The sequence below is a fragment of the Eurosta solidaginis genome, chromosome 4 (genome assembly GCF_040869045.1).
Source record: "Eurosta solidaginis isolate ZX-2024a chromosome 4, ASM4086904v1, whole genome shotgun sequence".
NCBI classification, from domain to species: Eukaryota; Metazoa; Arthropoda; class Insecta; order Diptera; family Tephritidae; genus Eurosta; species Eurosta solidaginis.
The window spans coordinates 53046920-53107867 of NC_090322.1; the positions used below are offsets into that span (position 1 = coordinate 53046920).

At 43.8% G+C, this 60948-nt stretch overlaps 1 protein-coding gene across 2 annotated transcripts; it reads left to right on the top strand.

Annotated features, from left to right (window-relative positions):
* Positions 1-19459: 19459 nt before the first annotated feature.
* LOC137249762 (uncharacterized) lies at positions 19460-59547 on the top strand. Of its 2 annotated transcripts, none has more exons than XM_067781625.1 (5): positions 19460-19894; positions 19955-20920; positions 38497-39287; positions 58210-58882; positions 59125-59547. In XM_067781625.1, the coding sequence occupies exons 1-5, from the start codon at positions 19637-19639 to the stop codon at positions 59200-59202; spliced, it is 2766 nt and encodes a 921-aa protein (XP_067637726.1). In that variant the 5' UTR covers positions 19460-19636; the 3' UTR covers positions 59203-59547. The 2 variants fall into 2 exon arrangements, with proteins under 2 accessions (XP_067637726.1, XP_067637727.1); XM_067781626.1 differs by having other exon boundaries at positions 19778-19894; positions 19960-20920.
* The last annotated feature ends 1401 nt before the right edge of the window (positions 59548-60948 follow it).

Below are 60948 nucleotides of genomic sequence, written 5' to 3' on the forward strand. Positions count from 1 at the left end.
TATATTTTATTTTATTTTACTATGCTTTAATTTAGATTTCCAGATCAATTGCAAAAAAAACTAGAAGTTCGAAAAAGTCTTCATGGAAGTTTATTAACAACTTCCCTGTTCGATTAATCATATGTGACTCATAATAGCGTATTGGAATGAGTTCATGAGTCACATGTGACTCATTTCTTTATACAACTTAAAGACGCTTTCTTGGTACGAACGTGTCGTTATATATATTTGTGAATTCTATGTGAGCGTATATCAAAAGACCCGAACTTTAGGAAAGTGAAAGAAAATTTCGAAAAAAATTTTCTTTTTTTTTCTAATACCTTTTTCTCATTTTCTTCAATTTTTGGTTATACTTCTAACTTCAATTAAACAAAAGAGCGCACTTATACACGCTTTTGACATTTATGTATCAATTTACGGTCATTTTGGTTCGTAAACTTAAATTATTTCTTATAGTCCTATATGTTCACCTGGGACTCATTGAACGTTGTAAACAAGATTGGTTTTGCTACGTTCCTGAGTCACATTTGAATCACAAAATAGAATAGCCAAAATAAGGTAAATATATGTCAAATCATTTATAAAAATAGTATTCTATAATATGTATTGATATTATTCAATTAAGCAACACAAAAATTAATGGGTGTAGGGCATTCTCAAAGCGCTTTGTCTAAAGCAGCGCATTCATAATGCTATTGAAATGAATTGAATGTATTTTTAGATGTTTATGCTTATGGGCATATGCTAATGTAAATGTATGTGTGTAATTTGCTTTAATCTAGTTAGTATACTACTTTCTATAATTTTAAATTTAAAATTTTCTTTTATGTGATTTTTAAATTCTCCTACGATCAAATTTGGTTTGGAATCTCTCAATTTAGTAAATTATAGTGGTCCGTATTACGGAACGAACTCACCCATTGGTTCAACCGTCGATGTTGTTGAAGCTGGTGCTGTTACAGCAGGCCTATGTTCGGCGGCCCTGCTGTTGGGGTGAGTAAAGTTGGTGGTGTTGCAGCAGGCCTATGTTTAGCGGCCCTGCTGTTGTTGTTATACAAGCTGGTGTTGCAGCAGGCCTATGTTTAGCGGCCCTGCTGTTGTTGTTGTACAAGCTGGTGTTGAAGCAGGCCTATGTTTAGCGGCCCGCTGTTGTTGTTGTACAAGCTGGTGTTGCAGCAGGCCTACGTTTAGCGGCCCTGCTGTTGTTTTTGTACAAGCTGATGATGCAGCAGGCCTATGTTTAGCTGTCCTGCTGTTGTTGTTGTACAAGCTGGTATTGCAGCAGACCTATGTTTAGCGGCCCTGCTGTTGTTGTTGTACAAGTTGGTGTTGCAGCAGGCCTATGTTGAGCGGCCCTGCTGTTGTTGTTGTACAAGCTGGTGCTGGTGGTAAGCCTGGTGGAAGTTGCGCGTTCGATAGGCGCTGCCGATGGTGGCGCGCGGTGTTGCACACAGTGATGGTGTTAACGCGCGGTTGTTGGTGGTAGCGCGCGGTTGCGCGATCAATGGTAGCAGCGGTAGCGCGCGATGTTAGCGCTGCTGCTGGTATTAGCGCCCGTGGTTGTGGCGCGCGGTTTTGGCATGCGATGTTGTTATAGTGACCGCCTGTTTTGTGGTTGCGTGCGGTGTTGGCGCTATTGGTGGTGGTTGCGCGTGGCGTTGATATTCTCCCCGACGGCCGCGCACTGAATCCCAAATTAACCTTAAGTGCTAAAGGGGAACGCCAATCACATGCAAGATTCGTCAGGAAATAACGTTCAAAACAGTGGCATTTGATTAATGCATGATTAGTTACTACAACTGAATAATATTCACTCAATACATGACTATGCCCTACGGTGCGTCATACAATGAAATAAATTGCTATTTTAAACTTTCTAGACGTGCCGTCGTTACCCCTTTCATAATCGCTAGAGAAGCCAGGGCCTTCCTGCAACTTGTTAAACAAAATCAAATCGAATGGGTGGCCGTTGTCACCCTCATAAAATTTGTATGTACCCTATCAAATTTTGCATAAATTTTACCATTAGTTGTGTACGCATTATGCATAATTTAACCCATATTAATCTTTTCCACTGCTTTTAATTGGTAATTCACTATAAAAATGGCTACGTTTTAGCTTTGTCGCACTTAATCTCAATAAGCCACTGCGCATCCATTTTTTTTCTTCAAGTTTTGCCAATCGTGAATACAAACTTTTTACAAAAGTTTATTTAAACTTCCTTGTGTAATTGACCACTGAAAACACCACAACCACCCGCTACAGAATTCTATGTTTTGTATCCTTTGAAAACGAAAGTCGATTTTCTCCAATGAAGCGAGCGTAAGCAGCGAGGCAACGCCCAGCCGAAGTAGTACACACTCGACTTTCTATATTCGCACAATTGGAATTTCACTTTAAACGGAAATTAATTATAAACACATTGGAGTGTACGTCCGTCGTCGCCTCAGCTAATCTTCTCGTGCAAAATTTCTAAGCTAATTTACTTTTTCCTCCCGTCTTTTTTAGATTTTTTTTCCGGCACACATCAAAATCAAGCACCATTCTTTTTCTTTGTCCAAATCCAACTGACCATGGCATTCTAGCAAATTCCATGCCCTTATTGCGACTGCGCAGTGGAACGGAGCCGTTAAATCGCATGACTTAACTGTGGTTACCATGGTGGTTTCCTACGAGGTGGTAGTCGCAGTGATATTCCTGCGGCCATCATTAAAAGTTCCATATACTTTGTTTTTGTGAACCGGTGGACCAATGTCAAAATCGCACCGCACTGAAAGGTGAAGTGTCAAGTCGTATAAAAACTACAAGTCAGCTGTCACCTTGCATAGTTACGCCATGGTGGTTGCCGTTATTGGGAATTTTTCCACACCACCCTGCAAAAACGCTCTCGTCATTCCACGTCATTTGACTAGTCATTTGACAGTCATAGGTTATTTTCATAATAACATTTGCTTGGGCGCGGGTAAGTTTTATGACCTAATTTTTTGTAGGGCATTGGATTCTTTCGCGATGCCACCTGCGCGAAAGTAACAAAAAATTGTTTTAACCACCCCAGGCAGACATGAGTGAGGGTGAATCCTACCTTTTTCCTATCACTAGCCAACTGGTACGTTCCAAGGGTGACTCTCCCAAGTGGACCATAACAAACCAGATAGTTCTCTAGTTGATATCCAACTTTATTCTCCATTCACTATCCAACATTTGAGAAATTTTGTAAAATTAAATGTTTTCCAGTTGATCTCCAACGTCATTCAATTATTATCCTAATTTCGAGAGATTTTGAGAAATGTACAGTTCTCAAATGAATATTCAACCCATTTCTCCAGTTCATATCTTACATTATATATCGAGTTGAGGTGAAAATCTCCAAGGAGGTACCACCAAAACCAACAGCTGTTTATTGTGAGAAATAAACACCTCGCTGATAGCAGTAATGAAGCGTAATTAATTAAGAATAAATTATATAGGGGCCGCCGTGGTGTGATGGTAGCGTGCTCCACCTACTATACCGAAGATCCTACATCAACATCATTGAATCTTACATTTGAGTCCAGTTAGAGAACCACAAGTTATTAATTACATTTTTTCAACTTAAGTAATAGCATGTTTTGCTTTATAAAAAGTTCCCTCTTTTGCTGAGTACGCTATGATTCTCGAATTGAGCCACTGTTTCGAAACAACTCTTGAGATTTTAGAAGTATGCCTAGTTATCAACATGAGCTCTAATGGTACTCAAGCCTAAATGCTTGTTGGGTATAGATAGATAGATAGATAATTAATTGAGGATCGCACTGAGACCATTGGTCTATTGTGCCCTCAACTGCTTCACAGCACCTCATCCGAGCCGACTTCTCTGATGAACCCAGCAGTTCACCTGGCTTGAGGGATTTGATGTGAGAATGCTCTGGCCATGGTGAGCCCATAAACTTAGCCCTACGTCTTGATATTGCGTCACACTCCAGGAGTACTAAAATGTTTGATTTGGAATAAAAGCTGTGAAAGGTTTGGTAGTCAAACATTAATTTTCTTTATTAAATAAATTCTTTCCCTTTTATAGTTATTTACTTAACCTATACATTCATAATTATCTTAATACTAATAAACTAAAAATATGTAGATTGGTAATGGGGTATGCATACATGTAGGTTTGTATACCTGCTTTGTATACATGTAGATTTGTATGCATGCTTGCATACATGTAGATTTGTATGCATGCTTGCATACATGTATATTAGTATGCCTGCTTGCATACATGTAGATTTGTATGCCTGCTTGCAACGTCAGCAGATCAATGCGAGTAATTTGGTTAATGCTATACATACATGTAGGTTTGTATGCATGCTTGCAAAGTCAGCAGATCAATGTGAGTATTTGGTTAATTCCCATTATTGGTTGTATGTAAATAATACGCAGAATTTATTAGCTGTGAACGGACAAGGGTTTCATATTCGGCATTCCATTGATGTTAGCTAACCGCTGGGTTAGTTCAATAATTTATGTTGAATAATATTGTAATATTATTATTACTAAAATGTATTTGGCATAGAAGTTCATGATGCGTAATGCCGCAAGTATATAACATAGGTGGGTATGACGCATAATGCTACAGAGAGATCGCTTTGAGGGCGGCCTGACTGTCACTGGGTATGGCAATTGTTTCATTGGAGTATTCGCGCTGAAGGTTCAGGTCAGCGCACTGGCTTAAAGCGAATACTTCCGCTTGAAAAATGCTTGGGTATGCTCCCAGAGATATTGATATCTTGGATCTGGATCCAACGACTCCAGATCAAATCCCCCTGGCGTCTTCGAGCCATCGGTATACCATACTATTCTATTTAGCTGATGAATGTACTCAATTCTGCTTTCCTCCCACGTACCCTTGTCTCCAGTTCTACTTTATACCTTTTCTCATAGACTATCTGCTTGAGGATATCATTCTTCGGGAGCTGAGAGATTGGGATCTTCTCTCTCGATTCCTCCATGTTTCGGGACGATATGACTTTACCTTTGCCCGAGCCCTCCTTAGCGATATTCAGGAGGGTTCGCTTGGCTGACTGCTCTATTGATATATGTAGCGGGGTCAGATCGAGGATAACCTCCAGCGCTGTTGTAGGGCATGTGCGCATAGCTCCCGTGATGCATACACATGACAGTCGCTGACGTTTTGACATTGCTTGCCTCGTCGTCGCCCGAGTTGTTCTCGATGGCCAGGCTATCGAACCATATGTTATCATAGGTTTTACTATCATGGTATACATCCATCTTAGCACATGCGGGCTACAGCCCCATGATTTGCCTGCTAAATGTCACAGAGCGTACTCTCGAATTTACCCCTTACAATTATGATGATGTCGTCAGCATATCCTTGGCATCTTATGCCGCTGTTAGATAGCTTATGCAGGAGTTCATCCACTACTAGGCTCCACAGAAGGGGTAATAGAACACCTCCTTGAGGGCACCCCCTCGTTGCATTATTAACTGCGCTGTTGCCTACATGGACTTCAGCGATTCTTGTGCGGAGTAGATTGTCAATCCATCTCTGGATAGGCATCTGAATTTCTCTTCTCTGCAGTGCTATGTTTACGCTTTCATGAGATGTGTTGTCAAAGGTGACCTCGATGTCAAGGAAAGCGCAAATCACTGTTTCGAACGCCCTCTGTATTTCAGATGTTAATTGGTACAGAGCTGTGTCCGTAGACCTACCCGCTCTGTACGCATGCTGGCTATGATGTAGGGGCCAGCTCTTAAGGGCGGCCGACCTAATTTCTTGGTCTGTTATCTTTTCCATTGCCTTCAAGACAAAGGAAGTTAAACTTATTGGTTTGAAGGACTTTGCTTGTGAATAGTCCTTTTTACCTACTTTTGGTATGAAAACCACTTTTGCTCTTCTCCACATCATGGATATGTATCCCAGTGCCAGGCTATCTCTCATGATCCTGGCAAGATGTGGGATAATCTTTGTCCCTTGCTGCATTAGCGCCGGGTAGATGCCATCCACCCCCGGAGATTTGTATTTCTCAAAGGCTTCCACTGCCCATCTGACTCTGGCCTCACTGAAGAGGGAGTTGGCCAATTGCCAGTCTTACGGGGTTGGTTTCACTCTGGGAATACATGTTCCGGTACTTGTGGAGAGGCACCCGGAAAATGCGTTTGTAGCAGGGCCTTCGCTCGCTCCTCCACCGTTCCGGTATAGGAGCCTAATCGCTAGGTTAATCTCCCTCTGCTCTTTGGCTAGGGCCTTGTGGAGCCTTGCCGCTGCAGGTGTACTAGAAATTCCCTCACAGAAATTTCTGAAACTTTCCCTCTTAGCTTTCCTTATCTCCTTATTGTACTTTGTTAGATTCTGAGTGTATTCCTCCCAGTTGCCGGTTCTTCTTGCCCCGTTAAAGAGTTTCTTGACTTTCTTCCTTAGTAGTGCCAGGTCATGCGACCACAAGGGGTTGCCTTCTTAACCTTAACTAGGGAGTCTCGGCAACTGGAGTTGTATGCATCTATCATTATCTGATTTGCTCTATCCACTCTGCCCTCTAACTCAATACAGTTAGTGCTTCGCGTTAGGCTCTATGATACTTTTGTAGCTCCCCCAGTCTGTTTTCCTGGGAGGGTTCTTCCGAGACTCTCCATTTCGAGATCATGTTCTCAGTTAGGTTGTTGCGAAGTGTTATATCTAGGACCTCTGCCATGACTCTCGTAACAAACGTCGGTTTGCTCCCGACGTTATATATATTCAAATCGTTCCTGACTATTCTAGTAAACACTCACCCCTTTGGTTGGTATCACTGCTGCCCCACTCCGTGTTGTGAGAATTAGCATCGGTTCCTATGATCAGCGGAAGTTTCGCTCTTCTGCAGTGCTCTACTAGCTTCTGCACGTTATCTAGAGGGACTGTGCTGTCGTCCCCCGGGAAGTAGGCTGCGGCTAGCACAATGGTATTGTCTCCATTCACCTTTGCCTCGATCTGCACCGCCACCAGATCCCGACTTAAAAAGTCTGTAATGCAAAAATAGTTAATATCTGCTTTAAGCATTACACATACTCTTGGTCTCTGCTGTGAGAGATCCCAAATAACTTTCCCTTGTAAGCCCAAGGTTCTTGAATGAGGACGATGCCCAGATTATCCGAGGCGAACCTCCTCGCCAGTACATCCGAAGCTGCAATGGCGTGATGGAGGTTGATCTGGGCTATTTTTATGCTTGTACCGGTCATTTTGGCCCGGCCGGCCTCATCGGATCATCGTCATCCGACAATCCGCTCTCGCTTTCGTCCCGCCTATTCAGCTCCAGCTCCTGGAGGTCGAAGCCCTCGTTGAGCTCTTGTGTGGTGGCGGTGTCTCCTTCATCCCCAGGCTGCACGATTTTGTCGTTCTTGCTTGCTGCGGTGGGATGGTTTGTGCTCTCGCGAGCTTTGATGATATCGGTGCTCACGTCCGTCATATCCTCGTCCGACAGCTCGCCTATCAGCGCCCTCTGCCTCCGTCTTGTCTTCCGGCTGCTCATTATTCCCTGGTTGCCCCTGCCTCCAGGGTTTGACTAGGACCAAGCCGTACCTATAGTGTAGCTTGAATCCATTTCTGCGTGTAATTTGGTACGATTCCTCGTCTATGCCGACGTCGATACGTAGGCCTGTTTCCTCTGCGATACATCTCTGCATCCTGAGGCCCTCATTTTGGTTGGCAAGGAGCCGTAACGCAAACTCTTTGGGGCGTTCCGCACTTCTGGGGGGAACATAGTCACATAGTCGTGCATAATTGTGGCCCTGTCCACCCCTCAAGCGTCGGTATCACTTCAACGAGCCACTTAACAGTTTTCTCGTCCTCGCAATTTACGAGGAGAAGCCCTGCTCCGAAGTACACCCTGCAAAAACCTAGGGCATGCCCACACCCCCTGAACACTCCGTCCATTATAAGCTCTTGGAGATTCGTCAGGTCCTCCTGACTTAGGGCATCCGCTGGGTAGTTACTGGGCAGCACAGCTATTCGGATACCCCTAAGGGTTTCTGAGTAGCTCTGCTACCTTGGCGCTATCTCAGCGGGTACCCCAGTTGCCCTGCCCGTGGATGCAATGTTCCTGGGGAGCATGGGCCCGCTTTTAAGCGGGAGTGGGCGTATGTTGGTCAGCTGCCGCTGGCTGTGTTCTCCTCCCTTCTTTGCTTCCTCTTTGAGCAGTGGCTTTTCTTTTCCCGTGGTCTGGTTCATGCCTGTGCTCGTCTGCTCCGTCTCTTTCCTCCCTGGGCGACAGGCCCTCCTCGAGGTATCGGAGATATCTTTTTACTCCAGCCCCACTTAGTCCAAAGCGCCTCTTATCATCCAGCGCTGGACTGCCCCGTGGTGGAAGTGCAGGTTGTCTGCCTCTGTTGGGCCGCTTCCACTCAACCGGGTTCCGTTGTTTACTGTTCCCTTCCTGGGACTTTTCATAGTTTCTCTGTGAGCTGCTACCTGCGTCGTGCTCCGACGGTTAATGCCTAGACTTACTCCTCCCTCTAGAGGGACTGCTAAGGTGGTGGTTTTCGTGATTGGGTGCACCGTCGTAGCCTCTTTGACACCTTTTCTCGCTCTTCGGCAGTCAATTCTTTTGTTTTTCCTTGCGGCCCGCACTGCGTATTGGAGGTACTGGGCCCTCCATTGATCACGGGTTTGTTGCTTCCCGCCGCCTTCTTCTCTCCTTGTTTATCTTGCCCGCGTTGCTCACCAGTGGATAAAGGTCCTCTGGGGATCGCGGGTTTCATTGTTTCCTGGTTGGAATGCTCTTCGGGCCCGCGCTGCTCTTCTGGGGTTTGGTGTTGCCCTTGGGTTGCCTTCGCGGTTTTAAGAGCCGGTTCTCTGCACACTCCAGTGCTTGTGGAGGGGATTCATCCCTCTGATGCTCTAGGAAGAGCATTGCCTCCTCTCTCGAGAGGCTCTGCAGGAATTGCCTGGAGTACGTGCGTGGCCAACCGCTTCTCTGCCCGCTGCTCTTCTTGGAGCCCGCTTTATTTGATGTGGTGCTCTTATTGTTATTGTTTTTTTTTTTTTTGTTGTTGTTCATCATATAATTCGTACGACAACTTGCTTGACCTGGCAGGCGTTGTTGTCAATGTTTTAACTTGGGGAACTCGGTTGGTCCACCGCGGCAGAGCCCCTTGACGCGGTAAGGCCATGGTTACTCCCCAAGGTGGTCCGGTGTTGGGGAGGCGCCGTTATAATACAGTCGGTGATGCGGACCTCCTGACTGCAAACCAGTCCAGTAGGCACGGTGACGCATGACACCCTAGATTAGGAGGTGACAATTTCTAGTTACGGATCGCATTCGACCACATCTGTCAGGTGAGCGCGGTTGCCCCGCTCCCGTCTGACCAATTAGTATCGCATGCGATCGGCGTAACCCTCTGCACCGCTACAAGGTGACTGCCTTCGCAGGAGAATATATTAGACGCCATTTCGTACGAACGCAAATAACTGATAGGTTAACTAGAGTTTAAACCTGGCAGATCGGCCGCTTAAGCTTACCTTAAATTTCAGTCAAAGTAGACTGAAAAACTGCAGAATAAGTTTAAGCGTAGTTTAACTGACAAAATGATTTCAACTTGTACTGAAAAACTGGGCCTAAGGCTCGGTTTATCAGTGCTTTGTTAAGCTAAGCTTAAACTAAGCTTGCTTAAACTCTAGTCAAATTTTAACTCCAGTTAAAGTACTGAGCAGTTTGTCTCAGTTCAAGGCCGCCCTTGGGGTATTGTTTTTGTGCGGCAACATTGGTTTTTTCATTTTCTAGATAATTTGTAGATACGGCAACAGCTGGATTTTGTTTACAAAACAAACATGGAAAAAATTCTCCGGCGAAATATATATCTAGTTCCGGAGTGATATCCAACATCATTGTTTAATTATTTTTAAACCAGATAGTTCTCTTGTTGATATCCAACTTCATTCTCCATTCAATATCCAACCTTTGAGGAATTTTGTAAAATTAAAAGTTTTCCAGTTGATCTCCAACGTCATTCAATTATTATCCTAATTTCGAGAGACGTTGAGAAATGTACAGTTCTCAAATGAATATTCAACCCATTTCTCCAGTTGATATTGTGACGAATATTAGCAACACTAAGGGATACTATCCTCTCTAAGCCGATGCTAAGCAGTGATTTGTATGCACATCAATAGATCAATCATTATGTCTACACATAAGTACGTACATGCAACGGAGAAGAGACGCACAAACACATGCAGATATCTTATCTGAGATGCTCCCAAAAGAATGCATTTATAATTGTGGAAGTGTCGCTCACAAATACACGCGCATATGATAAGCTATACATGTGCATCTGTAGTTATAATTATATAGCAGTATCTAAGTAAATTCTGGAAGAGCCTAGAAGTATGCAAACGAGAAATCACAGAGTATAAAAGGCCGCAACTGTAGCAGTAACAGTAACAGTTGATATTGTGACGAACATTAGCAACACTAAGGGATACTATCATCTCTAATCTATCAACGGAGAAGAGACGCACAAACAGTATGCAATTATAATTGTGGAAGTGTCGCTCACAAATACACGCAACAGTAGCAGTAACAGTAACAGTTGATATTGTGACGAATATTAGCAACACTAAGGGATACTATCACCTCTAAGCCGATGCTAAGCAGTGACTAGTATGCACATCAATAGATCAATCATTATGTCTACACATATGTACGTACACGCAACGGAGAAGAGACGCACAAACACATGCAGATATCTTATCTGGGATGCTCCCAAAAGTATGCAATTATAATTGTGGAAGTGTCGCTCACAAACACACGCGCATATGAGAAGCTATACACGTGCATCTGTACTTATAATTATATAGCAGTAACTAAGTAAATTCTGGAAGAGCCTAGAAGTATGCAAACGAGAAATAACAGAGTATAAAATGCCGCAACAGTAGAGGCACAACAATCAGTTTCATTTAAGCAAGCTATTGGTTGTGAAGTATCAGTGTTATTGTACTTTAATAAAGGCCATTTTGCATTATTAAATATTGGAGTTATTTATTCAACAGTTTAGCGATATGAACGTTAGTAGAAGGTTGCAAATAAGAGAAATTGCACTAAATTCGTTACAGTTGGTGTCAGAAGAGGAATTGTTGAATAAATTCCGAAGATTGGAAATACAACTTGGACATGGCAAAGTTGCGAGAATTAAGGATCCAGCAACTGAAAAAGGAGTTGGAGAACCGTGGATTGAATACAACCGACAATAAGATCGAACTTCAAGCACGGCTACGAGAGGTAATGGAGTCGCAAGGAATTGATGTCGTCGCAAACGTCATCTCAACTGGCAGAACAGAGGACACATATTGCAGAAATGTCGTCAGAAATAACATCGAAGATTGAAGCACAAGAAACGCGTATGTCAGTAATGTCGACACTACATCCAAGATGGAAACCCAGCTGGAATCGCAGGAGAATCGTATGACAGCGAAGATTGAAGCACAAGAGGCACGAATATCCGAAATTTCGGCGCAAATTTCAGCACAGACATCATCGCAGATCTCTGCTCAGCTGGAAGAGCAAGAAGGACGTATTTCCTCGAAATTGGAGGTGCAAGATACAAAAATTTTACAGTTTGAGGAAAAAATCGAGGCCGAGTTGGATGCTTTGAGAGGACGTATCGAGCAGTTGCAACTAAATCGTCCAGCAGTTTTACCGAGTAATCCAAAGGTAAAAACACCATCCTTTGACGGTTCTGTTCCTTTCCAGGTCTTTAAGCTACAATTTGAGAAGACCGCAACAGTGAACAACTGGAATGCTGAAGATAAAGTTACTGCACTCCTCGTAGCATTGAAAGGACCAGCTGCCGAAATCTTACAGACTATTCCAGAGTACGAACGGAACAGTTATGACGCATTGATGGCTGCTGTAGAACGACGGTACGGAAGCGAACACAGAAGACAGATATATCAAATAGAATTGCAAAACCGTTACAAAAAATCTAATAAGATTTTGCAAGAGTTTGCTTCGGATGTTGAAAGGTTGACTCATTTGGCAAATGCGGACGCACCCGTAGAGTACACCGAGTGGGTAAAAATCCAGAGTTTTATAAATGGCATACGGGACGTAGAAGCGAAGCGAGCGACATATGCAAACCCAAAAACCACATTCGCAGAAACGGTATCCCATGCACTGACTCAAGAAACAGCGTCGCTTTTGAGTAAGCCCGCATACAAAGCTCATCGCGTGGAAGTGGAAAGGCCAGACTGGGTAGACATAATTTTGGAAGCATTAAAGGGTACGCAGCAGAAGAATAATGATGCAGTCAAATGCTTTAGGGGTGGAAAGCCAGGGCACATTGCGGGTTATTGCAACACCAACCATAACAGTTCCAACAATGTGGGTGGTCGTAAACGCAGAGCTGAAGGAGATGAGCAGATCTCCAAGGCCAATCAATCGTTAAACTAAAGCGAGTCAGCCGCAAGGGGCGACAGCTGGCTGCCTCAATTGAATGCCCCATAATCTCTATCTCACAAATTGGAAGAAGGTCAAACAATCTTACTGTCGGAGGACACGTGGATGGAAAGGAACGTTTACTGACTGTAGATACGGGTGCATCTCATTCCATCATTCGAGTGGATTTAGTCAACAAGAAGATAAGATCATTGCATGGAGCAAGATTGCGTACAGCCTCTGGAGAAGACAGCACGGTTCTAGGAGAAGTAGCATGTGAAGTCGCAATTGGGAACGTCACGGTAGTACACAATTTTATAGTGGCAGAGATTGTTGATGAAATCATAATTGGAGTGGACTTTTTAATCGACCAAGGCATCAAGATCGACATGCAAAGCAAGACGATGCGATATAAGAACATGGATCTACCACTTAATTTCGGCTACGAGAGAGGCTACAACAGTAAACGAGTGCTGGTGGAAGAGAGTCAGCAAATACCACCAAAATCAGAAGCAGTCGTCTGGGCAAAGGTTGATGGAGATTGTGGAACAAACAAATTGTGGGTTGTCGAATCAGCAAACAAATTAGCACCGAACATACTTGTAGGAAAACCCTGGCTATGACAAAACAAGATAGACGTATTCCGGTAAGAGTACTCAATGAGTTCAAGTCACCACTCAAACTGACCAAAGGCGTTATTTTGGGAAGATGCCAAGAGGCTGAAGTAGTTATTAACTGTGAACAGCTCCAGGAACACGTTTCATCTAGTAATACTGATCTTTCAAATGGCATCACCGCATGGACGGAGGGGCTAGAGGAAGATTATCAGAGTAAGGCAAAGCAACTGCTCCTAAAGTACGCAAACATGTTTGACCAGGATGGTTCCAAACCTGGCCACACCAATGTTGTGAAACGTCAAATTGAGACTGGAGACGGGAGGCCGATACGTCAAGCTCCTCGTAGTGTTCCACTGGCAAAACGGGAAGTTGTGAGTTAAATCGTACAAGAAGTGAGCGACAGCGGCGTCATCGAACCATCAGCTATGGGAAAATGAGGTTTTTCGTGGACTACCGCAAGTTGAACGACGTCACGAAAAAGGATAGCTACCCATTGCCAAGAATTGACGACACTCTGGACTCGTTCTCTGGTATGAAATGGTTTTCCACACTGGACTTGAAAAGTGGCTACTGGCAAGTGGAGGTGAAGGAGGAAGACAAAGAAAAAACAGCCTTCAGCGTTTTAGATGGTCTTTGGCAATTTACAGTAATGCCTTTTGGACTTTGTAATGCACCAGCTACTTTTGAGAGACTCATGGATCAGGTATTGAAAGGACTGCATTGGAAAACATGCTTGGTATACCAGGACGACATCATCGTATTGGGCAAGAACTTCGATGAACATCTTAAAAACTTGGAGGAAGTTTTCGAGAGAATAGCTGGCGCTGGTCTGAAACTAAGTCCCAAAAAGTGTGCGCTGTTTAAAAAGAAAGTAAATTATCTGGGTCACAAGGTAACGACAGAAGGTATCCGTACAGTGAATGAAAAGATAGAGACAGTAAAGGATTGACCCAGACCACAGGACTTGCATGAATTAAAAAGTTTCCTTGGGCTGTGCACATACTACCGGCGATTTGTACCAAACTTTTTCAGCGTAGCCCATATCCTCCATAAGCTTGCAAAGAAAAAATAAAGCTTTTGAATGGAAGAAGGAGCAAGAAGTGGCTTTCCAAACATTGAAAGAGCGTTTGTGCATTACCCCAATGTTGGCATATCTTGACTTGTATGCACATCAATAGATCAATCATTATGTCTACACATATGTACGTACACGCAACGGAGAAGAGACGCACAAACACATGCAGATATCTTATCTGAGATGATCCCAAAAGTATGCAATTAAAATTGTGGAAGTGTCGCTCACAAATACACGCGCATATGAGAAGCTATACACGTGCATCTGTACTTATAATTATATAGCAGTAACTAAGTAAATTCTGGAAGAGCCTAGAAGTATGCAAACGAGAAATCACAGAGTATAAAAGGCCGCAACAGTAGAGGCACGACAATCTGTTTCATTTAAGCAAGCTATTGGTTGTGAAGTATCAGTGTTATTGTACTTTAATAAAGGCCATTTTGCATTATTAAATATTGGAGTTATTTATTCAACAGTTTAGCGATACGAACGTTAGTAGAAGGTTGCAAATAAGAGGAATTGCACTAAATTCGTTAAAATATCTTACATTATTTATCGAGTTGAGGTGGAGTTGAAACAAATCTCCAAGGAAGTACCACCAAAACCAACAGCTGTTTATTGTGAGAAATAAACACCTCACTGATATCAGTAATGAAGCGTAATTAATAAAGAATAAAGTATATAGGCGGCCGCCGTGGTGTGATGATAGCGTGCTCCACCTACTATACCGAAGAGCCTACATCAACATCATTGAATCTTACATTTGAGTCCAGTTAGAGTACCACAAGTTGTTAATTATATTTTTTCAACTTAAGTAATAGCATGTTTTGCTTTATAAAAAGTTAGCTCTTTTGCTGAGTACGCTATGATTCTCGAATTGAGTCACTGTTTCGAAACAACTCTTGAGATTTTAGAAGTATGCCTAGTTATCAACATGAGCTCTAATGGTACTCAAGCCTAAATGCTTGTTGGGTATATTCGACGCCATTTCGTACGAACGCAAATAACTGATAGGTTAACTAGAGTTTAAACTTGGCAGATCGGCCGATTAAGCTTAAGCGTAGTTTAACTGACAAGCTGAGTTGAAGTTGTACTGAAAAACCGGGCCTAAGACTTTAAGACCTGCACATGATCTTGGACACTTCGCAGACCCACGCCTTTCCCACTTGTTAGATCATGCGCACCTCTCGCCAATCTAATTGGGTCGTCTACGGGGCAAGCTTCGAGGGATGCGCCCTTTTAAGCTACTTCAATCGCATTTTCATTCCCAAAAGCCTTAGGACCCAATATAGATACCCGGTTCTTTCAAGGGATTGGTTACATTCTTCACAGTTTTGAATGCAGTGCTATGCGAGATTATTGCCTTAACGCTTAGCTGTTAATATAAGTTGATACGGCTGTAGTTTAAACTTTTTTCTTCCAGTGTGTCTACTGCTTGGGTTATGGCTACTACTTACGCCTGAAAAACGCTACAGCGATCTGGCACATTGTAGGATCTGCTTATTTCCGAATCAGCACAGTATACCGCAGACATTTTTTCTTCCACGACTTTGGAACTGTTCGTCCTGTAAATGATACCGCTATACTACTATGTCCCTATGATCTGCGCTGAAGCTGCCCCGAGGCACTAAGCCTCATTGCAGTTGTTAAAGCCATATTCTTTTCCACCATGTTTACAGGTGGAATTGGCAGAATGGCATACAGTGCAGGCTTCAGGGCATTGATAGCTTGCATACCCTCTCTATATTTTTATTTTACTGAAAAACCGGGCCTTAGACTTTAAGACCTACACATGATCTTGGACACTTCGCAGACCCACGCCTTTCCCACTTGTTAGATCATGCGCACCTCTCGCCAATCTAATTGGGACGTCTACGGGGCAAGCTTCGAGGGATGCCTCCTTTTAAGATACCGCAGACCTTTTTTCTTCCACGACTTTTGAACTGTTCGTCCTGTAAATGATACCGCTATACTACTATGTCCCTATGATCTGCGCTGAAGCTGCCCCGAGGCACTAAGCCTCATTGCAGTTGTTAAAGCGATATTCTTTTCCACAATGTTTACAGGCGGAATTGGCAGAATGGCATACAGTGCAGGCTTCAGGGCATTGATAGCTTGCATACCGTCTCTATATTTTTATTTTTGTGTGGCTGCCGCCAAATAAGGTCTCCATAGTATAGGATAGGCTTTATAATCCAATGAGAAAGGGGGCGATGAACCCCACATACACCCCAGCATTTTACATGCACAAAGTGCCGTCTTACCTCCACGTTGAGCTTTCACGACAACTTACTGTCTAGAATGATTCCACTAACCCCCCCCCCCCCCCCTAGCTTAGGCCCGGTGCAATTTGGGACCTTGAACATCTTAGTAAACAAGACCATATCCGTCTTCTATGCGTTGGCTGTCAACCCGACTTGGTAATAGTCTAGTTGAGGGGTCGACTGCTAATACGCTACCAAAAATATCGAGTGAGGTGTCAAAAGGCGCGTAATAATCTCGAGAACAATAAGCCGAAGGCGGAAAAGAAAATTTTTATCTCTGTCCGGAGATATTTGCAGTTGAAGTTGGCGATTTCCATGTGGTTGTTGTTGTGTTCGTACCCACAAAAAAAATTGTGCATCACCGTGGCGGTAGCCACGGTTATACCACACACCCGGACTTGGCAAGGCGTAGCCCAGGGTTATTTTTTATAAGCGCGGCCGAAGGCCGCCAACGCAGAAAGATGTTCTGCGCAAAAATACTATGGATCCGACCCCCGGTCTCGGAGGTACCCGTGGGTCTTTTTTCGGTTTTTCGTTAATATCTTTTGAACGGGTTAAAATTTTTATTTTCCGCCATCGGATTATTAATACTGATGTCAAGACGCGTCGTTTGACACCTCTCTCGATATTTTTGGTAGCGTATTAGCAGTCGACCCCTCAACTAGACTATTACCCCCGACTTTAGATGCCCAGGTATGTATATCCCGAAGCGCCCGATGAATCAAAGGGCTAATCGTTGGAAGACACTGTCCACTTCTGACAATTGCAACGTAAGTGATAACACCCCGTCCTGTGACAGGCTCCTGTGGACTGATTTCGTGGCATACAATACCCATTGTGAAGTAATCTTCTTGAAATGTGATGGCCGAGTCAAAATCAGTTTTTTTATATAGATTGTTCCAACGCAGTCTTATTCATGCCAGTAATATCGCCACAATAAAGCAAGACGCTGCATTTGTAAATATAAAGGAACTTCAGACTTCGCAATTGAAGTTTATTTCTTAGCTCATATACATACAAAACTTGTTATAAACATTCTCATTCTACAGGAAAAATACTAGCTAACATATTTTGTGATCTATTCATTTGTTAAATTGCAGTTTTGAACAGTGAAAGATTTTAGAAAGTACCAACAAGTGGGGAAAATAATTTCACTTGCAAAGTGTTAAAGCGCCCTTAGCCAAATCAAATTTCAAATTCTTCTTCTTATTGCTTGCTTGCAACAAAAGTTGAAAGATGGCTACTTTTTCAAGTCAGATGGCGCTAGAGTCGCTCGATATATCGTTCCTCATAAAAATACGTGCAATGTACTCATAATACTGTAACGAATTCTGGAGAACTCCGCTTATTTGAAACCTTCTGCTAACGTTCGAATCGCTGAACTGTCGCCCCTTTCTGCATTACAAGTCCGGTTCTTCGCTCCTCTAGAACTGAAAGTAGGTATCCTGAATTCCGATTGAATTGGAAGAAGAAGAGGAAGAATGAACGAATTTTCGAAACCAGCTGTTTGGGAGAAATTGATGTAATTATAAGGCAAGGTGCACACGAGGCTAACCGTCATAGACGCTGCAGGCGAAATTTGTACGCTTTGATGCCGAACACATGTATTTGAATGGAGAGCTGGATACGAGGCGTCAGCTGCATGAAAGCGACAAAGCATGAAATTTTTGTATAGCTAAGCGTACGTACGCTTGAAAAAAAGGAAGAACAAGATGTTTGTTTACATTTTTTTGTATGCAAATTTGTGTAATTAGTTAAAAAAAATTTACTTTAGTTAATAAAAGTGCGTGAAAGGTATATTACCAAAGCGAAAAAGAGTATTAAACACCACAACAGCTTGGTTAGACATTGTTGAAGCGTTTAAAAAGCTAAAAAGTGTTGGAAACTACCTTTTCTCTAGTCCGCGGTGGTTTAAAATTGCTTTTCATAATTTACAAAGGCACGGGGATGCAAACAACGTTTAATACCTATTTTCCTTTGGTTTCGGGGACGGATATAGCTGAAGAAATTAAATTTTTTATTTTTTTCCATAATTGTTTGCTTTTTGTAGCGACGCTCGAAAGTAGCTTTGTGTGCTGATCTTGAGGCGTAGAGGCATTGTAGCTATATGAAATATCTTGTACGCGTCTATGACGCGTAGCCTCGTGTGCACCTTGCCTAACACAACAAAATAAAGAAATATTTGTGAAAAAATATAAATTAATGAATATTTCGTTATTTAACATAAATAAATTATGGAAACATTAGCTCTTGCTGTTTTAATTGAAGAGGAGGACAATGCGTCCCACAATGTAGACGTGAGAGTGGAGAGATGGAGATTGAGGGACATCAGTGATCCATTCAAAATGAGCGATAAATTGTAAGTTGGTGCTGAAAGTGCTAAACCTTAATACATGTTAAACATTTTTAGATTGGAGATTCATATTTTCATATTTAGAGATTCACAAGGGTCCGAGATCCCGGGATTTTTTAAATGTAGTCCTGGGATTTTGGGATTGCGAAATGGCTCGGGAATCACGGGACTCAATGCTTGGTGTTCGCTGAAAGCATAGACTTGCTCGAAGCGCTGATCGTTTGTTGTTGTTGTTGTAGCGATAAGGCACTCCCCGAAGGCCTTGGGGAGTGTTATCTATGTTGATGGTCTTTTGCCGGATGCAGATCCGGTACGTTCCAGCACCAAGCCCGACCATCTAGGGAACGATTTGTTATGAACACATGCGACCTTCAAGGCCATACCGCCCTCCCACCCCCTAGAGCCATGAGGAGCTCGGGGTCGCCAGAGCCCTGGCTGTTATTGAAACCGGATAGGTCAGGTTGACAGTTGGGTTTGGAGAAGATATATATTGCGCTGGCAACCTGAAAGGGTTGCGCTACACAACCCCCTGAGGCTATTTGTTATTTTAGTCGCCTCTTACGACAGACATACCCACCGCGGGTATATTCTAACCTCTAACCCGCTGGGGGTTGCTGATCGTTTGGTTGACAGCGTTGACTAAAAGATGTCGGCTCATATGATAGTAAATTTTCCTATAGGGCAAATCACTCATTTCGTTTTAGGGAGTTTCTCTCATCTACATAAAATTTCAGTGTGGCAGCACTGTCTTAACTTGGTCAAAAGGACCAGAGTTGACATGTTGAACAGTTAATTTGAAAAGGAAATAATCTTGTTTTATGCAAGGAATTCCTATATCCCCTGTGTGTCTTATCATTTTATGTATTTGATTACCAGATTAATTGCAAGAAAGAATACTTAACTTTACATAGTTTTATTTATTGGTTAAAATGAGTGAAACATCTACTGACAATTTAATCGATCTTAGCAATGAATACGGTAGTAAAGAGCAGCAATCATATTCTCCCGATCAATCGAAAACAATTAATTCATTTAACGACATGGGACTATGCGGCATGGAATGCCTTTTACAAACCGTGTTGGAGGAACGTGAAAGCTTGGACAACAATCCCTTTGACTTTGTGCAGAAAATGGCAAACCGACCACAAGACCCTTTTGATATGGTCGAAAAGGAAGCATGGGTTAAGGTATAGTTGTAGAAAAATGAAAATTTAAGCAGAACATTAATTGTTATTTGGATTTACTAGGCCAGGTATTCCATGCACCATTCCCATGAAATTGAAATGGGCAAACTGCTATCATTAAGCGATGATGGTATTCTAGATGAAGGTAACTCCAACGCTTATAAAGGTGACGAAGAAACTAAAAAACCGTTCAATGATATGACCAAAAATTATGGCAGTTCAACAACATGCCCAACAGAAATTGCTCATGATTTAGATAGTGAGAGTCCGCCCGTATCTATGTCTTTGAAATCTACACCCGACACTTGCAGCCCACCAATTGAAAGTGAAGAAAGCTCTACTAATAGTGTTGAAGGTTATTCGGCAAAAATGCGCAAAGCATTAGGGAATCGCCAACGTCTGCTTAAATTAAGTATAGCGAATTCCACATTTAATTCGCCACTGAGCCGTCGTACACGAAACAGTGATAGTGGATTCTCAACAGTTTTTACGGCTGCCGCACATTTTAGCGATCACATGCTTGCCACCGAATCACCGCTAAAATTGGTGGAGGATGATATGACAGAAAAGCAGCCAAAAATTGTCGATACAGAAAAGGATTTTGAGGCAGATTTAAAAATGTTAAGTATACCAATGCTGAGAAAATTACCATCACCAGTACCTCAAGATATATCTATGCCTACGATAGAAATAGACAATAAAGCTACCCCTCCGCAATATATGACACCCCCCGATTTATGGGATATACGTGAAAAATTACGTGCCAAGCGAATGGAGACCGGTAAAGATCGAAATGTTGTGTCATTAATAGATAATTTAAAAGCCTTATTATGTGGAACTGACACTGTGGATGAATATAAAAAAGAGCAAGCTAATACTTTGTTACAAAAACTTAGTGTGGCGTTAAATACTGAAGGAGCGCAAGATGAGCATTGTGATACACAACAAAATAATGGTGATAATACAGAATCTATAACGAAGGTACCACAAACTATTGTGCGACAAGGAACGTTTGACATGGAATTGAAGGTATTTAAACAACTTTTAACTTAGTTTATGAATATTTACAGAAGATATTTGTAAAATTCTTATTTTAGGTAATTTATATTATTTACTTACTTAATTGGCGCTTAACCGTTTAGTTAGTTTCTTCTTTATTTAGCTTTTTTTTGCTATTTAAAAATACAAAAATTTTCAGGTAAAATTTACTTATTAGATAGTAATTTGCGGGTTGGTGGTCGAAATTCTGTATGTATAAAATTCTGCTTTTTAAAATTCTGCTTTTTTAAAATTCTGCTTTCTAAAATTCTGCTTTCAAAATTCTGTATTACAAAATTCTGTATTAAAATATAATGTTAACAATGTTAAAGAGGTCATGTAATTATTTTGAAAAAGTTCGCCATGCACAGTAATTCTGCATAGAACACCTTTCTGCATAGGCGGCCTTCGGCCGCGCTTATAAAAAATCACCCTGGGCTACGCCATGCCAAGTCCGGGTGTGTGGTATAACCGTGGCTACCGCCACGGTGATGTAGGAGGCCTTCTGTGTTGGCGGCCACACTTTAAAAAAAATAACCTTTAGCCGATCCAACACCGGCTACGCCATGCCATGATTCCGGAATTTTGACTTCCAGAATTAAACATGCAGAATTTTGAAAAAGCAGAATTTTAGAAAGCAGAATTTTAAAAAAGCAGAGTTTTAAAAAGCAGAATTTTTTTGCAATTTACAGAATTTTGTCATCCAGAATTTTGTAATACAGAATAATGACACGCTCCCTAATTTGCTTATTAGGAATTGTGAGCTAAAATACTGCTCTAACGTAATCTATTAGCAGTCTTTTAAATACATTAATGATTCTTTCATTTTTGATATTACATGGTAATTTATTAAATAGTTTTGGGCCTTTGTACATTAAAATATTTTGTGCCTTATTAGACTTATAAAAGTTAATTCTAAAATCATTTTTGTTCCTTGAACTGTAGGGTTGCACATCCCCAACATCCACAATTTGGCTTGTTATATACTTTGGTAGCAGATTATACTTCATTTTAAATACAAAAAGTAGAACATTCATGATAGTTTTTGGTTTATGTTAAGCCATTTCAGGGTATCGAGCATGTGTGAGGTTGGTGTCAATCTATTACAAAGAAGAATACACCGCATTCCCTTATTCTGCAATTTTTGGAGTCTGCTTTTCATTTGGTTGGATCCCAGGAACAGTATAGTTAGGCAATATTTAAGCGGTTATGACCGTCCAACAAGGCGCGCCAGTCGCTTTTTTCTGCCAACTGGAGCCAATTGGTCACACCAAGGGAGTTTAAATCGTTTTCCACCTGGTCCTTCCAGAGGAGTGGGGCCGCTTCTTCCTCTGCTTCCATAGGCGGGTTCCGATAGAAAAACGTTCCTGGCGCGAGCGTCATCTTTAATTCGCATAACATGGCCTAGCCAGCGCAGTCGCTTCGTTTTAATTGGCTGGACTATTTTGATGTCTGCGTAAAGCTCGCACAGGTCATCGTTAAATCTTCTTCGGTACTTGTTGTTGTTGTAGCAGTGCTTCGCCACACCTAGTAGTTGCGACCGATCACAAATTGTCATCAATATCCTCTAACGGAAGTCCAAAGAAACTTGATGTTTCAACAGGGGTGGACCACACTGAAAGGGGTGTTAGAGGCATTGGTTCCACAATTAAAGAGATGGTTGGTGTCATGTGGGGACACATTGCAAGCGGGGCATACATTTTGTATGTCGGGGTTGATTCTGGATAGGTAAGAGTTTAACCTGTTACAGTATCCAGAACGAAGTTGAGCAAGAATGACACGCGTTTCCGCGAGTTCTGGATATTTTTCTTCAAGTACTGGATTCACCGGGCAATTCCCGACATAAAGGTCCGACGCCTGTCTATGGAGTTCACCAAGGACCTGCTTGTGTTTTTTCGCTTCATACGGCTGGGTTCTCAGGTGCCGTTTTTCCTCAAAATGCTTACGGAGATGACTCCTTAGGCCCCTAGGCGGTGCTGATTCGTCAATCAGAGGTCTGTTGGGATGCCCAGGTTTCTGGGTATTCAACAGAAACTGTTTGGTCAGCATCTCATTTCTCTCCCTGATGGGGAGTATTCTCGCCTCATTATGCAGATGGTGTTCTGGGGACATAAGAAGACAGCCCGTGGCGATTCTGAGAGCAGTATTTTGGCAGGCCTGTAGTTTCGTCCAGTGGGTAGTTTTTAGGCTTGACGACCATATGGGTGAGGCGTAGCACGTAATCGGCTGGCTAATTGCTTTGTATGTGGTCATGAGCGTTTCTTTATCTTTTCCCCAGGTACTGCCAGCAAGGGATTTGAGGATTTTATTACCGCTCTGAATTCTCGGAACAATTGCGGTTGCGTGCGCACCAAAATGTAGATCCTGATCAAACGTCACACCCAAGATTTTGGGGTGTAGGACAGTCGGTAGCGTAGTGCCATCGACGTGGATGTTCAAAATGGTCGACATTTGGGACGTCCATGTTGTAAATAAGGTCGCGGAAGATTTAGTCGGTGATAATGCCAGGTTTCGCGAGGCGAAAAAACTGGAGAGATCAGGGAGGTAGCCGTTTATTTTATTGCATAGCTCATCGATCTGTGGGCCTGGGCCTGTGGCCATTGCAGTGCAGTCATCGGCGTAGGAAACGATTGTGACTCCTTCCGGTGGTGATATGTAGAAATTAAACAAAAGTGGGGATAGGACACCACCCTGTGGCACCCCTTGTTTAATTCTCCTTGGTTTTGATGTTTCGTTTCTGAATTGCACCGATGCCTGTCGACCACCCAGACAATTTGCGGTCCACCTTTTAAGACATGGGGGAAGGGTAGACCCTTCCAGGTCTTGCAGTAATGAGCCATGGTTGACCGTATCAAAGGCTTTTGATAGGTCTAGCGCTACGAGTACTGTTCTATGGTGGGGGTATTGATTCAAACCGCAATTTATCTGGGTGCTAATGTCATTTAGCGCGGAGGTAGTGCTATGGCGTTTTCTGAGGCCATGCTGATGAGAGGCTAGCTGTAAATTTTCTTGGAAATAAGGGAGCAAAATGGCTTCGAGCGTCTTTGCCACTGGCGATAGGAGAGATATCGGACGATACGACTCTGCTATGTTAGCTGGTTTACCAGGCTTTAGTAGCGGGACCACCTTGGCCATCTTCCATTTCTCGGGTATGACAAAGGTGGAAAGACACAGGTTGAAGACCTTCGCTAAATATTTGAAACCCTCTTTCCCTAGGATTTTAAGCATCGGCATGGCTATGCCGTCTGGGCCCACTGCTTTGGATGGTTTAGCGCGACCAATGGCGACCTCAACCTCTTTAGCGGTGATGGTGATTGGTGACGCGCTGAACTTATGTTTACGTGCGCGTCTGTTGGCCCTCCGTCTATTTTTGTCGACCGTAGAATGCATTATATATTGTCGGCAGAAAGTGATCGCGCATTTTTTCGCATCCGACAGCACTTTGTTACCAAAGACGATGGAAACTTTGTCATTGTGCATAGACGGATTCGATAGGGACTTTACGGTGGACCAAAGTTTATCCACACCGGTAGAGAGGTTACAACCTCTTAGGTGCTCCTCCCATTTCGCCCGCTTGTGTTCATCCACAAGCAATCTGATGCGTTGGTTTATATCCCTTATTTGGGGGTCGCCTGCGAAAACCGCACTGAATATGGTGATTGCGGAATGGAAAGAGGATATAACTGATAAGAAAGTTGTGATCTCAGTCTTTTTAGACTTAAAACGTGCTTTTGAAACTGTGGATAGAGAGGAACTGCTGAATGTTATGTTTAATAATGGGATAAGAGGAAAATCCTTGGAATGGTTCAGAAGCTATTTGAGTAATAGAAAACAGAAGACGATAATTGGAAGTGCAGTTTCACCGGTTGCTGATGTACATATTGGGCTACCGCAAGGTTCAGTATTGGCACCGCTATTGTTTACAATATATATTAACGATATTAAAGAATGCTTGAAATATTGCAATATTCGACTATTTGCGGATGATGCATTGATAACCATTAGTGAAAGAAGTGCGGGCTTTGCGGTATCGAAAAATGCAAGAAGACTTAGACTCCCTTTACAAATGGCTATGCCATAGAAAGTTGAAAGTGAACGTGGATAAAACCAAAAGTATGATATTTTGCAAAAATCAAAGCATTATGGGTGCCAATAACCTTAGCAATATTACTCTGAAGATAAGAAATGTTGAAATTCAGCAAGTAGACAAGATCAAATACCTAGGAGTCTGGATCGACAAAAACCTTAGATTTGGAGAACACATAAGTTATTTAGAAAACAAAATTGCAAAAAAAATTGGTTTTATGTACAGAACTTGTAAATATATTAGTCAACGACACAAATTATTAGTGTATCGATCAATTATTGAACCGCACTTTATCTATTGTCCAACAATCCTGCTATTAGCAAATGACACACAAATAAAAAAACTGCAGATACAACAAAACAAGGCAATGCGATTAATTTTAAAATGTTCGCTTAGAACACCAAAAACTACAATGCTAAATATGTTAAACTGGCTCAGTGTAAAACAGTCGATATATTATTTCACATTGAAATTTATACATCATATGAAATTAGGAATAACACCGAATTATCTGAACGGGAGAATACATTTTAATCATGAAATACATAACTATGGAACTAGAAGCAGCGGAAATATAAGACTGCCTAGAGTAAGAACGGAGTTCGCGAAGAAGACTTTAGAATATATAGGTTATAAAATGTACAATGAATTACCAAATGCGATAAAAGACTGTGAAAATATTAATAAGTTTAAAGCAAAATTATTTTTATACTGTAAGTCATTAAGCATGTAATGTATACAATTTATTTATATATATATATATATTTTTTTTTTTTTTTTACCTTGAACTAGGTCTTAAAGACCGTAAATAAATAAATTATATTATTATATATAAGCTGTCTTATAAGGTCACGTTCTCTCGCTAAGTTTGCGGCCTCCGCCGGGAAGTGGGCCGAATTTCGGGAATTCTCCCGGCGGGAATGAAACGTGCCGAGGCGGATTCAATGACCTTGCGGAAGGCACGTTCCCCTTGGCGGGCATCAGTCGGGATAGGGAGGGCAGCAAAGAGGTTGTCTGTAAAAGATTTATATTCTACCCACTTTCCTTTTTTAAAGTTTATGAAAGTGCGTTTTTCGTTGACGATGAAGTCGGCGGTACGCTCGAGCGAAATAAGTATAGGAAGGTGGTCGGATGCCACTGTTACCATCGGCTGCCAGTTGACGTAGTTTACGAGTTCTGCGCTCACGATTGAGATATCTGGCGAACTGTGACAGCTTCCTAACATACGTGTGGGGGCGTCTCCGTTTATTGTGCAGAACATCGTTTCTTCTATTTGATCCGCCAACATCTCACCCCTACTGTCCGCCCGCAAGTTTGAATGCCATAGATCGTGATGGGCATTGAAATCGCCTAAGATAATGCGATTGTTGCCAGTGAGTAAGGCTCTGATATTAGGGCGGTATCCACTGGGGCAACAGGTGGCAGGGGGATGTAGATGTTGATGATTTCTAGGTTTGCATCGCCTGACCGGACAGATAGGCCTTGACGTTCTAAGACATTGTCCCTGCGGTCGATGCCAGAATCAAATATATAATATTGCACAGAGTGGTGTATTATAAACGCGAGGCCGCCTCCATTTCCGCTCTCGCGATGTTTTCTGTGGACATTATACCCAGAGCAGGTCTGCAATGCAGATCGTGCTGTGAGTTTAGTCTCTTGAATCGCAGCAATGCGGATGTTGTGCCGCTTCATGAAATCGACTATCTCCGTAATCTTCCCAGTTAGTCCATTACAGTTTAACTGCAGGATTCTGAAGTGCATAAGGGGAGACGTCGCCACTCTGGGGGTAAGTGACGGGTGACTACGCCTGGGTTGTGTAAGGCCAGGACGCAATTGCTGTTATGGCCCTGGGACTGGGCGTCCTTGGGCAAGCATTGGGGTACCCGGATGATTTGGGTTTGCGACCTGGCAACATGGCGCGATGAAACCCGTCGGGGGGTTGCCGTCGCGGAGACCAGAACATCTGGGAATGTGGAAACACCCAAGGCAGGAGCTGCATTGGGCGGATGTCGCAAACCTATATATTCTGTGCTGGCAGACGGTGCAAACGGAGGTAGGTACTAAGAGTCTGTTTCCCTGACCTGCACGATTGCTGCCGGAAAAAAGGGGGAGGAGAAGACGGGGGCAGGGGCTGTTGCTCAGCATTGCTTCCGACTCTACTAGGGAGATTGTAGTTATGAGTGGTAGCAGCTGTTTGAGTTGTTGGCGCCGTGGGGCGCGAGCAGCAGCGGGTGGGATTCAAGGGGTTGTGTAGCGCAATATATAGCTTCTCCAACCCAATTGTCAACCTCACCTTCGAGCGGCGAATCCCGTTTCACTAACAGACGAGGCTCTGGCGACCCCAAGCTCCTCATGGAACTTGGGGGTGGGGAGGGAGGGATGGCCTGAAGGTTCAATGTGGCCATATAAATCGTTCCCGAGATGGTCGGGCTAGCACCTTAATGGTGCTATGGTACCGGAGCGTGCCGGATTTGTATCCGGCATAGGACCATCACATCGATAACACTCCCCAAAGCCTTCGGGGAGCAACCTTATCGCTACAACAACAACAACAACAGGACATTTATTCCATCATCATCGATTGCGGAATCGGGTTCGTCAACTCTGTGCGGTAAATGTTGTTGTTGTTGTAGCAATGCTCGCCCCACCTAATAGCCGCGACCGATCACAAATTGTCATCAATATCCTCTAACGGGAGTCCAAGGAAACTTGCCGTTTCAACAGGGGTGGACCATAAGGAAAGGGGTGTTAGAGGCGTTGGTTCCACATTACAATTGAAGAGATGGTTGGTGTCATGTGGGGACACGTTGCAAGCGGGGCATACATTTTGTATGTCGGGGTTGATTCTGGATAGGTAAGAGTTTAACCTGTTACAGTATCCAGAACGAAGTTGAGCAAGAGTGACACGCGTTTCCCTGGGGAGTATGCGTTCCTCTTCCGCAAGTTTTGGATAATTTTCGTTAAGCACTGGATTCACCGGGCAATTCGCGGCATAAAAGTCCGACGTCTGTTTATGGAGTTCACCAAGGACCTGCTTGTGTTTTTTCACTTTTTTTTCACTTCATACGGCTGGGTTCTCAGGTGCCGTATTTCCTCAAAATGCTTACGGAGATGACTCCTTAAGCCCCTAGGCGGTGCTGGTTCATCAATCAGATGTCTGTTGGGATGCCCAGGTTTCTGGGTATTCAACAGGAACTGTTTGGTCAGCATCTCATTTCTCTCCCTGATGGGGAGTATTCTCGCCTCATTATGCAGATGGTGTTCTGGGGACATAAGAAGGCGATTGTGAGAGCAGTATTTTGGCAGACCTGTAGTTTCTTCCAGTGGGTGATTTTTAGGCTTGGCGACCATATGGGTGACGCGTAGCACGTAATCGGATGGCTAATAGCTTTGTATGTAGTCATGAGCGTTTCTTTATCTTTTCCCCAAGTACTGCCAGCGAGGGATTTGAGGATTTTGTTACGGCTCTGAATTCTCGGAACCATTGGGGCTGCGTGCTCACCAAAATTTAGACCCTGATCAAACGTCACACTCAAGATTTTGGGGTGTAGGACAGTCGGTAGCGTAGTGCCATCGACGTGGATGTTCAAAATGGTCGACATTTGGGGCGTCCATGTTGTAAATAAGTTCGCGGAAGATTTAGTCGGTGATAATGCCAGGTTTCGCGAGGCGAAAAACCTGGAGAGATCAGGGAGGTAGCCGTTTATTTTATTGCATAGCGCATCGATCTTTGGGCCTGGGCCTGTGGCCATTATTGTGCAGTCATCGGCGTAGGAAACGATTGTGACTCCTTCCGGTGGTGAAGGTAGCTTAGATATGTAGAAATTAAACAAAAGTGGGGATAGGACACCACCCTGTGGCACCACTTGTTTAATTCTCCTTGGTTTTGATGCTTCGTTTCTAAATTGCACCGATGCCTGCCGACCACCCAGATAATTTGCGGTCCACCTTTTAAGACATGGGGGAAGGGTAGGCCCTTCCAGGTGCTGCAGTAGCGAGCCATGGTTGACCGTATCGAAAGCTTTTGATAGTTCTAGCGCTACGAGTACTGTTCTATGATGGGGGTATTGATTTAAACCGCAATTTATCTGGGTGCTAATGGCATTTAGCGCGGTGGTAGTGCTATGGAGTTTTCTAAAGCCATGCAGGTGAGGGGCTAGCTGCAAATTTGCTTGGAAATAAGGGAGCAAAATGGCTTCAAGCGTCTTTGCCACTGGCGATAGGAGAGATATCGGACGATACGACTCACCTATGTTAGCTGGTTTCCCAGGCTTTAGAAGCGGGACCACCTTGGCCATTTTCCATTTCTCAGGTATGACAAAGGTGGAAAGAGAGAGATTGAAGACATGCGCTAAATATTTGAAACCCTCTTTCCCTAGGCTTTTAAGCATCGGCATGGCTATGCCGTCTGGGCCCACTGCTTTGGATGGTTTAGCACGACCAATGGCGTCCTCAACCTCTTTAGCGGTGATTGGTGACGCGCTGAATTTGTGTTTATGTGCGTGTCTATTGGCTCTCCGTCTATCTTTGTCGACCATAGGATGCATTATATATTGTCGCCAGAAAGCGCTCGCGCATTTTTTCGCGTCCGACAGCACTTTGCCGCCAAAGGCGATGGAAACTTTGTCTTTGTTCTTAGTCGGATTCGATAGGGACTTTACGGTGGACCAAAGTTTACGCACACCGGTAGAGAGGTTACAACCTCTTAGGTGCTCCTCCCATTTCGCCCGCTTGTGTTCATCCACAAGCAATCTGATACGTTGGTTTATATCCCTTATTTGGGGGTCGCCTGGATCAAGTTGTCTTATAAGGTCACGTTCTCTCGCTAAGTTTGCGGCCTCCGCCGGGAAGTGGGCCGGATTTCGGGAATTCTCCCGGCGGGAATGAAATGTGCCGAGGCGGATTTAATGATCTTACGGAAGGCACGCTCCCCTTGGCGGGCATCAGTCGGGATAGGGAGGGCAGCAAAGCGGCTGTCTGTAAAGGATTTATATTCTTCCCACTTTCCTTTTTTGTAGTTTATGAAAGTGCGTTTTTCAGTGACGATGAAGTCGGCGGTACGCTCAAGCGAAATAAGTATGGGCAGGTGGTCGGATGCCAATGTTACCATCGGCTGCCAGTTGACGCAGTTTACGAGTTCTGCGCTCACGATTGAGATATCTGGCGAGCTGTGACAGCTTCCTACCATACGTATGGGGGCGTCTACGTTTATTGTGCAGAACGTCGTTTCTTCTATTTGATCCGCCAACATCTCACCCCTACTGTCCGCCCGCAAGTTTGAATGCCATAGATCATGATGGGCATTGAAATCACCTAAGATAATGCGATTGTTGCCAGTAAGGCCCTGATATTAGGGCGGTATCCACTGGGGCAACAGGTGGCAGGAGGGATGTAGATGTTGATGATTTCTAGGTTTGCATCGCCTGACCGGACAGATTGGCCTTGACGTTCTAAGACATTGTCCCTGCGGTCGATGCCAGGATCAAATATATAATATTGCACAGAGTGGTGTATGATAAACGCGAGACCGCCTCCATTTCCGCTCTCGCGGTCTTTCCTGTGGACGTTATACCCAGAGCAGGTCTGCAATGCAGATCTTGCTGTGAGTTTAGTCTCTTGAATCGCAGCAATGCGGATGTTGTGCCGCTTCATGAAATCGACTATCTCCGTAATCTTCCCAGTTAGTCCATTACAGTTTAACTGCAGGATTCTGAAGTGCATAAGGGGAGACGTCGCCACTCTGGGGGTAAGTGACGGGTGACTACGCCTGGGTTGTGTAAGGCCAGGACGCAATTGCTGTTGTGGCCCTGGGACTGGGCGTCCTTGGGCAAGCATTGGGGTACCCGGATGATTTGGGTTTGCGACCTGGCAACATGGCGCGATGAAACCCGTCGGGGGGTTGCCGTCGCGGAGATCAGAACATCTGGGAAAGTGGCAACACCCAAGGCAGGAGCTGCATTGGGCGGATGTCGCAAACCTATATATTCTGTGCTGGCAGACGGTGCAAACGGAGGTAGGGACTAAGATTCTGTTTCCCTGACCTGCACGATTGCTGCCGGAAAAAAGGGGCGGAGAAGACGGGGGCAGGGGCTGATGCTCAGCATTGCTACGAAGGTAGTAGTTATGAGTGGTATCAGTTGTTTGAGTTGTTGGCGCCGTGGGGCGCGAGCAGCAGCGGATACTTGTTGTGGCTTGCTGAGCAGCGGGGCTGCTGGAAGGTAGGGGGGGGGGCGCTAAGGCGTAGACTACGGGACGCCCTTGGGCGTGAACAGCAAGGAGCCACAAAAGATTTATAAAAGTTACGTGGACGTCGGGTTTTGGGATCAAGCCCAGAACAACCTGTCCGATGCAACCATCCTTTGCACGAGACACACTGAACAGAGTATGACCGTCCTAAAAAGATTCTTTTCCGGCAGATGCAGCAAAACCATTTCTCAGGACCGGGGTCAGGAGACGGACCCGGATTGGATTCGAGTAAGAGAATATGGAGCAGTCCTGCTGCAAGGAGCTGCTGGGAGGATGACAATTTGTGGGAGGGACGAAACAAATTAGATGGGGTCACACTGAAATGACAGTCCTTAGTCGGGAAAAATCCCGAGTCGCTCCGGTACGTAGAACCGACTGCCTTGGGAAACGCTGTCTCCATTTAGGAGAGCAGAGAAGTGTTCCACTCATATTCAAAGTTCTCTCTGGATATCAGTTACAAGGTCGCCGTTTTCGTTCTTACAAGAGTTTTATATGCAAATGTCATTTAAGTCACGACAACTTCCATGATTCCGAGCCATAGATAAGAACTTGTATAATGAAAGACTTATAGAGTGTGATTTTTGTTCATTTAGAGAAGACTTGTCGTTTGAACACTCATTCCAAAGGAGAATTTGTTGGCAATAATGATTATCACTTTGATTTCTTAGCTGACAATTTTGTCCACATGACAGAAACCATTTACTTATTTTTTCTGTAGAACCACTTCTACTAACTATGCTCCATTTATGTTGAAACTCCTATAACTAGTTTGCTTGTGACCTAGGCAAATAAATAAGCCCTTAATCCTTGAACATACGACTGGTGTTTGCAATTTTTATGACCAGGGACCTATGTTACGTTTCCGAGACCCTCTCAACATAAGCTTCAAATTTGGAGGCGGACTTGTACACAGCAAGCACTTCCCCAAAACAGCGTCTTGGTTGACGCCTTCAAACCGAAAATATCAGAGTGTCCTTCTTTCTACCATGATCCATGGCTGAACACGGGTTAGTTCCGCATCCTAATTGTGAGTTGTTGCCTCAAAAACACTCTCTCAAGGTTCACTGTGGTCATATTAAATCGTTTCCGAGATGGTCAGGATAGTACCTTAGACTACCCCTATTTGTCCGAAAAGTTTTCATTGACATTTCTCTTGGAATTGGCTTTTTTTGCGAATAACTTAACAACAAATCTTCCGGACGAAAAAGAATTTCTTTGTCCGCAATTTTAAATCGTCCCCGAGATGGTAGGGCTAGTGCCTTAATAATGCTTTTTAGCGGAACGTAATCGGAGAACAAAAGACCACCAATATCGATAACATTCCCCAAACCCTTTAGGGAGAGTCTGCTAGCCCTGCTACGGACCACGTCGAAACTTCTAGGTCATACCCACCCACTAATTCCTTAGGACAGGATTCGCCTCAAGCAGATGAGGTTGACAATAGACTTGTAGAGGTTTAGTGGCTATTCTGCGGTCCTTAGTAAAAATGCAGTAACGTGTAAAAAGAAAAAAGAGGAAATTGAATTTTTGCTAGAGAAATTTAAGATATTTTTGAAGTAAGCTACGAATTTCAAACCTTATTTTATTTTCGAATGCGAATTTTAAAAAGGTAATTCCTTATTTAGTGACATTAAAATTAACTGTCTTTTTGCGGCAGAAGCGACTAAAAACTATTAAATATTGTAACGAATTTTGGAAAATCTCGGCCTCCCAGCTACATTGAAATTTTGATATAACACCTTTCCGCCGGTGAGGGTTGTATAACAGTACCAAATCTTTCTCCAAGAAGCATTCCGAATTGCTGTTCTCGTCGTACCTGTATTTCATCTTACTACTCATTATCCTATTTCCTTGCCTCACACTCTGTTGTTTGGCCACTGGACTACTTCGAAGAGCTTGATCTTGACAGATTGGCTTTTCATAATCAGGATCGTTCTGACGTGTTACAACAATAGTGCTCCCTTTTGAAACCACCCTTGCATTCTTTCTGAAAAATTCTTTCCTTAGTTTTAGTGCGTCCATTAGGGTTTGTCAATGCCAGTGTTTCTCTCACAGGTATCTTTGATTTTGCTTTGTTTGGCCTATTCGTTCCATCAACCTTCGCCCGATCTACTCCCTTTGACTTTGGTGGTCTTTGTCGAATCGCCTCCACCAGCACTCGCTTACTGCTGAACCCTTTCTCCAAACTGAAGTTGAGTGGTTCATCCTGGTTCTTATAACGCATATTCCTTCTTTGCATGTCGATCCTGATGTCATGGTCAACTAAGAAGTCCACTCCCAATATGACTTCATCAACGATCTCTGTCACAACGAATTTGTGTAGAACCGTGACCTTCCCAATTAAGACTTCACATATCACTTCTCCCTTAGCCTGTTACAGTAACCAGATCGAAGTTGAGCCAGAGTGACTCGCGTATCCCTAGGGAGTGTGTGTTCCTCTTCTGCAAGTTTAGGGTATTGTTTTTTGAGTAAAGGATTCACCGTGCAATTCCTGACATAGAGGTCCGACGCATGTTTGTGGAGCTCACTGAGGACCTGCTTGCGTTTTTTGGCTTCATACGGCTGTGTTATCAGGTGCCGTACTTCCTCATAATGCTTACGGAGATGACTCGTTAAGCCCCTGGGCGGTGTTGGCTCATCAATTAGATGGATGTTGGGATGCCCAGGTTTCTGGGTATTCATCAGGAACTGTTTGTTTACATATCATTTCTATCCCTGATGGGGAGTATTCTCGCCTCATTATGTAGATGGTGTTCTGGGGACATAAGCAACCAATAGCGTGGTTAAATGAAACTGATTACTGACTACTCAGCTTGTGCTGCTTTTATACTCTCTGCTCCAAATGTCCAGACGTTTCTTCTTCTAGAATTTTCTACTTGGTTACCAGCTATAGGCGTGTGTATTCGTAGTTTATATTCACTCGCATATGCATATGCGTGTGTATATGTGAGTACTACCTCGACTGATGACTGTGTGCGAGTTATCTCTTCGTTGCCTTGTACACACACATTTCTCCTAAAGTTTAGACGTTTCACCTTCTAGACATTTTGTATCTCCTGCTTGGTTACCATCTATATACATGTATATTTGTAGTTTATGTTATGTGTGAGTAACTACTTCTGCTGATGACTACATGCTCCATATTCTCTTACTCCGGGAAGGCATCGAATCCAATCCGGGTCCCTCTCCTGACCCCGGTCCTGAGAAATGGTTTTGCTGCATCTGCCGGAAAAGAATCTTTTTAGGACGGTCATACTCTGTTCAGTGTGTCTCGTGCAAGGGATTGTTGCATCGGACAGGTTGTTCTGGGCTTGATCCCAAAACCCGACGTCCACGTAACTTTTATAAATTTTTTGTGGCTCCTTGCTGTTCACGCCCAAAGGCGTCCCGTAGTCTACGTCTAAGCGCCCCCACTACCTTCCAGCAGCCCCGCTGCTCAGCAAGCCACAACAAGTACCCGCTGCTGCTCGCGCCCCACGGCGCCAACAACTAAAACAGCTGCTACCACTCATAACTACAATCTTCGTTGTAGAGTCGGAAGCAATGCTGAGCAACAGCCCCTGCCCCCGTCTTCTCCCCCCTTTTTTCCGGCAGCAATCGTGTAGGTCAGGGAAACAGACTCTTAGTCCCTACCTCCGTTTGCACCGTTTGCCAGCACAGAATATATATGTTTGCGACATCCGCCCAATGCAGCTCCTGCCTTGGGTGGTGCCACTTCCCTAGATGTTCTGGTCTCCGCGACGGCAACCCCCGACGGGTTTCATCGCGCCATGCTGCCAGGTCGCAAACCCAAATCATCCGGGTACCCCAATGCTTGCCCAAGGACGCCCAGTCCTAGGGCCACAACAGCAATTGCGTCCTGGCCTTCCCCAACCCAGGCGTAGTCACCCGTCACTTACCCCCAGAGTGGCGACGTCTCCCCTCATGCACTTCAGAATTCTGCAGTTAAACTGTAATGGACTAACTGGGAAGATTACGGAGATAGTCGATTTCATGAAGCGGCACAACATCCGCATTGCTGCGATTCAAGAGACGAAACTCACAGCAAGATCTGCATTGCAGAACTGCTCTGGGTATAACGTCCACAGGAAAGACCGCGAGAGCGGAAATGGAGGCGGTCTCGCGTTTATCATACACCACTCTGTGCAATATTGTATATTTGATCCTGGCATCGACCGCAGGGACAATGTCTTAGAACGTCAAGGCCTATCTGTCCGGTCAGGCGATGCAAACCTAGAAATCATCAACATCTACATCCCTCCTGCCACCTGTTGCCCCAGTGGATACCGCCCTAATATCAGGGCCTTACTCACTGGCAACAATCGCATTATCTTAGGCGATTTCAATGCCCATCATAATCTATGGCAACTTGCGGGCGGACAGTAGGGGTGAGATGTTGGCGGATCAAATAGAAGAAACGACGTTCTGCACAATAAACGGAGACGCCCCCACACGTATGGTAGGAAGCTGTCACAGCTCGCCAGATATCTCAATCGTGAGCGCAGAACTCGTAAACTGCGTCAACTGGCAGCCGATGGTAACATTGGCATCCGACCACCTGCCCATACTTATTTCGCTTGAGCGTAACGCCGACTTCATCGTCACTGAAAAACGCACTTTCATAAACTTCAAAAAAGGAAAGTGGGAAGAATATAAATCCTTTACAGACAGCCGCCTAGCTGCCCTCCCTATCCCGACTGATGCCCGCCAAGGAGAGCGTGTCTTCCGTAAGGTCATTAAATCCGCCTCGGCACATTTCATTCCCGCCGGGAGAATTCCCGAAATCCGGCCCCACTTCCCGGCGGAGGCCGCAAACTTAGCGAGAGAACGCTACCTTATAAGACAGCTTGACCCAGGCGACCCCCAAATAAGGGATATAAACCAACGCATCAGATTGCTTGTAGATGAACACAAGCGGGCGAAATGGGAGGAGCACCTAAGAGGTTGTAACCTCTCTACCGGTGTGGGTAAACTTTGGTCCACCGTAAAGTTCCTATCGAATCCGACTAAGCACAAAGACAGTTTCCATCGCCTTTGGCGACAAAGTGCTGTCGGACGCGAAAAAATGCGCGAGCGCTTTCTGCCGACAATATATAAAGCATCCTACGGTCGACAAAGATAGACGGAGAGCCAATAGACGCGCACATAAACACAAATTCAGCGCGTCACCAATCACCATCACCGCTAAAGAGGTTGAGGACGCCATTGGTCGTGCTAAACCATCCAAAGCAGTGGGCCCAGACGGCATAGCCATGCCGATGCTTAAAAACCTATGGAAAGAGGGGTTCAAATATTTAGCGCATGTCTTCAATCTGTCTCTTTCCACCTTTGTCATACCTGAGAAATGGAAAATGGCCAAGGTGGTCCCGCTACTAAAGCCTGGGAAACCAGCTAACATAGGTGAGTCGTATCGTCCGATATCTCTCCTATCGCCAGTGGCAAAGACGCTTGAAGCCATTTTGCTCCCCTAGTTCAAAGCAAATTTGCAGCTAGCCTGGCATCAGCATGGCTTCAGAAAACTCCATAGCACCACCACCGCGCTAAATGCCATCAGCACCCAGATAAATTGCGGTTTAAATCAAAACCCCCACCATAGAATAGTACTCGTAGCGCTAGACCTATCAAAAGCTTTTGATACGGTCAACCATGGCTCGTTACTGCAGGACCTGGATGGGTCTACCCTTCCCCCATGTCTTAAAAGGTGGACCGCAAATTATCTGGGTGGTCGGCAGGCATAGGTGCAATTTAGAAACGAAACATCAAAACCAAGGAGAATTAAACAGGGGGTGCCACAGGGTGGTGTCCTACCCCCACTTTTTTAATTTCTAAATATCTAAGCTACCTTCACCACCGGAAGGAGTCACAATCGTTTCCTACGCCGATGACTGCACAATAATGGCCACAGGCCCAGGCCCAAAGATCGATGCGCTATGCAATAAAATAAACGGATACCTCCCTGATCTCTCCAGTTTTTTCGCCTCGCGAAACCTGGCATTATCACCGACTAAATCTTCCGCGACCTTATTTACAACATGGACGCCCCAAATGTCGACCATTTTGAACATCCACGTCGATGGCACTACGCTACCGACTGTCCGACACCCCAAAATCTTGGGTGTGACGTTTGATCAGGATCTACATTTTGGTGAGCACGCAGCCGCAATTGTTCCGAGAATTCAGAGCCGTAACAAAATCCTCAAATCCCTCGCTGGCAGTACTTGGGGAAAAGATAAAGAAACGCTCATGACTACATACAAAGCAATTAGCCAGCCGATTACGTGCTACGCGTCACCCAGCCTGCCAAAATACTGCTCAGAATCGCCACGGGCTGTCTTCTTATGTCCCCAGAACACCATCTGCATAATGAGGCGAGAATACTCCCCATCAGGGAGAGAAATGAGATGCTGACCAAACAGTTCCTGTTGAATACCCAGAAACCTGGGCATCCCAACAGACATCTGATTGATGAACCAGCACCGCCTAGGGGCTTGAGGAGTCATCTCCGTAAGCATTTTGAGGAAATACGGCACCTGAGAACCCAGCCGTATGAAGTGAAAAAACACAAACAGGTCCTTGGTGAACTCCATAAACAGGCGTCGGACCTTTATGCCGGGAATTGCCCGGTGAATCCATTACTTAACGAAAATTATTCAAAACTTGCGGAAGAGGAACGCATACTCCCCAGGGAAACGCGTGTCACTCTTGCTCAACTTCGTTCTGGATACTGTAACAGGTTAAACTCTTACCTATCCAGAATCAACCCCGACATACAAAATGTATGCCCCGCTTGCAATATGTCCCCACATGACACCAACCATCTCTTCAATTGTAATGTGGAACCAACGCCTCTAACACCCCTTTCCTTATGGTCCACCCCTGTTGAAACGGCAAGTTTCCTTGGACTCCCGTTAGAGGATATTGATGACAATTTGTGATCGGTCGCGGCTATTAGGTGGGGCGAGCATTGCTACAACAACAACAACTACATGTGTGTGCGTGAGTAATCTCTTCGACGCCCTCTACATATGTGTGTAAATGATGATTAATGTGTTTATGTAGCTTGCTTTAATGTTTTTTGTTGTTGTGCATTTACTTAGTAACAGCTTAGAGATGGTAATATTCGTCACAATATAATGCTAGGTCGTTTCACTCTTTGGGGGGCTGTGGTGCGATAGGTTAAGCCAATTTGCCTTTTCGGTGAAGATATTTATACATTATTTTTTCTTTTTCTAAGCCAACTGAAAATGAGAATTGTGAAGTTACTTCTGGAATTCATGCATTAGTAAATGAAGACATATCGCGAATGACACACTCTCTACAATCTACGCAGTCACTATCACCACCAAAAGATATACCAGAGGCCATGTTAAAATCATCTGCCACGTATGATAGTGAACCCATTGCTGAACGGGAAGTTCTTTTGTTGCCGCATGTGGAAAATATCTCCCCAATAACGTCGCCACAAAATACCAAATCTCCTGTTTCATTGAATGAGGCAGCTACAACAAATCCCGATATAAATGATATCATTGAACAAATAAGTAAGTTATTTGAGCAACATCAAATCGCTACGCAGACCCCTAACAACGATGGTACAAATAGCCTCAAAGAGCTTACAGGAAGCAATGCATCGCAAACATCAACAATTTGTAATCCCACTTTCATTGTGGTTATGCCAACAAATAACATTCAATCTAATATGAAGCAAAACGTTAGCTCAATTTGTGGTGACTTCTTCGCTGATAAAAATAATGATTTATCAATGCGACGTCGTTCACAATCTTTATCTTTACATGATAAAATTAAGATTGTTCAATTACCAATCCGCTCAAAAGCATTAGTAGCTGGCACAGATAGTTCATCGCTTGCCGCCAATGTTATGCCTCAAAATAGTACGGCTACTATGGAAATAAAGACTCCAATACGTACGCAACGTCGAAATTCATTTTCTCTTGGTACGCCACATACATCACTGACTTCATTGCAACACGGAACGGGCATAACAAACACTCGCCGATTACCAAAGTAAGTTTTGAGTATTGAACATGTTTACGTTACTGAATTATGTAGCTATAGAAACTTGTCTGTAATATTTTGGGGAGTGTTATCAATGTTTATAGTCCTTTGCCCGTATTGCATATTAACTAGCATATAAACCACCCGGGCTATCTGGGGAGTCAACTTGATATGCTAAAATATTGCTCTCAAACAACCCCTTAAATTTCTAGAACATGTTCATAAAATGACAGAGTTAATTTTTTTGAGAATAAAATTAACAGCACTGGCTTTCTGTGAACATTTTTAACTTTAACATGTATAAAGCACAGTTCGTTCATGTTTTAATCTACCAATCCGTCCCCTTTCCAACTCTTTTTCGCGTTTTCTTTCCCACTTCTTCTATCTATACCTGCCATCACAACACGCCCACGATAGTGTGAATCGGGCACTCGAGATAAGAGATGTACTGAGGTAGGGTTAAGCATCAACTCTAACACCAGCCATTGTACCCTTTACCAGGACAAGAAAACTGGAAGGGATTAGGCACATCATTAAGGATGAAATTCTTGGGAGGAAGCACGTGACAACGCCATATTAAAGGCTACAAGAGCAATATTGGTGTGCAGACGTATTGCAGGGAGATGCGTGTATTAGTTGATTTTCACAAACGCGCTGTCAATGATAATAAAAATTCATTAGCAATTATTTCCTTCATTTCAATTTCTTTTCTAAAAATTTGTAAAGTTACGAAAATAAATTGTCACGATCAGCTGGTTTAGCAGCGTTGCACTGCCAACCCGCCATTTTAGGCACGGTAAAAGTGTAACGCTTTTGCGTTGCGAGCAGGCAACAATTTTCACAAAGTAACGAAATACCTCGTAAAGGCGTTACCTGCTTTTTAGAATAGAACGAAATATATTTACAACCCTTTCGCGGCGTAAAAAAAAAGCGTAACACTTTTCCAGAAAAGAAAACGGTATAAGATAGATGTACACTATGATAGTGATGACTCATGTTGTTGTTGTTGTTGTTGTAGCGATAAGGTTGCTTTGGGGAGTGTTATCGATGTGATGGTCCTTTGCCGGATACAGATACGGTACGCTCCGGTACCACAGCACCATTAAGGTGCTAGCCCGACTATCTCGGGAACGATTTATGTGGCCACATTAAACCTTCAGGCCATCCCCTCCCTGTTGTTGTTGTTGTTGTTGTTGTAGCAATGCTCGCCCCACCTAATAGCCGCGACCGATCACAAATTGTCATCAATATCCTCTAACGGGAGTCCAAGGAAACTTGCCGTTTCAACAGGGGTGGACCATAAGGAAAGGGGTGTTAGATGGTTCCACATTACAATTAAAGAGATGGTTGGTGTCATGTGGGGACACATTGCAAGCAGGGCATACATTTTGTATGTCGGGGTTGATTCTGGATAGGTAAGAGTTTAACCTGTTACAGTATCCAGAACGAAGTTGAGCAAGAGTGACACGCGTTTCCCTGGGGAGTATGCGTTCCTCTTCTGCGAGTTCTGGAAATTTTTCTTCAAGTATTTGATTCACCGGGCAATTCCCGACATAAAGGTCTGACGCCTGTCTATGGAGTTCACCAAGGACCTGCTTGTGTTTTTCCGCTTCATACGGCTGGGTTCTCAGGTGCCGTATTTCCTCAAAATGCTCACGGAGATGACTCCTTAGGCCCCTAGGCGGTGCTGGTTTGTCAATCGGATGTCTGTTGGGATGCCCAGGTTTCTGGGTATTCAACAGAAACTGTTTGGTCAGCATCTCATTTCTCTTCCTGATGGGGAGTATTCTCGCCTCATTATGCAGATGGTGTTCTGGGGACATAAGAAGACAGCCCGTGGCGATTCTGAGAGCAGTATTTTGGCAGGCCTGTAGTTTCTTCCAGTGGGTGGTTTTTAGGCTTGGCGACCATATGGGTGACGCGTAGCACGTAATCGGCTGGCTAATTGCTTTGTATGTGGTCAAGAGCGTTTCTTTGTCTTTTCCCCAGGTACTGCCAGCAAGGGAGTTGAGGAATTTATTACGGCTCTGAATTCTTGGAACAATTGCGGTTGCGTGCGCACCAAAATGTAGATCCTGATCAAACGTCACACCCAAGATTTTGGGGTGTAGGACAGTCGGTAGCGTAGTGCCATCGACGTGGATGTTCAATATGGTCGACATTTGGGGCGTCCATGTTGTAAATAAGGTCGCGGAAGATTTAGTCGGTGACAATGCCAGGTTTCGCGAGGCGAAAAAACTGGAGAGATCAGGGAGATAGCCGTTTATTTTATTGCATAGCTCATCGATCTCTGGGCCTGGGCCTGTGGCCATTATTGTGCAGTCATCGGCGTAGGAAACGATTGTGACTCCTTCCGGTGGTGAAGGTAGCTTAGATATGTAGAAATTAAACAAAAGCGGGGATAGGACACCACCCTGTGGCACCCCTTGTTTAATTCTCCTTTGTTTTGATGTTTCGTTTCGGAATTGCACCGATGCCTGCCGACCACCCAGATAATTTGCGGTCCACCTTTTAAGACATGGGGGAAGGGTAGACCCTTCCAGGTCTTGCAGTAACGAGCCATGGTTGACCGTATCAAAAGCTTTTGATAGGTCTAACGCTACGAGTACTGTTCTATGGTGGGGATATTGATTCAAACCGCAATTTATCTGGGTGCTAATGACATTTAGCGCCGAGGTAGTGCTATCCATCCCCTCCCTCCCCACCCCAAGTTCCATGCGGAGCTTGGGGTCGCCAGAGCCTCGTCTGTTAGTGAAACAGGATTCGCCGCGGATAGGTGAGGTTGACAATTGGGTTTGGAGAAGCTATATATTGCGCTGGCAACCTGAAGGGTTGCGCTACACACCCCTTGAATTTGGTATTTTAGTCGCCTCTTACGACAGGCATACCTACCGCGGGTATATTCTGACCCCCTTACCCGCTGGGGTGTTGCGCGGGCATCAAGAGCAACTATGGTGATCGCACAAAAGTCACCCACCAAGCACACTTGGCATGTGTGCAGGGAGCCATGTGAACATGCCCGAGGATGGCAGTGGAAGTGCTGCATGAGCTAACGCCTCTACACATAATAATTGAGCAGGCAGACCGGAGAACTTAAATTAACAAAGCTAAAGGGGAGGGGGGAACAGGGAGAAGCTGAAAGATTAGATTAAACTTATCCAACTTCCCAGCGATGACATGAGGAAGCTAATTAAGTTTGAGAAGCGTTTCAAAGTAGGGCTTGGAAACAAACTTACTTGGGACACCTACACTATTTAAGCGCATCGTCAGAATCACCATCTAAAATGGTGCACCGATGGCTCGAAGACACCAGAGGGCATCGGTGCGGGTATCTTCGGCCCAAGAACCAAAATACCCATACCACTTGGAAAATATCCGAGCATCTTCCAAGCCGAAGTTATTGTCATAAGCCGGTGTGCAGAGATAAATCTACAGGCTGTGCTCAAGGCGTTATCTTTAGTTGAGATTAAATCTTCAATAGTCCTTGATTGCGTGGAACGATTAAACAGTCTAGGTGCAAATAACACCATTCGTTAACTTGGGTACCTAGACACAAAGGAGTGGATGGAAACGAGAACGCAGAGGAGCTTGCCAGGTTTGTAGCGGCCGAAAAACCAATAGGAGCTGATCCCATCATGCCGATAGGGTCACATTTTATATCGGAGGAGCTAAAGCAAAAAGGAGCGTGCCTCAGAGAAGAACACTGCCACGAAAGTCCAGGACTTCGGCAGGCAACTCAAAGCGATATAAAGGCATGATTAACCCCCCCAAAAAGCAGCTTTCGAATTTTAACAGGAATATTCACATGTCACTGCAGGCTGAAGAGCCACATGCACAAACTAGATATCTATATGGTGTTTTCGATAACTGTGCTGCTGTTCAATTTGGTCCCTGTATAAATAGAAATGTTAGCACAATGAAAGAACAGCAAAATCATACGATTATGCCGCTATGCATTGAAATTGCAGTAAAGTTCAAAATCAATAAACAAAATTAGCATGTATTTGTTATTGTATGGTTTTCTATGTTGGAAAGTGCATCGTAACTTGTATTAAAATAACTGAGCAAACCCAGCAGACAATTAGATCAGCTCAGTAGCCCAGTAATATATTTGAATTTGCGTTGTTTGCTAAATTTATTGGGAAATGACATCCCACCCCCGGTGGATCCGCATGAGGATTCACCAACCATTAAAGCGGCTAGCTTACTGGCTGGTCGACGTATTAATCCGGATGCGGTTCGAACCACATCACTCCGTACTTGGCCGTCTTCCGCAATAAATACCTCAGTCATCCGACCAGTTGTTGTTGTTGTTGTAGCAATGCTCGCCCCACCTAATAGCCGCGACCGATCACAAATTGTCATCAATATCCTCTAACGGGAGTCCAAGGAAACTTGCCGTTTCAACAGGGGTGGACCATAAGGAAAGGGGTGTTAGAGGCGTTGGTTCCACATTACAATTGAAGAGATGGTTGGTGTCATGTGGGGACACATTGCAAGCGGGGCATACATTTTGTATGTCAGGGTTGATTCTGGATAGGTAAGAGTTTAACCTGTTACAGTATCCAGAACGAAGTTGAGCAAGAGTGACACGCGTTTCCCTGGGGAGTATGCGTTCCTCTTCCGCAAGTTTTGAATGATTTTCGTTAAGTACTGGATTCACCGGGCAATTCCCGGCATAAATGTCCGACGCCTGTTTATGAAGTTCACCAAGGACCTGCTTGTGTTTTTTCACTTCATACGGCTGGGTTCTCAGGTGCCGTATTTCCTCAGAATGCTTACGGAGATGACTCCTGAAGCCCCTAGGCGGTGCTGGTTCATCAATCAGATGTCTGATGGGATGCCCAGGTTTCTGGGTATTCAACAGGAACTGTTTGGTCAGCATCTCATTTCTCTCCCTGATGGGGAGTATTCTCGCCTCATTATGCAGATGGTGTTCTGGGGACATAAGAAGACAGACCGTGGCGATTCTGAGAGCAGTATTTTGGCAGGCCTGTAGTTTCTTCCAGTGGGTGATTTTTAGGCTTGGCGACCATATGGGTGACGCGTAGCACGTAATCGGCTGGCTAATTGCTTTGTATGTAGTCATGAGCGTTTCTTTATCTTTTCCCCAAGTACTGCCAGCGAGGGATTTGAGGAATTTGTTACGGCTCTGAATTCTCGGAACAATTGCGGCTGCGTGCTCACCAAAATGTAGATCCTGGTCAAACGTCACACCCAAGATTTTGGGGTGTCGGACAGTCGGTAGCGTAGTGCCATCGACGTGGATGTTCAAAATGGACGACATTTGGGGCGTCCATGTTGTAAATAAGGTCGCGGAAGATTTAGTCGGTGATAATGCCAGGTTTCGCGAGGCGAAAAAACTGGAGAGATCAGGGAGGTAGCCGTTTATTTTATTTCCTAGCGCATCGATCTTTGGGCCTGGGCCTGTGGCCATTATTGTGCAGTCATCGGCGTAGGAAACGATTGTGACTCCTTCCGGTGGTGAAGGTAGCTTAGATATGTAGAAATTAAACAAAAGTGGGGATAGGGCACCACCCTGTGGCACTCCCTGTTTAATTCTCCTTGGTTTTGATGTTTCGTTTCTAAATTGCACCGATGCCTGCCGACCACCCAGATAATTCGCGGTCCACCTTTTAAGACATGGGGAAGGGTAGACCCTTCCAGGTCCTGCAGTAACGAGACATGGTTGACCGTATCAAAAGCTTTTGATAGGTCTAGCGCTACGAGTAATGTTCTATGGTGGGGGTATTGATTTAAACCGCAATTTATCTGGGTGCTAATGGCATTTAGCGCGGTGGTAGTGCTATGGAGTTTTCTGAAGCCATGCTGATGAGGGGCTAGCTGCAAATTTGCTTGGAAATAAGGGAGCAGAATGGCTTCAAGCGTCTTTGCCACTGGCGATAGGAGAGATATCGGACGATACGACTCACCTATGTTAGCTGGTTTCCCAGGCTTTAGTAGCGGGACCACCTTGGCCATTTTCCATTTCTCAGGTATGACAAAGGTGGAAAGAGACAGATTGAAGACATGTGCTAAATATTTGAACCCCTCTTTCCCTAGGTTTTTAAGCATCGGCATGGCTATGACGTCTGGGCCCACTGCTTTGGATGGTTTAGCACGACCAATGGCGTCCTCAACCTCTTTAGCGGTGATGGTGATTGGTGACGCGCTGAATTTGTGTTTATGTGCGCGTCTATTGGCTCTCCGTCTATCTTTGTCGACCGTAGGATGCATTATATATTGTCGGCAGAAAGCGCTCGCGCATTTTTTCGCGTCCGACAGCACTTTGTCGCCAAAGGCGATGGAAACTTTGTCTTTGTGCTTAGTCGGATTCGATAGGGACTTTACGGTGGACCAAAGTTTACCCACACCGGTAGAGAGGTTACAACCTCTTAGGTGCTCCTCCCATTTCGCCCGCTTGTGTTCATCTCCAAGCAATCTGATGCGTTGGTTTATATCCCTTATTTGGGGGTCGCCTGGGTCAAGCTGTCTTATAAGGTCACGTTATCTCGCTAAGTTTGCGGCCTCCGCCGGGAAGTGGGGCCGGATTTCGGGAATTCTCCCGGCGGGAATGAAATGTGCCGAGGCGGATTTAATGACCTTACGGAAGGCACGCTCCCCTTGGCGAGCATCAGTCGGGATAGGGAGGGCAGCTAGGCGGCTGTCTGTAAAGGATTTATATTCTTCCCACTTTCCTTTTTTGAAGTTTATGAAAGTGCGTTTTTCAGTGACGATGAAGTCGGTGTTACGCTCAAGCGAAATAAGTATGGGCAGGTGGTCTGATGCCAATGTTACCATCGGCTGCCAGTTGACGCAGTTTACGAGTTCTGCACTCACGATTGAGATATCTGGCGAGCTGTGATAGCTTCCTACCATACGTGTGGGGCGTCTCCGTTTATTGTGCAGAACGTCGTTTCTTCTATTTGATCCGCCAACATCTCACCCCTACTGTCCGCCCGCAAATTTGAATGCCATAGATCATGATGGACATTGAAATCGCCTAAGATAATGCGATTGTTGCCAGTGAGTAAGGCCCTGATATTAGGGCGGTATCCACTGGTGCAACAGGTGGCAGGAGGGATGTAGATGTTGATGATTTCTAGGTTTGCATCGCCTGACCGGACAGATAGGCCTTGACGTTCTAAGACATTGTCCCTGCGGTCGATGCCAGGATCAAATATACAATATTGCACAGAGTGGTGTATGATAAACGCGAGACCGCCTCCATTTCCGCTTTCGCGGTCTTTCCTGTGGACGTTATACCCAGAGCAGGTCTGCAATGCAGATCTTGCTGTGAGTTTAGTCTCTTGAATCGCAGCAATGCGGATGTTGTGCCGCTTCATGAAATCGACTATCTCCGTAATCTTCCCAGTTAGTCCATTACAGTTTAACTGCAGAATTCTGAAGTGCATAAGGGGAGACGTGGCCACTCTGGGGGTAAGTGACGGGTGACTGCGCCTGGGTTGGGGAAGGCCAGGACGCAATTGCTGTTGTGGCCCTAGGACTGGGCGTCCTTGGGCAAGCATTGGGGTACCCGGATGATTTGGGTTTGCGGCCTGGCAACATGGCGCGATGAAACCCGTCGGGGGGTTGCCGTCGCGGAGACCAGAACATCTAGGGTGTGGCACCACCCAAGGCAGGAGCTGCATTGGGCGGATGTCGCAAACATATATATTCTGAGCTGGCAAACGGTGCAAACGGAGGTAGGGACTAAGAGTCTGTTTCCCTGACCTACACGATTGCTGCCGGAAAAGAGGGGGGGAGAAGACGGGGGTAGGGGCTGCTGCTCAGCATTGCTTCCGACTCTACAACGTAGATTGTAGTTATGAGTGGTAGCAGCTGTTTGAGTTGTTGGCGCCGTGGGGCGCGAGCAGCAGCGGGTACTTGTTGTGGCTTGCTGAGCAGCGGGGCTGCTGGAAGGTAGTGGGGGGGGGGGGGCGCTTAGACGTAGACTACGGGACGCCCTTGGGCGTGAACAGCAAGGAGCCACAAAAGATTTATAAAAGTTACGTGGACGTCGGGTTTTGGGATCAAGCCCAGAACAACCTGTCCGATGCAACCATCCCTTGCACGAGACACACTGAACAGAGTATGACCGTCCTAAAAAGATTCTTTTCCGGCAGATGCAGCAAAACCATTTCTCAGAACCGGGGTCAGGAGATGGACCCGGATTGCATTCGATGCCTTCCCGGAGTAAGAGAATATGGAGCAGTCCTGCTGCAAGGAGCTGTTGGGAGGATGACAATTTGTGGGAGGGACGAAACAAATTAGATGGGGTCACACTGAAATGACAGTCCTTGGTCGGGAAAAATCCCGAGTCGCTCCGGTACATAGAACCGACTGCCTTGGGAAGCGAGTCATCCGACATCGCCTCCACTTGCTTCATGGTACAGTGTGATCACATACAATCACTAATTGCCCCGGTTTAAAAGGCGTTGCTTGATCTCTCCATTTAGAGCGTCGTAAAAGTTGAGGCAAGTATTCGGTGGTCCATCTCTTCCACAGTCGATCTTTTATATTTTGCGATATTCGCCATTGTTTTCGAAGGCATACATGCTCGTCGTTTATACTAGGAGTTTGCGTTGAGTTGAGGCATCCTAGCAGAAAGTGGTTGGGTGTCAAAGGCTCCTCGTATTGTGGCGTTACAGGCAGTTCAGTTATCGGGCGGCTGTTTACGATGTTTTCGGCTTCTATCAGTACGCTTCTGAACGTTTCCAGTCGTGGAGCTTCTTCCTTTAAGACCCGTTGTAATAACCTTGTGATACATTGTACGAGGCGCTCCCAGCAACCTCCTGCTGATGGGTTAGATGGACAATTGAATACCCACTGAAAATTTGGGCGAGACATTTCCTGCTCAATAAGATTAAAGTCAAATAAACGGTTCTCTTCATTAAGTTCTTTTTGGGCTCCCACGAAGTTAGTACCGTTGTCGCTTCTAATCTTCACTGGCACTCCTCGGCGGTTGACAAAACACACAGAATTACAGGACGACGTGTGGAAAGAGGTAAACAATAGGCGGCATCAATTCTACCATTGACCTTCAACAAACCATCATCGTCTAGAAATGGCGTTAGCTGATATATGGCTGATGACTTCGACATTGACTTCTTCGTATTTCTCCGGCGAATGATTCGGCGTTTAATTCCCCCTTGTGACGAATACCAAATCTAGTATTTTTAGCGAACCCTAGTACCCAGGCCAGAACTCTGGTGAGCTTTAAATATAAAGAAAAATTACAAAATTTGAATGGATACTCCCCTTGGTTTGTAAGCATGACTCTTTTAGGTCCTTTCTCCACAGCACATTGTTCAGACATCAATTCTGATGTTTCCCGCCTCCAGCGTGCTTCTTCTTCATAGAGAAAGGATGAAGCTTTCAGCCATCTTGACCGTGTACCGTACTGAAATGTCGTAGACGTTTTCGTTGCTTCGTCTGCTACGTTAAGCGCTGTAGGAACCCATCGCCATTGATCTGATGTTGTCGTACTTAAAATCTCAGCTATGCTGCATGCGACAAACTCTTTGTAAGCTGTGCTAGTTGAACGAATCCACAATATGACAGTTTTGGAATCGCTCAAAAATGTACTATTGGTGGTAAAGTCATGACAGTGGACCAATGATTATTTTAGGCGACACCCTAAAACGGCGGTTTGTAGCTCTAAACGTGGTATTGTCATACCCTTGATTGGTGTGCATCTTGCTTTGGCCGAAACCAGCATAGCATCGACCTCGTTCCCTCGTTTTATTCGGAGATGTTCGACGGCGGCATATGCAGAGGAACTTGCATCCACAAAAATATGTAATTGAATATCATCAGCAACAGACAATAATGCAGAATAACAGCGCGGTACGGTGAAATTCTTCACCGACTGAAAATTTTCCAACTATGACTTCCATTGATGACCCAATTTCTAGTCGCCATAATGACTGAACCAACAGCTTCAAAAGTATGGTGATGTTTGCCAGAGGTCCGAATGGGTCGTAAATTGACATAGATATGCCTAATAATTCTCGCTTTGTCGGCGTTCGGGTCCCATTCAGAACATCCCGGGCGATTTTGTAAAACTGAAATTGAAATTCAAGAGCATCATTAGCGGTATTCCAATACATACCAAGCACATTTTCAGTTTTTGTATTGGGATCCATTGTAATATTATTCGAGAAAATTGTTTTCCCGCAATTAACTTTTAGCTTCAAAAATATAATTTCAACTCGACAACACGGTTTCTTAGGTGGTAGATCAACTACAACGAATCCTTTTCTATACACAAACCACATTTTAAACACTATGAACCAAGGATTTGATGTACATGCAATTTATACAGACTTTAGTAAAGCGTTCGACATGGTGGATCACGTAATTCTAATTAAGAAACTCAACCACTATGGTGTAAAAGACAAAGCCTTGGACTGGATACGAACTTATCTATCGGAAAGGTTTCTAAAGGTGCGTGTCAACGGTCATGTATCCCAAGAATATGAAGTAGCTTCTGGCGTTCCACAGGGTTCTCATCTTGGCCCGATTCTTTTCAACATCTTTGATTACGTGTGGTTCGGGACGATGGGGATTCGCTCGCACGTAACACCAAAAAGAAAAATAAAAGAGAACTAGTTAGTGTCTTATGGAAAAACAACACTTTCACTAATCTAATTAATAACAAAACTTTCTTTATTCACGAATTCAAAATTAAGTGGAGAATTTAAAATTGAAAATATTTAATGAGTCACACTTTAGCTTAATTTTATCGAATTTACACTTGAAAAAAAGGAATGCTTACCTTCGGTTTGGTTGCTGGAGCTCACTTGCGGACGTTCAGAAAAGAAGTGACAGTGAAAGGAAAGAAAAAAGTCCATGGCACCAGCCGATTACTAGCAATTGAAACGCCGATGAGTGGCGTTAAAATGCGATTGTCTTTATTTTAGAATTGTCTTTCCTTTTATACAAAATTATCTATTCTACACATACGTATTTACACTAACACTAATACACTACATTCTTAACATTTACATACTTAGTCAGCATATTAGTTCGACCTAGTTTAACAAATTATAACTGTAGAAATATTTTGGCAGGCGCATTGACGAATTGTCATTGACACAAGGTCCCGCTATTAACGAGTTGGTCAATGCGCCAGTAGAAATGTAACCGGATACAGGTCTTGCTGTCGGCATTAGTTAGTGGTGTTGAACTCCCGCTGCGATGGGGTAAACGAAATGTATTTAGGTCGATATTGTAATGTGAATGCAATATGTGTGGTCTGCATAGAAAATACATTGGCGTAGTAGTGCATGCTGCATAGTACTACAAACGTATTGACATAAGGCGGCACCATGCATAATACTACACCATTTTGACGAGTTCCGAGTTACTCTCTAAATTTTTTCCATTTAATTTGTATTGAACCTCTTTATTGTTACATATAAAATTGCGTAATTTAAAACCTGCGGTGGCATTTATTTTAATGGCTTCATTTGTGATATTTAGAGATCATCAACGTATGTGTTAGCTATCACAGCATGGCTCCACCTGGCATGGCGGTCTCAGATTTAGCGGCGTTGACGTTCTTTATATATTCGGCGCAGCAAGGTGAACAAATAACTCCAAATATCATCGACGACATTACATAGGTAAAGATTGGTTCGTTTGACTTACCATCTCGCCACAAAAAACGTTGAGAATCTTGATCTTTATCAACTATTCGTACCTGAGAGAACATCTCTTGTATATCTCCGGCTACTGCAACAATACCTTGGCGAAAATTATGGATGATTTCTATAAGCGGTTGCGCTTGTTCCGGGCCTTTCAGTAGTGCGGAGTTTAACGATGTGGAACTTGTAACGGCAGCTGCGTCAAAGACAATACGCAGTTTTCCCGGTTTCGACGGATTGACCACCACACCAAGTGAGGGAGATACCATGTTTTGGGATTTTCAATAGCGGCTTCATCTTGTGTCAGCTTTCTGGCATACCGCTTTTCTATATATTTGGCGATTTCCCTTTTATAACTCTCAGCATAAAGGGCATCCTTCTGCATTCTAGACTCAGTACTCTATAAGCGCTGCTTCGCCATTGCATAACTCGACGGGAGTTCGGTAAAATCTGGTCTCCAAAGTAATCCTACTTCATACCTCTGGCCGATGCTTTTTGTGGTTTCTAACAAGATTTTCCTGGCTCGATTTTGGTACTCCGGACTCCAAAGCTCTCCTCCATTAAATTATTTAATTGTTTATATGATTCCGACTTACGTATATGAAGCACCCTTGGCATGTCAACGCTCTCTTGATGGTGTAGTCCGTATACCACCCAACCCAACTTAGTTTCCGCTGCTACTGGGTGATCACGTCCGGCTTTCTTGTTGGTGTGGTCCGTATACCACCCAACCCAACTTAGTTTCCGCTGCTACTGGGTGATCACGTCCGGCTTCGACGACTTTGTTGGACAAACACAAATGAAAATTGTCCAAACCCAACAGTAAGACTTGTTCGACATCTTCATAGTTCTCTATAGGCAGAGATTTTAAATAATTAAACTTACTTTTTTGAAATGACTGCTTTGGCAAATGGAGACTCTTTATCGTATGGATGTTTTTCAGTGAGTATGTATGTCGACTATTTACATCTCCTATTTGAAGAGACACTCTCCTGGAGCTTTCTGTTGTCTGGCTATCACCGTACCATTGAAGAGTGAGAGGCATGACACGACCTCGTAGACCTAACTGTGTTGCGACATCTTCTTCCAAAAGCGACACTGATGACCCTTCATCGAACATCGCGTAGACAGACATTTTTCCTCGAGGACCTGACAATGTAACTGGGACAACTTTAAAAAGACTGGTTACCTGGTCCTTTCGACAATTCAAAATTCGTTCCCGGTCGGACGACGACGTAGAGGATGATCCTATATCCTTGTGCAACATCATATGATGCATACGTTTGCAACCGTTGATGGAACATTGCTTGCGGCGACGACAACTTAAAAGGCTATGACCTTTTACGAGGCATCCAAAACAAAGACGATGTTGTTTGACCAATGACTGACTGAAATCTTCGGCATTCTGGCAAAGTGTAAGCTTCGTTGCATGAAGGACATGCCAGTTGCTCGCGGTTGCTATGAAGAACTCTACTTCGTCCAGACTGACGATTAGTTTGTGCATTATATCGCGGCTGCGTTAAGGTTTGTTGACTAGAACGCAGAGAACTGTTACTAGCGCCGGGCATAGTCGCAACTATTTTTGCCAAATCGCTCAACCAATCTGAAAATACGTCAACAGTGGGGAAACTGGAAACATTAGCGGCATACTTACTCCATTCAAATTGTTCGGATGAAGGAAGCTTAGGAATCAATTGTTCCAGCAACATGGGGTTTATAAGATGGTGGTCACATTTGGCTGACTTGAAAAACGCTGAAATATTGGCGACACGATTCGAAAATTTTAAAATTTGCTCAAGGTGGCTATCGTTAATGGCAGGAAACTGCTGCACTTTCTGCAACTGGCAGCGTATCAGCAAGTCCTGGCGTCCAAAATTTAATTCAAGTTCCTTCATAACTTTTGGAACGTCATCAGGGTATATTAGCATTGACGTTACTGACCGCTTTGCGTTACTTGAAGTGCTTTCTGCAGTCGCATTAAATTCTGTCGGTTGTTTTAGGAGAACTGGGCTGTGCTGTCGCTGAAGTTCGCTAAAAATAGAGGCCAATCCTCTGGATTGCCATCGAAGGTAGGTAGTGGGTGTAATTTTACGGCGGAACGCTCTACCAGCCACATTGAATTTGATGACGACGATGCTGGTAACTGTGCTGGTGGTATTGTTATTTGCGGTGCTGTCGGTGGAGGCTGTGAAAAATTGGTATATGTACCCGCAGTTGGAACGACATTACTAGCCTCTGCCTTGATGCGCTGTCGAAGCTGCTGCACCTCTATTTGACTACGACTCGTTTCGTTTCGGAGTTTTTCTACAGAGTCTCGGTGCCATGCAATGCTTGACACCAAAGACGCCAGTGTTTCGTTTGCACCACGCGCCGGTGTGTATGCTGCGCTACACTCACCTATGTTCACTGCCGTAGTTTCTCCATCGGACCCGGTGTCGCTATCGTTCGCTTGACCAGAAGTAGTTCTTACTTTCTGACGAGTGTTCATATTAACAAGTCAATTAAAAACAAAGAAGGTTTCTGAGGAAATTAGTGCCGAACAGTTGCCTAAACCTTTATATGTGAGCCTATATTTATAATGCCGACTGCCTTGACACTCTACACCTGTAATGCTGAAAAAACTCCTAGTATAAAACGAACAATTTATTTAATGTAAATAGAATAAAAATCGATTAATGGCGAAATTCCAACAGGCTTTGAATCAAATTTACTTGCTTTGTAACTTACGACTTTATGACACTGACCAATTTATTATTTACTCATTACAGTAATTTAGACGTCGAAGGATGACTATGACCAGATTGACGGAGAACACCAAACACCAAATAAACGATGACGTTGACTATGACCAAGGAGCTGCACAATTTTACCACCATACTAACGATGACCAATTGGCGGAGATTTGCACAAATTATAAACGATGACATAGACTATAACCAATTGACGGAGAACTGCACAATTTAACCAACAAATAAACGATGACGTTGACTATGACCACACCAAATAAACGATGACGTTGACTATGACTTGACGGAGATTTGCACAATTTACCACCAAATAAACGAACGTTGACTATGACCACTTAACGGAGAACAATGACGTTGACACCAAATACACGACGACGTTGACAATGACTTGACGGAGAACTCCAAACACCAAATAAACGATGAAATTGACACCAAAATTCGCGGAGAACTGCACAATTTAAACAATTTAGTCCAGTCCCAATGATGATAACAAGGCACAGCCCACGTTAACAAATAATTTCCACTTCCCGGCGGAGGCCGCAAGTTTGGCGAGAGAACGTGGCCTTATAAGACAGCTCGATCCCGGCCACCCCCAAATAAGGGATATAAACCAACGCATCAGATTGCTTGTGGATGAACACAAGCGGGCGAAATGGGAGGAGCACCTAAGCGGTTGTAACCTCTCTGCCGGTGTAGGTAAACTTTGGTCCACCGTAAAGTCCCCATCGAATCCGTCTAGGCACAATGACAAAGTTTCCATCGCCTTTGACGATAAAGTGCTGTCGGATGCGAAAAAATGCGCGAGCGCTTTCTGTCGACAATATATAATGCATTCTACGGTCGACAAAGATAGGCGGAGAGCCAACAGACATGCATATAAACATAAATTCAGCGCGTCACCAATTACCATCACCGCCCAGAGGTTGAGGATGCCATCGGTCATGCTAAGCCGTCCAAAGCACTGGGCCCAGACGGCATAGCCATGCCGACGCTGAAAAGCATAGGGAAGAGGGTTTCAAATATTTAGCACATGCCTTCAACCTGTCTCTTTCTACCTTTGTCATACCCGAAAAATGGAAAATGGCCAAGGTGGTCCCGCTACTAAAGCCTGGGAAACCAGCTAACATAGGAGAGTTATATCGCCCGATATCTCTTCTATCGCCAGTAGCCAAGATGCTTGAAGCCATTTTGCTCCCCTAGTTCAAAGCAAATTTGCAGCTAGCCTGGCATCAGCATGGCTTCAGAAAACTCCATAGCACCACCACCGCGCTAAATGCCATCAGCAGCCAGATAAATTGCGGTTTAAATCAAAACCCCCCACCATAGAACAGTACTCGTTGCGCTAGACCTATCAAAAGCTTTTGATACGGTCAACCATGGTACGTTACTGCAAGACCTGGAAGGGTCTACCCTTCCCCCATGTCTTAAAATGTGGACCGCAAATTATCTGGGTGGTCGGCAGGCATCGGTGCAATTTAGAAATGAAACATCAAAACCAAGAAGAATTAAACAGGGGGTGCCACAGGGTGGTGTCCTATCCCCACTTTTGTTTAATTTCTACATATCTAAGCTACCTTCGCCACCAGAAGGAGTTAATATCGTTTCCTACGGCGATGACTGCACAATAATGGCCACAGGCTCAGGCCCACAGATCAATGAGCTTTGCAACAGAATAAACGGCTACCTCCCTGATCTCTCCAGTTTTTTCGCCTCGCGAATCTTGGCATTATCACCGACTAAATCCTCCGCGGCCTTATTTACAACATGGACGTCGCAAATGTCGACCATTTTGAACATCCACGTCGATGGCACTACGCTACCGACTGTCCTACACCCCAAAATCTTGGGTGCGACGTTTGATCAGGATCTACATTTTGGTGAGCACGCAGCCGCAATTGTACCGAAAATCCAGAGCCGTAATAAAATTCTCAAATCCCTTGCTGGCAGTACTTGGGGGAAAAGACAAAGAAACGCTCATTACCACATACAAAGCAATTGGCCAGCCGATTGCATGCTATGCGTGCCCTATATGGTCGCCAAGCCTAAAAATTACCCACTGGAATAAGCTACATGCCTACTAAAATACGGCGCTCATAACCGCCACGGGTTGTCTTTTTATGTCCCCAGAACACCATCTACATAATGAGGCGAGAATACTCCCCATCAGGGAGAGAAATGAGAAAATTACCCACTGGAATAAGCTACATGCCTACCAAAATACGGCGCTCATAACCGCCACGGGTTGTCTTTTTATGTCCCCAGAACACCATCTACATAATGAGGCGAGAATACTCCCCATCAGGGAGAGAAATGAGATGCTAACCAAACAGTTCATGTTGAATATCCGGAAACCTGGGCATCCCAACAGACATCTGATTGATGAGCTAACACCGCCTAGGGACTTAAGGAGTCATCTCCGTAAGCATTTTGAGGAAATACGGCACCTGAAAACTCAGCCGTATGAAGCAAAAAAAACACAAGCAGGTCCTTGGTGAACTCCACAAACAGGCGTCGGACCTTTATGCCAGGAATTGCCTGGTGAATCCAGTACTCAAAAACAGTACCCAAAACTTGCGGAAGAGGAACGCATACTCCCCAGGGAAACGCGAGTCACTCTGGCTCAACTTCGATCTGGATAATGTAACAGGTTAAACTCTTACATATCCAGAATCAACCCCGACATACAAAATGTATGCGCCGCTTGCAATGTGTCCCCACATGACACCAACCATCTCTTTAATTGTAATGCCGAACGAATGCCTCTAACACCCCTTTCCTTATGGTCCACCCATGTTGAAAACTCCCATTAGAGGATATGGATGACAATTTGTGATCGGTCGCAGCTATTAGGTGGGGCGAAGCATTGCTACAACAACAACAACAAATAATTTGTTGAATTAGTTTAGTTTAAATTTACCGTGACGATTTGATTGCGTGCAAGGGCAATTTTTTTAAATATGTTAGCACAATGAAAGAACAGCAAAATCATACGATTATGCCGCTATGCATTGAAATTGCAGTAATGTTCAAAAGCAATAAGCAAAATTAGCATGTATTTGTTAATGTATGCTTTTCTATGTTGGAAAGTGGATCGTAACTTGTATTCAAATAACTGAGCAAACCCAGCAGACAATTAGATCATCTCAGTAGCCCAGTAATATATTTTAATTTGCGTTGTTTGCTAAATTTATTGTGAAATGACAGTCAGCCTCTGCCGGTTCTGTGACTGCGAAGATGAGACTACAGAACACATTATGCTGGAATGCGATGCAGTCGCTAGAAGAAGACATGAGATCCTTGGATCGCTAAAATTAAAAAGTAGTCGCGTACACTCTCTTAATCCGAGTACTATTCTGGATTTTCTCAGAGAACTCGGTTTAGACCAGGTGCTGTAAGAGAATGAGCGCACATAATAGACCAAGAGATCTCAGTGCATAACTTCACAACAATCTATCTGTCTATACCTGCTCATTAAAAGCTGCCAAGCTCCCTTTTCACTCAAAAGTACTTCTTACATTGATGTAGCCGGAAAGATTTTTGCACATGTTGCTGAAAAAAGCAAACATTTAATGTTTCAGACTGATATAAAATATGAAAAATAAAACCTGCAGAGTCAAACACAGAAAAGATGCTAATAGTTGTACATAAAAATGTTGTTGAATGGTGTTAGCAGCTCTAAGATATCGCACACTAACTACAAAAGAGTCACAACTTGAAAAAATGTAAATGTTCAGGAGAGAAGAAAAACGGTTTATGTGAAAACGTCTGTAATGTTATACTGAAATCCAGTTTTACAAAGAAGGATACCTTCATTATAAAATGAATTGACGAAATTTTGTTGTAATTATTTGTTTACGGACAAAATATATAGCAATTTTGAATTATGACTATTTCTAAGAAAACTTACTACTCGTACATTCACAATTATTCCATCAAAAAAGGCACATTTCACAATAATACAAGCAACTTTACTCACTATATACGTATAAAAAGACACAATTTTAATTAATACACAACAAAGTTAAAAGTTTTTTGCAACAAGATAGTCAGAATTTAAAATAATACACTTTATGCGTAAAAAAACTGTTCACTTGTTCTTAAGCAGATTGACACAACTAAAAATAGTATACTCTTTAGTTGATAGAGCGCAAGCGATGCAATCAACACCAAAACTGGCATAACGGTAATTTTCCAGCTAAAGAAGAAAATAATGACAACGAAATTTAAGGGGCAGTTAGATATGTGTGCTGTGAATTGGTTTATGGAAAAAAAACCGATTTTGAAAAATTTTAAGTTGTGACTCTTTTGTAGTTAGTGTGCGATATGTTAAACACCTCAATACCACCCTTACTTCAGTACAAATTTTAAGCCTTCAGCTTCTTTAGTTTAAATAGACCTTATGATGTAACAGTTCTTGAAGTTGTTCTCAGATCTACAGGCATGATATTTACCAAAATTAAACTGCGAATTTTGCAACCTTTCTTTTATGAAAGTAGTCTACAATTTTTTTAACCTTAATTTGTTTATGTATAGCACGGCAATTCATTCGCGTTACTCTCTCGGTCCATCCAAAACACACGAACGTGAAACTCAACTGCATCAGGCTGTGGTTCACCCTATTCCACGTGCCGCTAATTTAAATGCATTCAAACCCGATCTTAAAAAGCGTAGCAAGCAACAAACGGCGAAAACCTCTGTTATGACATCCAAAGCTCCACTGAAAGCTGTAATGCCAATTAAGAAAGTGGCTCCTCTTCTAACGGCCACTTTGGCTACTCCTGAACGGCCACTAGGTAATATACGATCACAGTTTCATAAAGCTAGCATGGAAACTTCTATGCACTTACTAACATCCTCGGGAAAGATTTCAAATACAAGCACACCAATGTCTACGGCGCGGAATAGTGAACAAATGAGCGGTGCTTATTCTACTCCTGCAGTTAACATAAGCACAAATTCAGCGAGATCAAGTGGCACGGTAACAAAGTGGAGTTCACGTTTTTCAAATTCAACACCTACCACAAAACTACAACCTAATGCTACTAGTAATAATACTCTTAAGAAACGTGCGTTGCCAGAACTGACTAAGGCTAAATCGCCAGTGCGCATGCGTAATAGCTTGGCAGGAGTGCCACCTGTACAAGCGGTTAAGAGTAAGCAATCAATAAAAGTTCCAAACATTCCAAAACAGCTAGAAACACGTTTGGTAAGTATTATTAAAGTATTTTAAGGCCGGGGTTTTCAGTGCGAGTTTAAACTCTAGTTAAAGTTGACTAGAGTTTAACCCTGCCACTTCGGCCGCTTAAGTTGAGATGAGTAGCAAAATTGTATGTTATCGAACAAAGTGGCAAGGTTAAACTCTAGTCAACTTTAACTAGAGTTTAAACTCGCACTGAAAAACCAGGCAAAAGAAATATAAATTTTTTAAACTTTTTTTTTCTTTTTCAGAACATCATCAAACCGAACATGCGTGCTTCATTCGGTGGATATAGTACATCTACTAATAAAGAAAATAAAAAACCATGATTGTCGAAAGAACAAAGGCAGGCATATGTACTTAATTTTCTGTTGGACGTAGTTTATTTTTAAGACAAGCCAAGACAAGACGTTGACCCATATGTATAAAACTAGCGAACTGAATTTATAAAAGCAATTATTTCAAAACAACTTTGGAATTTCAAGTGACTGCTATTGAAAAGAGGGCTCTCACTGGTTTTATGCATATGGACCATTCAATATTTTTTGTACTGAAGTTTGGTTTTCATATTTATTTTCTTTGTTGTGATGCATTCCTTTTGCGAGTGCTTCGACTTTACATAAAATTAATATTATAACCTAATTAAATTGGAACAATTTCCCTTTTTATACATACATATTTATGCATTTTTATGATTCATCAGCTTTAAATGTCTTTGCAGTTCAAACACAAACAAATTTTTAAAATGGTTGTCCATTTTTACATTGTAAAACTGATAATTCCTAAAAAACTTTGCAAGGCAAACAACTTTTTGAATTTTTTAAGTTTTAAATTAAATTTTTCTGCATTTGCTGCAAGAGATAATATGGCTTTTTCGAAAAGAGGCACGTATTTGGTAAGGTGCGACATCAATGGGTAGTTGCGCATGCATTTTATATTGATTGGCCTTGAGCTCGAATCGAACCTTGAATGATTGTATTTTTAGGTAAGAAGGAAACGGCTGCTTGCCATTATCCTATTTTTTGTAGAAACGAAATATTTTTTTGGGGCTGCTGACAGATGTTCGCTTAATGAAGCAAAAGACCCTGTATGAAAAGGGAACCTAATTATGTCATTAAATAGAATTGTGAATCGATTAAGTTTCTATGTGAAAACTGTATAAAAAACTACATTAGCACTTGCTGTGTTCGGCCAGCAAACAGTTGCACAAACTTATATCAATAGTTACTGAATTTTCCTACAGCCATGTCGTATGAATAACTTTGCATTCATTCATGCGCTTCCAACCTCCGCCGGTTCTATGTACCGGACCGACTGGGGATTTTTCACGATCAAGGGCTATCATTTTAGAGTAACCCCATTTAATTAGTAGTGTCCCTCCCGCAAACTGTCATCCTCTCAGCAGATCCTTGCAGCGGGACTGTTCCATGCTTTCCTGCTCCAGATAGGTGTTAAACCCAAGATAAATGGTTTTGTTGGGTGTGCCGGAAACGAATCTATTTTAAGACGGTAACAATCATGTCATTAATTCACGTGCAAAGGATATTCGCCTACTCCGTAATTTCTTCAAAAGCTTTGTTGCTCCTTGCTATTCACGCCGTATGGCGTTCCGTACGTTCACAGAGATAGTCTACATCACCCAACGGCACAACATCCGCATTGGTGGGATCCAAGAGACTAATCTCACTGCAAAATCTGCCATAATGTCCACAGAAACGATCTTGCGAGAGGAAGTGGAGGCGGAATCGCTGTCATCACACAACACTCTGGCGGTTGATAAGCGCAATACAAAGCTTGATAGCTTCAGCAGCCCAATTTTCAACCTCATCTACGCGAAGGGAATTCTGTTTAACAGGCGAGGCGGTGACCCCAAATTCCCCATGGAACTAGGTGTGGGGTCGGGTGGCCTAGAGGGTTTGATATTATATTAATCGTTCCCGAGACGGTCGGGCTTGTACCTTAATGGAGCTTGTTACTGGAAAGTACCGGATCTATATACGGGAAGGACCATCAACATCGATAGCACGAGATTATCTTCTTTTTCGTACTTAATTCCCAATCTTTAATTATATAAC

Bases quoted from the DNA above. Each gene is read 5' to 3' on its own strand.
- LOC137249762 (XM_067781625.1), top strand. From the start codon at position 19,637: ATGAGTGAAACATCTACTGACAATTTAATCGATCTTAGCAATGAATAC. The intron at 20,921-38,496 runs GTATTTAAACAA...TCTTTTTCTAAG, and splicing joins CGTTTGACATGGAATTGAAG to CCAACTGAAAATGAGAATTG. The intron at 58,883-59,124 runs GTAAGTATTATT...TTTCTTTTTCAG, and splicing joins AACAGCTAGAAACACGTTTG to AACATCATCAAACCGAACAT.